This window comes from Euleptes europaea, chromosome 5 (genome assembly GCF_029931775.1).
Source record: "Euleptes europaea isolate rEulEur1 chromosome 5, rEulEur1.hap1, whole genome shotgun sequence".
NCBI lineage: Eukaryota > Metazoa > Chordata > Lepidosauria > Squamata > Sphaerodactylidae > Euleptes > Euleptes europaea.
Window position 1 is genome coordinate 54538515 of NC_079316.1, and position 72089 is coordinate 54610603.

The window sequence follows — 72089 nt, forward strand, 5'->3', positions numbered from 1 at the left end:
ACTGTGATAATCAGATCTCAAAATCATATTTCAACAAAAGAACTTTTAAGACAGACACTAGCGTGAAATGGCTGAACAGAGATTTATTCAGGTGTTACATTACTTCTCTCCAATTTAGGATTTTTATCTTACCAGAACTATCTTAACAAAACCTGTGATTCCTCATCCACTGCAGGTACCAGCATAGCATAACTAATAAATGGTCTATATTTTTTCTTCATCAGCTTTTAATTTTATATAATTACACTTCACCCGGTGCTTCCTGCATTTCATGGGCCCCTTGACCCTGCTGTTTGTTAATTTTTTTAAGTAGGAGGTTTGCATCTGAAGAAAGGGACTGTAGTTTACAACAAGTTTATGCAGGCATAAAAATTGCTGAAGTGCCACAAGTGTCCTGTTTATTTTTGCTGCCACAGACGTAACATGACTACCTCTCTAGAGCTACATTCTTCCCACCCTGCAAGTGAGCACAGCACAATTGTCCCCCACCTCCTTCCACGGCATGAGGATGGGGTGCACAGTCCTAATATTGGCCTGGAAAGGCTCTTCCTACTTTCCACATGCTGCCACTGCCAGCCTTTCCACTGAGATAATTTGGTGGTGCGTTTATGTAGAGAAGAGGAAGTTTTAATTACAGATGGTGCCAGCACACACACAAACAGTAAGAGGCTTAGCAAACATCAAATATCCAGCAGCATTAAACTGAAAATGAACCAGCTGTATAATTAGAGACTCTCATAGTTGCACAACAAACCCAAACAAGCAAAGAGGAAGGGCGCGGACAGGAAACCAACTGGAACAATGCAGAGCAGTCACCCCCGGGGATGCTGTCTAAGCTGCTGCTGAAAAAGTAGCCGTTGTCATACTGTACTGTATACAGCACTTGAAGTGTTCAAATGCTTAATGTGTATCATCACAGCGATCCTTACAACAACCCTGTAGGTAGGCCAGAATTGATATCCCCATATTGCTGAACGCAGGGAGGGGGGGGCAAAGCCAAGGAAAATGGTTTGCTACAGCCACCTAATGAAATTGGGGCAGAGGTGAGTTTTGAAATAGGGTCCTCCCAGAACACAGCTCATTCTCTTAGCAGCGCTCCTACCTGAACCTGGGTGGATCTCTTTCTCACTGGCACTCCCTGCCCTCACGTGCAAGCTGTCTAGTATTATGGCCTTGCGCTCAAGCTACATAGAAAGAGTTAGCATTAGCTGTAGTAGTTAGACGTATTAGAATTTATTTTATTTATTTACACTATTTATAATCTACCTTTCTCACTGGGACTCAAGGTGGATTACACAGAGTAAGTCAATACAATCAGCAGGATGGGACATCCAATAAAAGTGCAATAGGATCCAGGGCCATCTTAACAACATTATAGGCCCCCAGGCAAAACAGTGCACTGGGACCCATATCTACACAACCGCTCACAGGAATAAAAATGTAAATGATGGATAAAATTAAAGATATATTTATTGGTATTTCCAACAAAATCAGTGTTTAACCATTAAAAACATGCTGTACAGCAAAGACTAATCAACACAAACATTTGAACAATATAACATCATATTTATGGTTTGTAATATTTATAGTTTATCATAGAATCATAGTTGGAAGGGACCACCAGGGTCATCTAGTCCAACCCCCTGCTCAATGCAGGAAATTCCAAACTACCCCACCCCCACTCCCAGTGACCCATACTTCATGCCCAGAAGATGGCCAAGATGCCCTCCCTCTCATGATCTGCCTAAGGTCATAGAATCAGCATTGCTGACACATGGCCATCTAGCCTCTTCTTAAAAACCTCCAGGGAAGGAGAGCTTACCACCTCCCGAGGAAGCCTGTTCCGCTGAGGAACTGCTTAACTGTTAGAAAATTCTTCCTAATGTCTAGATGGGAACTCTTTTGATTTAATTTCAACCCGTTGGTTCTGGTACGACCTTCTGGAGCAACAGAAAACAACTCGGCACCCTCCTCTATATGACAGCCCTTCAAGTACTTGAAGATGGCTATCGTATCCCCTCTCAGTCTTCTCCCCTTCAGGCTAAACATACCCAGCTCCTTCAATCGTTCCTTATAGGACTTGTTCTCCAGACCCCTCACCATCTTTGTTGCCCTTGTCTGGACCCGTTCCAGCTTGTCTACATCTTCCTTAAATTGTGGTGCCCAAAACTGAACACTACTCTAGGTGACATCCAACCAGAGCAAAGTGATACCATCACTTCGCGTGATCTGGACACTATACTTCTGTTGATAGAGCCCAAGATCGCATTTGCCTTTTTAGCTACTGCATCACACTGCTGACTCATGTTCAGTGTTTGGTCTACTAAGACCCCAAGATCCTTTTTGCACACACTACTGCTGAGACAAGTCTCCCCCATTCTATAATTATGCATTTGATTTTTCCTAAATGCAGAACTTTACATTTATCTTCGTTGAAGTGCATTTTATTAGTTTTAGCCCAATTCTCCAGCCTGTCAAGATCATCCTGTATCCTAGTTCGGTCTTCTACTGTATTTGCTACCCATCCCAATTTAGTATCATCTGCAAATTTAATAAGCATTCCCTCTATTTCTTCATCCAAATCATTTATAAAGATATTTTATGGCATCGTAATTATGCCAATAAAGGTTTGTGTTTGTATAAAGATTGAACAACACAGGGCCCAGGACAGATCCCTGAGGAACTCCACTGGTCACTTCTCTCCAAGTGGATGAGGAAGGAACCATTAACAAGCACTCTTTGGGTGCGATCTGTCAACCAGTTACAGATCCACCTAACAGAAATAGGATCTAAATCACATTTTCCCAATTTGTCAATGAGAACACCATGTGGAACCTTATCAAAAGCCTTACTGAAATCAAGATAAACAATGTCTACAGCATTCCCCTGATCCAGCAAGGTAGTAACTTTCTCAAAAAAGGAGATAAGATTAGTCCGACATGACTTGTTCTTTTCAAACCCCTGCTGGCTCTTAGTATATTATTTTTAGTATATTCGTTTAGTATATTATTTATTCATTGACAGCAAGACACAACATACATAGATTAGCATGGGCCCCCTTTGATTGTGGGGCCCCCGGGCAACTGCCCAGCGTGCCCATGTGTTAAGATGGCCCTGATAGGATCTGTATATCAGAAATCTGGAACCAACCATAAATCTGAAGACAACTGAAGTGAAGCATCATGATTAACCGAATGTGCTAAAAGATGCAAACATTACATTGTGGGATCCTACTTACAATAAGAGGCAGCAGAGGTTATACCCTGTACTATGGACCACACAGACCCTAATCTTTTACCCAAGCATCTTTCTGAACCATTTTATTATAGTACAGCCCTACTACCTGTGTAGAAAAGCCCTCTATTATTTCAGTTATGAATAACTGAGGAAAGCCAGGAGAGCGGGGGCCTTCCTGACCTTGTCAGACAGGCCATTCCATATGGTTGGAATAGCTCATTTAAATACATTTGATCTGAATGACTCTTTGGACCTTGGGTACGTCTTCTCCTAGGGTTGCCAGCTCTTGCTTGTGAAATCCCTGGAGATTTGAGTGGCTCCTGGGAAAGGCAGAGTTCAGGGAGGGTAGGCGATGGAATGCTAACGCTGACTCCCAAAGCTGCCATTTCCTCCAGAATTGTTCTTTGTCATCTGGAGAATGGCTGTAATTCCAAATCTCCAGGCCCCACCTGGTGGCTGGCAAGCCAATTACCTCCTCTTGTTTGCCTTGGCTCCAAACCCCTCTGCCTGCTGGCCAGGTGTGCTGTTTACAGCACCTGTAGCAGCTTTCTTAGCTTCTCCTCCCACTCTTTAGCAACCTTTTGTCTACTTTAGTAAATTGTTTTTTAAAGTCTGTTGATTTAAAAGGGTTGATTTACCTTTTTCTCCACTGCTGGAGATGTATTGCTACAAAGGAGGGAGGGGTGATTCTCCAGGCTTCTCTGTTGTTAACCCCGCAAGTGCTGGAGAATGGTGGCAGCAGTTACTGATTCACATCTGGTCTTGGGTATTGCAGAAAAGGAAGGTAAGAGAATTGTTACAGCCACTATAACTTTATCCACTACACTCTGTAGCTAGAACAATCGCATTTTGTAAACCAAATTAAATAATGCAGTTACGAATATCATAGTTTGACTTGCATAGTTTATATTAGTTGCATAATTTTGAACAATGCTAGGGGTAATGATACACAGAGGCAAGGGCCATCAAATGGGACTTATGAAAACCAATCATGGTTCTGTCCTAGATCCAATACCTTTGCCTATACAATACTAACGCCCACAAAAAGCCTGTGCATTTTATTAATAAATTTTAAATAATCCTTTCTGTGATCAAGGACTGCTAGCACACACAACTATAATAAAAAGAAAACAGAACAGGTCAACATACAGTTTTAACTTATAATGTTCAGTTAAAAGAAACAAAAAGGTTTGACACCTTCTGGGTAATCCAGAGGAGTGACTGCTTTGCTCATTTCCTCTGGAATCTGGTTCCACTGTGTGGGAGCTGCTACTGAAAAAGGAAAAGGCTCTGGACCACTAGTTCTTCACCTTTGATCCACTGCTGGCTCCCAAGTATGCCACATTATATATACCTCCCAAACCACAAGTAAAAAATTGGAAGATAAAAACACCATCCCAGACTAGGCAACTTTATTTATACATATATTGAGACAGACATACAATATACTGAATACATTTGATAAGACTCCTGTGCCTGATACCCGTTAAATAACTCCTAAATATTTGGTTTCATTCTTACTTACTGTGTGCCAATTAAGGGTTTGGGGGAGAAATCTAGGATTTCATCCACCCATAGGATGAGCCCTTTAAATCTCATTCTCTGTTAGCTGTCTGAAGCAGTTACCAGAAAGGAGTGCCTAAAATCCAGAATGCTCCCCATTTGCCACCCGATTGTGAATATCCTCCCCCAAACTTGTAGATCCATCTCTGGAGGCCATATGGCCCCTCTTTAAGAATAAATTGTTCTACACCTCATGCTCTTCAAATGATGACTGGAGAAAACTGTAATGGTTACCTACTGGCCAGATGCACAGATGAAAAACAGGAACCCAAAATGGTATTAGTGGAGCCAGTAGGACAGAGGAGAAAGACATTGGGGAGATGTATTACTAAAAGGCAAGTTCGTGTGTTCAAGGGAAGTCACTGTTATAGTAAATTTCAGAAATTCAGCATATATTAGTATATATTAGTAAATAATTTTTTGAAAGCTACTAGAATTCTTGTCTCAAGGCCAACCAACCAACCACTTTTAATAAGTGATGAAATTTCATCCTCATTTTCAGTCAGATAACTTTTAAATGCTGCTTCAAATAGTTTAGGGAGTGGTTCCATATAAATATTTTAAATATAAGACTTGTGGCAATAGTTTGATTACTAACCAGTCTTGTTGCTGCAACTGCTTTGCTTTCATTTTGCTTGCCTCCGTCTCTATACATTGGTCTACAACTAGTCCACTTGCCTTGCCAAACTCAGGGAAGTCTAGCCAGACCTTGTCCAAGATTTGTTTGCAAACAGAGTCATACAAGCGTCAGACAGAGGGTATGTGCAAGACAAAGGAGAGTAGATTGGTAAAGAGGAGAAGGAGGGGCCACAGCAGTCTATACGATTTACATGAACTCATTTTAATCATAAAATATATTGGATAAGTAGCTTGGTTGTGGAAAGGTATATTCCTGGCACAAAGGAAAATTCGGGAAAGAATGACCCACCCAAGCACTGCCAGATCAGTAACCAGAATTCAAGAATATTGATCTAATCAAGGTGCTACTGACCACTCTGCCTTACCTTAGTCTTGCCAAATAGAACGCCATGTAATTTTAGCTTCCAACTTGATGAATTCTCTTCCCAAAAACTATTCTGTTCCCAAAAGCTGACACCCTGTACTTTCTAAGCCCTCCCCTTCCCACTCTTTGTATTTGGAAAGCTTCCTTCTGTGAAAAAATAACAGATGTGAGCACAAGGAACCTGTTGGTGAGCCCGTGAATGTTTTGTACAGGTGATTTCTGAAATACACATCAAGTTATTTTACATTTTTATTCTTGTACTTATCTCTGTTACATGAAAAGCAGTTAAACTGGAAACGGTAGTTCCAAGCGTGCTTTAATTGCAGTACAAATTGTCTCCTTTAACAAAGTAGTATATAATGATACAAATTGTCTGTAGAAAGATATGTTTTGTGCTTTTTGTACATAAATGTTTATAGCTTGATTTCTCAGTTAACAAGAGGATATGCAGAGGGACAAGTGAGAAGAGGCTGTAGTATACAGGCTGAGATCTCAACACTATGCATGGGGATCAGTACATGCACCTGCATATTTATGCCCCCCCTTCCCAAAAGGCAACTCCTACAGTTAGAGGACCCTCACAGCTGAAAACACTGTAGCAGGAAAGAAAAATTAGCAGCTCCCTATGTGCAAGCAAAAGTACTTTCTGCTCATACACAGAACTGATTGGATCCTGGCCATGGAACGCAGCGTCAGTAAAATACAATCTTGGTGCTTCTTTTACAGTTTGGTTGTAAGAAACCTATCCCCTTTGAGGTAGTCTTTCCCCATCCCAGTCCCATTTTGTGGTTGGTTTGGAATTACATAAATTTTGAGAACCATTGAAAATAGGAAGTGTTTTCATAGGCTTGGGCTCAAGTACACCTCCCACTGCCATCAACAGCAAAGTTCCCACAGATGAACTGTTCCCTTGGATAGATCTAACGAGCATCATGCATATTCATTTTTTCCCATCTATTTTGCACACTGACACTTGAAGTGGATGACAAATTTATTTAAAAACAATGTGAAAAGTATCAACTGTATGTAAAAATCAAACATTTTAGACTTATATTATCTCTACATAATTATATTTACATTTGTTATGGCTTCTTAAATTCTGTATTCACAATTATGGCAGTGCAAAGAGTTTAGAATATGAAATTGCACACAAAGTAAAAGACATTTAATTAGTGAATCAACATCCAACTCATTAACTAGCAGAAGAATGACAGACTTATGAAATATATGAATACGTAAACTGTACATATATAGTTCATGCTTTATAGCAGCATGACAAAACACAGAATAAATTTGTCCTTGAATGGAGATTTGCCTACTTTCACAAAATAAGACTTTTGCCTAACCTTGTATAACTTTGCTGCCCAGAATTCCTCATACTTCTAGCATTGTATTTCCATGAATCATCTTAATCTTATTAAAAAACATCTTGAAGCCAGACCCACAGTGCAATCCTAAACAGAGCTACACTCTAAGTTAAATGGAAATCAATCATCTCAGAAGGGTATAACTCTTTAGGATTGCACTGTCTGACTTCAGTTAGTTTATTGCCCCCTTTGCTTACAGAATTTGGGATTAAGCTCCATCAATATTGATGAGTTAAGTTTATATAAAACTTTAGCTCAAACTTTTTGACCTATTACCATCTGCACTTCCACAGCCCCACTGTGCCATCACTAAGGAATAAGATGTGTGAAGGATATGCAAATCACACTTCCCACACGCATGAACTGAGCCTTAGAAAGGCTTCCTCTTGATACTTTGTCTAAAATTTGCTATTACTTTGTCTAAAATTTATTTTATCGTAATCAGTTTTACAATGGCATTCTTTATCATTGCCGTTGTTTATAGGATTATGGGGAAAGAACATTAGAACACAGATTTTTTTTGGGGGGGGGGGAATTTGCAGCCCAAAACAGACTGCCTTGAGGATTCTTCTTACAAGTAGAAAGGGGCTACCCAGCAAACATAATCTGCACTCTTAAGAAGCATATCCAACTTTTATTTTAAAAATCCTTATTTTTAAGATATTGAAGAAAGAGCAAAGAACCCTATTGGTGGAAAAGAAGTGAAGTTTGGATTACAGGGCTTCTTCTCCCTGTCCTTAGGTTGCACTGTAGTCTTCATTCTCCATTTCCTTGGACATAGCATTCATTTTGTTCTTCCCAATCCATCCATTTTAAGAATCTGGGTCCCAATAATCATGAATCTTCCCCTAATGTTAGATTTCCCAGAAGTAAAAGAATAAAGAAATTCAGAACATTTAGCAAAACAATTGTGACAACACTGTAACAGAGAAGCAGATAACTATACGCTTTAATTGGCAGAGCTATGACTTCAGGGCATACATAAATTTTGAAGGTATTTTGGTTCTAGTTTGTAACTAATAAAAACAAAACAAAAACATTTAAAAGATGGCTTTTCCTTCTAAGGATTAGAGGTAGATTTCATATGTAAAAGCTCTTACACTTCGGGTATCTCAGATTGCTATAGGAGTTCTGACCATAAGCAAATGTTTAAAAAATTAAACAGTCAGAATCCATGAGATTAACCAAATATTTCAACTGATAGTTCTATCAACATCTCAGCACATAACTTTCAAAAGCGCTATTTGGGCTGTGCAAGCATCATTTCACTAAAGTGAGCTTTGAGTGCTAGAAGACATTTGGAGCTGTACCCTTCTCAATCCTTACCAGCTTTAAGGTTTAGATTTAAGAGTTTCATATTTTGAGCCACCCTGCCTGGACTAGTTCAGGGTACAAGAGCAAGTCACAATCTTTTGGACTGCTTGTGTGTTGTATATTACAAGACGCTGCAAGTCATGTTTGTGCAGTTTGCTTTTTTCATAGCCAGTGTGGTGTCGTGGTTAAGGGTGGTGGACTCTGATCTAGAGAACTGGGTTCGATTCCCCACTCCTCCTGGGTGACCCTGGACCAGTCACAGTTCTCTCAGAGCTCTCTCCACTTATTTGCAGAGCCTACTTTTTTGCTAGACCAAGAGTAAGGTACTGAATTCCCCCCAGTTCACTATTACCATCCCCTGCTAACCAACCTATAAATTGGCCAAACCACATAACCACCTCCCAAAAAGTAATTTTTGGCTTGTTCACAACTCACAAATATCCCCCTGTGCCACCACAATTAACTGAAAACTTACAACATACTAATGAGAGTGCACATAGCAACACTGAAAGCTAACTTAACTGCAGAATACCTGAGTAGGCTGAGAACTATGGATCATTTGTTGCCATTTGCTGTATGTTCTTGCAACTAAATCTTTTACCTAGAAAGGAAGCATACAAACGTAAAATGCTGAATAGATGGAACTGTTGGTTTTTTTCTTTTAAAATATTTATTGTTGATTATAATTACATAAATATAGGGAAAAGGAAAAATACACATATATATCCAAACAAAAGGAAAAAAGATAAAGTCATGCAGAACAGAATAATTTACAATGAATTACAAAACAATATCCAGGTTTGTTTGTTTGTTGGAGTGGGGTTTGGAAATTGCTCCTTCAGGTTCTCTGATACATTATTCTTGTCAGTAAAGCAGTACACCAGCTTTTATTAAGCCATTCATTTATAGAAGGGGGTTCTGCCTTTTTTCCCCACTTTCCCGCTATAACCATCTTGGCAGTAGCTCTATAACTGAGGAGTCCACACTGCTTTTAAATCACCCTGGTAGTATTATGGTAGGCTCAAGGGGTACATTGATACCTCACATTTCACTAACAAACTGGACCAGTATTCTAAAATATCTGTATTTTATAGCATGCCCAAAAGATATGAAATTTAATCAGCAAATGATGAACTACAACGCCAACATTTGTCCTGCCACAATTAACGTGAGTGGGCAGTCAGATACCACTGAAAAAGTATATTATAATTTTTTTGTTTAAGTCCAGTCGAACACGGTTCCAGATCCAACCCCATTTGTCCATACTAATAGTTAAGTCCTTCAATTTTAATAGAACTTAAAGGGCTCTTATTAATAATATATTAGTGATACAGCCCCGAGGTATTTGAGCAGTGATCAATAATTCGAAAGGTGGTTTCATTCTTAGCCCATCGTATTTCCTCATCAATATATTTATCAAATGTATGATTCCGGGGGGGGGGGGGGGAAGGAAAGCACAGGGGTTTAGTCCTACTGTACTCTTGATTTTAACTGAAATGTAGTCTGGACTACTGTTTAGCACAGATATGAACTATAAGACAATTCTCTGTGTGTGTGTGTGAGTGAGAGAGAAAGAGAGAGAGCGTGCACTTGTAGTCAAAATAATGTGGTGGAGTATCATGTGACTATTTGTGGAATTAAGAGCTTACTTATGCTCTCTTCCCCCCTCCCCCCCAGTTCTCCCAATTAACATGAAATAAAGTCAAACTAGATGAGACAAAGATCTCAGATCTCCTGGGATCTTGGTACACATGTCAAGAATGTATGATTCCAAACCAGATCAGATCTACGTATATTCTCTAGAATATACACGCAAGAAAATAAGATGTGAATAAGATGGCAGAACAAACTGCATCACTTCAGACTATAGATGGAGGTTTACATTGTGGAATCTCCACCATATTAAAAACATCCCTATAAACAAAAGCCTGTACAACACACAAAGGGAGAGGGTAAAAACCTTTTCCCTGCTGTCCCAATTTTCTCTTTGCATGGAGTTGTTTGTGAAGAACTATTAAAAGGAATTCATCACGTACAGTTTGAAGTGGTGCACTGCATTCCTCAACGCAAGAACATTTCGTGTCAGAAGGCACCCTGCGCTGATGCCAACCAGCATCAGGAAGTCTACTACACTCCAGGAGGCTGGGCGTTTTTCTAATTTACTGCATAGTTATACATGGCAAGGGCTCTGTATAATTTAATATTGTCACCACCTTAAAGCCAGAGAATGTGTTTGCAAATGAAAATAGTACAAGAGACTCACCTTAGTTCTATAAAACAGCCTGGCATCTTCCTTAATATCACATTTCACATGTTTTTCCAGAGTACCACAGAGTTTCAGTAGCCATTTCTAAAAGTACACAATGTTAATTCAATTATTTCAAAGTTATTTTCCCCAAAGACAAACAAAGTGCCAACCAGCACATATTACCACTACACATTTCAGTATGTCCTTCCTTCAGTAGTATGGCTTTATTAGCCATGGCCTTAAGCCTAACCACACTAATTTTAAAAAAAAAATCTCCTTTCCCTTCTAAACCCACCTTAATTAAAAAGTTTTTTAAATTTTTATTTTATGCTGAAGTACTAAAAGGTAAGAGGCCAAGGACTTAGTAATATTCAGATCATTATCCTGCAGAAAGGAAAAAATGATAATTACTTATAAATTCATCCTCTGATAACAGGGTTATCCATCTTTCTCTATATTCAATAAATAAAGGACATTCAAGAACAGTGCATTCCCAAGGAGAGTTACTCCACTGAAATGAATGGGCTTAGATTGGAGTAACTCTCTTTAGGGTTGCACTCACTGATAGCGAGTCAAGGCACTTGTCTTCCGTATTACAAAAGCACCAATGTTCTGAAAAAGGAACTCATGCAAATCGGCCTTTTAATTCAGGCGATAATACAGCATTTAATCTGGCAGCCAAAAAAAAAAAAAATACAGTATCTGGGAATAGTCAAACATTTTAAATATGCCTGAAGGGTTACTGGAGGTTCTAATTCATTATAGGAAAGACAACGCAGCCTTCTTGCTCGCAGGTTCTTGCTTGAAGATTCGTACTTCTAAAATCTAACTGTAACAACTGCTTTTTAACCCATGCCAACACTACTGTATCATTCTCCAAAAATAATAAAAAAGCAGAAGTAAAGCCTAGCTGTCCCAATCTTAGAACAAACCTCTTCCAGTTACTCTGAAAGGAGTCTTCTCATAGTCTAGGGAGGAGCCTAGATCTATAATTAAATCTATACACTAATAGCCGAGTCAGCTAAATCTGAGGATATTTAAAATCCAGAGACTGGAGTTGTGAACAGGCAAGACAGATCTTTCTACAAACCTGAAAAGGGCCCCAGGTTTGCAAAAACAAAAAGTGAAATCTGTCAGTAAAAGACAGAGGGAGGGGTCCTTTCCAGGACTATTTTGCCTTTGAGGAAGGACTCATTGGATGCAGGCCTGGGCTAGGGTTGCCACCTTCAGGTTGGGAAATTCCTGGAGATTTTGTGGTGCAGTCTGAGGAAGGCAGGGTTTGGGGAAAGGAAAAACCTCAGCTGGATGTCTTGCCATGCTCCAAAGCAGCCATTTTCTCCAGAGGGAGAGATCCCTCTGGAGAAAATGATGCCTGGAGTTTCCAGATGACAGATCAGTTGCCCTGGAGAAAATGGCTGCTTTGAAGGTGGGATCTATGGCATTATACCATGCCGAGGTCACTTCCCTCTCCAAACCTTGCCCTCCCAAGGCTCAATCCCCAAATCTCCAGGAATTTCCCAATCTGGAGCTGACAACCCTAAGAGAGAACTGATCTCTGTAGTTGGGAGATCTGTTGCAATTCCAGGAGATCTCCAGGCCCTACCTGGAGGTTGGCAACCCTAGGAGAGAAGGAAGCAGGAAAAGAGGGACGGTATGGAGGCTTCCAGGAAAGGGGAAAATGAAATAGTGGTGGTGGTGAAATGAGATGCCTCCCGCAAATCCTTGCGGGTTCCCACTTGTAGAATCTTAATCCTAAATCTAAAAGCTGCTGATTCTAATGAAGGAATTGCAAATTTTTGCTGAACAGCTATACCCAATACACATTTAAGCAATCTGGTTATTTTCCTCAAGAGTTTTAACAGAAAGGAATCAATGTTCCCTGAAATGCCTTCTACCCAGACTCCAGTACCATAAAGGATCATTTGGTTGATTTTTCCCTAAAACGTCCTAATAGCTGCCAGATAATATTTTCCTCCTACTGTGTGAAAAAAAAGTGATAAAAGGTCTTGTGAGAAATAAATTTAAATTGGGCTTTCCAGGATAAATTCTGGGAGAATAGCAGTCCTAAATATCTAAATCTAGTCATTTGTTCAATATTAGTATTTGCTACTCTCCATTCTTTTTTACTTTAGCCAAGACCCTCTTAAAAAAGCAGCTATTTTTAGATTTTTCTGCATTCATAATTAATCCTTCATTTACACAGTAGGAATCAAAACTGACTAGCATACGCTTCAAACTTACAGGCGTATGGGATAAAGTAGAATTGAAAGATCTTGTTGGTTGAATGGGTGCACGCTAAATGGTGCTGAAACAGCTTTGACAATATTATTAATACACAAAATGAGGAAGTAGGGCGGTAAGATAGAGCTTTGTTGAACACCTTGAAAGGTAATAATTGAGTCTCTGGTCTGGCACTCCAAACATCCAATTTTAACTTCAGTACCTTGATATAATATAATCAGTAGTCATAACAAATGCCTACTAATCGTAGTTTCCTCCAGTTTCTGCCACAGCCTACTTCTAGAAATACTATCAAAGGCTGAATGCAGATCATGAAGGCTACATATAAACGATTATTTACAGAGGTATACTTCTTTATCAAGTGAGATAAAAACAGACAACTGTCAATCCAGAGCATCCTTGACGAACCCTACCTTGTTCCTCCCTCAAGATTTCTGATTCTTCCATCCATTATTTCAAAGGTTTTTTCCCCAAAGACATACGAAGTGCTTCAGTGCAAGTTATCACTATGTATGTTTTACCTTTTTTTACTGAGCACTATTCCATAACATCATAAGCCATGAGTATTTCAGCACATTTCATAGCATGTACTTCACATAAAACAACCCCTTCACATGCATTATATAACTTGAGCCAGCTACTCACCCTTTGATTAGAATTTGCAGCCTCAGAATTGCTAGCTTCCCTGACCAAGTGAAGCAGAACATAGGTCAGGTAGTAGGCCTAGGAAAGGAATAAAAAATATTTAGTTTTAGCACTTACTAGTTTGGATACTAACTGCTTATGAAGGGCTGGTCAACTCTCTCAAAGAACTGAAGCGTATGCGCCCAACAACATTGTCTAAACAAACAATTCAGATTTAAGAGTTCCCAAATCATGCTACCGACACAAGATTTACACATGCTGCCGTAAGCAGTTTTGCTTTCTTTCCTACCCTTTCAATTCACCACAGATCAAGACATACTGCTTCATACATGGCAGGATATAGAAGGGAGATCCGGATCACATATAAGCCACCCTCACTACTTGGGAGTGGTTAATTTAAAAATTCCTGATATTTTTGTTAATGTAGAGATTATTATTTGAAAATATTTCATCAGTAGAATTGTATTCTGCCTGTGTGATACTCTGATTTATGTAACTTATGTATATTGTTTTATGTGAACAATTGATGATGTTTTGTTTATATAATTAAAAGGCTATGTGAATGCACTCACCTTTTTTGCAGCACCCAAACAGCACAAAGAGGACATATTCACATAGGCATTTGCATGCATTCACACTAACGGTGAGAAACAATATGTGACACAAAGAACCATTCCTGCACCCTGCCATGCATGCAGCCTACATACTGGAATTGACTGTGAATCAATTCCCAACCAGCTTCATGGTTTGAAGACTAAATCTTCCAAAATATATTTATGTTAAAAATATTGTCGAAGGCTTTCACGGTCAGAGTTCATTGGTTCTTGTAGGTTATCCGGGCTGTGTAACCGTGGTCTTGGAATTTTCTTTCCTGACGTTTCGCCAGCAACTGTGGCAGGCATCTTCAGAGTAGTAACACTGTCCTTCAGTGTTACTACTCTGAAGATGCCTGCCACAGTTGCTGGCGAAACGTCAGGAAAGAAAATTCCAAGACCACGGTTACACAGCCCGGATAACCTACAAGAACCAATATATTTATGTTAGACGTGACTTCTAGGAGTAAAACAGTAAGCAGCAATAAGGCTTTCCATTACTGTGGCTACCAGAAGAGTGCTTTAATAATCAAACTGTTGCTCTATTGAATCAAAAAGTAACTTAAGTCAGTAGGTTCAATGATAGTGAACTGCACTTGACAAAGACTTGCCCTTTGCACTGTGAGTGGTCAAGAAACAGCCTTACATGGTACAGGACTGCACCATGCCTGTACTGTTCTGCTGCCAGCAGACAAGCCAGGGATCATACCAGACTAAAAATCTAGGCAAAATAAATGAGCTATGATGTTTAGAGTGAAGACATTGCCTGAGAAGAATGAGCGAAGTATTGATCAGCAATGCAATATCTGGATTTCACGTCTGGTACTTGGCAGGCTCTACGTACAACTTAGAATGTGTGTTCAAGCACAGGTTGGTATATGGCAGGAAGAAAGAGCACCAAGCTGGACTTGCTTGGACCCTAAGAAATGTAGCATCTGACAGGTTAAGGCAAGGCCTTCTGATATCCACTAGTCCCCATAAGAGAATTCAAGTAAGATTTGGTCAGAACAATTGGAGGGCTTCCAACTTGGCCCTAGCATTTGACCTCACCTTGCCTTTGCCTGGCTGCCCGTACATCTTATACAACCTTGCAGACATTCTGATCTATGGGCATTTATAATCCAAGTAACTGACATAAGAACAGCCATGCTGGATCAGACCAAGGCCCATCAAGTCCAGCAGTCTGTTCACAGAGTGGCCAACCAGGTGCCTTTAGGAAGCCCACAAACAAGACAATTGCAGCAGCACCAACCTGCCCATGTTCCACAGTACCTAATATATTCGGCATACTCCTCTGATCCTGTACATACCACCTGCCCAGCTCCCAGCCATCCTTAGCTGTGATTACTAAGACCTCACTTTCTGGGAATATTATCAGGCATTACCTGGGGCTCAAATTCAGGGAGAAGAGACTCTTTACTAAGACCATCTTGCTGTGTCTCTGTTTTTGAAATTTTCTTTAACAGATTTGAAGGCTTCATCTCCACCAGATCCTGGCACAGAAGTGCCATCTATTTAATTAAAAAAAGAAGACTATTAGAAAGGCTATGGCTCAGTGATGGATCACATGCCTGGAACACAGAAGATCCCAATTTCACATAGGAGAATCTTCATTCACACTTGAGCATCTGTGTGGCTCAGGGGCTCATTCAAATCCCAAGAATTACATTTAGTTTCAGGTTACATTTGTATGAGAAATCAAGGCAAGCAAATTATTAAGTGACACAGTAAGTACCAGAAGGAGGACAAGACAGGTAGGTAGTGGCAGCAAGCAGAATAAAGTTGTATGGGTAAGTGGCAGCTTGGATGGAATTCAAAAGAGATGGAAGCACACCCAGCAGACACTGAATATTGGGAACCTGGACAGTGGGAATATACGTCTCAAGGATAGGGATTTCAAGGGGACTAGCAGCAGCATGTGCAAAAGGAGCCAAACCAGTGCAGACCTCCCTCCAAGGTGATGGTTCTCCAGTGTAAACTTATTAATAGATATGAGTGAAAAAAGCTTATCATTTGGTTTAACAGAAGTCTAGAAAGTTAATGTTTTGATTAAGTGATTTATACAGTACCTGTTGGTCCTGGCTACTGGGTATAGTCACATGGTTTTTAAGAAGCTTTGAGATTACTACCAAACTAAGGTGTCGTCTTGCTTGTCTAAAAAATAAAATTTAAGCAATGATCTTAATGCTTTCTATATATATACATTTGAAGTAATGTGCATACAGAACTGTACTATAGTAAAAACGTACCTTCCACGTGATGTCCAATTGGGAACAAACTGAACCAACCACAAGAGGTCATGATGGTGGCTGGACAGGTAACTTATCGCCAGACACAACTTGGGCATCTTTTTAGAAAGGAAAAAAGTTCAGAGTAAACTGACAGCAATTTCTAAAATCAATTTCAGCATGTATACAAATGAGAATGGGATACGTGTTAAGAATCAGCAGTTTTTCCTCTTTAAAGACTTACAAACATATGAAAAAAGCCCTGTAACATGTTAAGGCATGGAACTGTAAGCATGTTTGTGATCATGTTCATGCTTACAGCAGAACTAAAAGACAAAAATTGGTGGACCACAGCTGCAGATTAAATACATCCTCCCTGTATGAAACAGCCAATATTTCCAATCAGTGCACCCAACATAAGCATTCATTAGCAAATAAAATGAGCCAAAGCAGTAATCCCACAAAACATTTAAGATGTAGAATTGTTTTAAAATCTTCCATGTAGTTCTTATAAAATTAAACTCAATTATATACAGACCACACAAAACAAGAATTAATAAAGTTACCTCCGTATCCCACTTTCTGATATTTTCCAGCAGTTTCATAATAAGGTTCTCCAAGTCCACTAGTGGATATTGTTTTAGCTCTTTTTCTAAACTCAGTTTAAACAAAAGCAACAGCAACAGAAGTATTTCCTGGTCGGTGTAATGTTCTGGGCATATACCCACACACAGTTGTAGAAACTTAAAAAAGAGAGATAAATCCTTAGAAAAAGTCAGCAATCGTAAACAGTAGCTTAAATTCAGTTGCATACAGCAAGTGTAAACACGATTCCTTCACTGCAGACAACCTGCACTCAAACAATAGAACTATCTCATTATACTGCGGTCAGCTTCAGCTTATTGCCGATAAGGTATATCTGATGTCTCATTAAACAACACTTTTAAAAAACTTTAGTCAGAAAAAAGATCTGCACTATTTTCCATCTTGCAGCTCATTCTCTCTTTAGGCCACTGGTTCCCAACTAGGGGTCCAAGGACCCCCAGGGGTCCGCGAGAACTAAATTAAGGTCCGTGAAACAAAGTTATAAACCCATAATAAATTAATATTTCCGATTAAAAGTTTTCTATTATAAAAATATATATTCAAATATTATTCTAATGTTTAATTAACAGTTATGATTAAAGTTTATTTTCAAATTCTCGGAATTTTTATTTTGGACCTTGGGGTCCCTGCACCGAACAAAAAAGTCCTAGTGGTCCCTGGTCAAAAAAAGGTTGGGAACCACTGCTTTAGGCCAATCTGTCTATTTATACATCTATTTATACAGATGTCAGCTAAAGGTACATTCTGCAAGGGAATACCCTGGGAATAATTCAAAATTGAACACTTGGGGCGAAAACGCATGGGAGGTTTTGCCTTGGATTTGCCGCTCTCTAAATGCACATTTTCCCCAGCCAAATTCTCAAAACTGAAAAATAAGCCCCCATGCAGAGTTTTGAGAATTCAGATGGGGAAAATGTGCATCTAGAGAGTGGTAAATCCAAGGCAAAACCTTCCATGCGTTTTCGCCCATAAGCTTCATCAATTTTAATGGTAGAATTAAACATGTGGTTAAATATTTCATACTGTGGACTATGCCCACTATTTTTAAGTATCTGATATCAAGATGTTGCTAATAACTTTCTATACATAAGTTTTGCTATGTATTTCAGCAACTGCCTTAGAATAGTTTAGCAAGCCAGATGAAGAAAAAAACAAGCTCAAAAAGACATTTTAATTATCAACTGCAACTACCACATAAAGTAGAAGTGTTTTTACACACAGAAATGACTTTTCAAAATGGGACCAATGGAAGCATTGTTACCTTAGCCATGTTGCAAAGACGACTTTGAACCAGGAGAAAAAAAGAAGCCAGGTTTTCTGCAAAGTTTCCAGTTGCTTGCTTCCTCACAGTCTTGTACAATTCAGACCTAATGAAAAAGGACTATTTTATAGTGATCATAACTGTTTTTAACATATCATTATTCAACTATAGCAGGACTAAAGTCTTCTCCAAGATGACTCCATTGATTTACATTTGTACAATATTATGGATCTTAGCACTTAGACTATAACATGCCTTTACAGGTATACAGTGCGATTCTAAGGACAGTTACTCCAGTCTAAGCCCATAATGTAGCAGCCACGAAGCAGCACTAAACCTCATAAACACAAACTCAGTAGAAAGTCAAAGAAAAGATTCGATGGGTAGCAATCTTTTCATTTAAACTAGAAAGTTGTTACAGCAATCTTGTTTTATTTCGAGAGGTCAATGATTTCTTAAAGTTTATAACAAATCCAGGAAACGCACAAACTGAAACATCATCAGCTACTATTTTCTTAAACACTTACATAATATTCTCCTCAGTAAAGGTAGGCTGAAAACGCAGCACAGGAAACAGTGTGTTAAAGGGAGCACCCATATTGATTAACACCATTGCTATATCGCATAGCGATGGAATCCATGGCCTTGGTTGGTCAGAAACCAATGCTGCAGAGGAAAAAAAAATCAGAGTTCTTCTCAGACCAGGTTTTAGACTGTGACCACACACCTTCAATGTAATATAAAGGTTGTTTATGCAGGGGTACTTTCACTCACGTTCGCCCTTGGTCTGACTTGGTTGTTCCTTGGAGTTTATGCATGAGTTTTCCATCCATTAGAGATGACCTTGCGCCCAGCTCTTGCAAATCCCAAGTCTTCCTGTTGCAGTTAAAACCCGATTCTTTGATGTCTCCTGAGATCAGGCTGGGCGAAATCTCTGTGCATAAGCCAAAGCATGGGACACGGAAGCTTGGGGGGGGGGGGAATGACATTTTTCTCCCAGTAAGCACCACAGCCAATTACAAAGCAGCATTTAAAGGGGCTGGAACTCAAATGCTTCCTGCTTTCTCAGAGTTCTTTCTGAGCAGAAAGGATTTTAAAATGATGATTAGGTTCCCCCCACATTCCTTTCAGAGAGCTCCATTTTTATTTTGCTTTTTAATACGGCTTCCTGTGGGGGAAGGGCTGGATGTTTCTCTCACTGTAAGCACTACAGCCAATTACAAAACATCATTTCAAAAGGTGGGGACTCAAATGTTTCTTGATTTGAGCTTGGTGGCTGCTGGTGCATAACAATTTTTGGATTTGCAACAGAAAAGTGTGGGTCCAGTGAGCAACAAACCCTAAGTAAAACTCCCATGCATAAACAACCCTTGCCTGCTTTGAGCAGTTTGTCAGCATAGTAGAGGAGACTCAACAGAACTACAACAAAATGAACATGAGTACAGTACATGTTTCAAATCACAGCAATTATGGTTTGAAGACACAGTGCATAACATTTCCTGCCAATCTTATAAATCTACTTTATGGGAAGGAAAGACGCTAGCCCTGTTCACATTACAGTGAACATATATACATTCTGCATTCATTTGTGTACGTGTTTGTAAGAAAGAGACAACATGCATTCAGTTTACAAATGAAACTGGGATAAATGTGGGGTTTAAATCTGTAGCTCTACATGTGCTAAATGTAACATAAGAATTACTCAATGCACATACAATGAAAAATTATGTACACACTGTACATGGATGGTATGTGTGTTCACCATAACATACAAAAACAAGCAGGTTACTGTGAAGGAACTCGTGGCGAGGAGGAAATCCCACTCCCACTGATCCTCACTTCTGCTTTCTGCCCCCTTACATTTTTCACCTGCCCCCACCTCCTCCTGCCTTTGCCCTCTAACTCTGTTGCCACTGCATGATTTGCTGTTGCACCAGCTCCTCCCTTGCTGCCTCTAGAACACTCCCCTTGTTCCTTCAGCTGCTGCCTGGTCCTTCTGTCTCAGTGCCTCACTCTCCCATGCCACTTCTTTCTACCCTAACTCGCCTGCCCAGCAGCACACCTCCTTCACCCTCCCCACCATTGCCTCCTCCTCCTTTCCCAATGCCTTGGTCATCCTTTCCCAATGCTTGGCAGGATGGATGCTTGCGCAGTGTTCTTTTACACTGCCTGAGCAAGCACAGGACTTCTCCATTTTGGGGCTTTTTGTCAGCCCCCAGTTTTGTACGTTTGGGATTTTTCTACAAATTTCCCCCTAAATTTGTAGAACGATCTCATGAAACTGCCAGATACTGAATCAGACTGTGGGTCCATCAGTCACTATTGTCTACTCAGACTGGCAGTGGCTCTCCAGCTCCAATGGCACAGCGCGGATTCAAACCTGGGTCTTTCAGATCCCAGGCTGAAACTCTAACCACTACACCATACTGGTTTTCATGGGGTGGCTGCTGCTGAATAGTAGCAAGCAGCTGGGACTGAGTGAGTCAGGCAAGTCGGGTTGTTTCAAGTTGCTTAGTGGTTGCTGCCAGACCTGGTCCTGATGAGTCCTCCCTCTAAGGCCAAAAAAGCCTTGAAAAGGGCCTTGATTTCTCTCTTCCTTTTCCTGACAGAAACAAAGCTAGAAGTCTGGCAACACTGTTGTGGTTGCCTAGCAACCCCTATGAAACCACTAATGCATTCTTTTCTTAAAGCTATAGGCACTGCCTCTATTATTTTGGGTGTTTTAACTGCCTTAAGATTTTTCTGCAACCCCAGGGCTTTTTTCAAGTTTATAGAAACATTTGTATTGTTCATTCTTGGCTCCAGTCTCTAGATTTAAGTATCTACATATTTGGCCATGCTGAAAATTAGATGTATCGATCAAATATGAGTATTTCTTAACTATTTATTGCCACTTCTTGTTACCTAACCCTCTACCTTCACTGTAGCATAATAGAAAGTGTTTGTACAAGGCGATAAAGAGAAGAAATCTGGTCACTCACATTGACCAAAATCCAATTAACCTCAAAACATTACTTTCAAAACAACTAAGTGCAGAGTGGGAAAAGAGAAGTTTTCCAATTTGCAATTTTGAAACATAGGATTATTAACTACATTTTAGTTTAGAATACTCACCATTTTTAATTGTTAATGCCATCAACATATCCAAAATCTTATTTGAAACAAATCTGTCTGAATGGACTGACATCATCTATTGGACAGAAAGGACAACAAACACAATTAGAGCTTGTGCTTCTCCTGAATAAAGGTTATACCAGAGTGTTACCTAAAGAACCAACCACAGATCTTTGAAACAGATCAACAAAATTTTGACTACCATAGTTTTAAGTAACAAGAATGAGCAATGCTCTTTTAATTCAGGTCTAAGAGCAGTCTTAATTATCATCAGAGCAAAGATAATGCAGTGCTTTTAATAAAGGACTATCAGACTACAGGATATCCTTTTATATATCCAACGACAAAAATACCACATTACACAATAAGAAAAATACAGAAGGACTTCTGCCAGATATGCAGATATCAGAAGGTTTCATGAATACTCCAGGCCAACAGAATAGTATGCATGGTAAAATTCCCCAGCTGGTCCCACTCTCCCCTGGCTTTGGGCTCCCTTCACTTTCCTCTCAATACTGCCTCCCCAACTTCTAGACTCTGCAAATAAGTTTTAAAGGAAATGGGTGTGCCACAGTATTTGATTGTTTTGATGCACAACTTGTACTCTGGACAAGAAGCTATTGTTAGGACAGAAGATGGAGAAACAGAAGATGGAGAAACAGAATGGTTTCCAATTAGACAACATGTTAGACAAAGATACATTTTATCTCCCTATCTCTTAAATCTATATGCATAACCTAACATAAGGAAATATGGATTGCATTTAGATTACGGTGGAGTGAAAATCGGGGGGAAGAACATTTACAATTTGAGATATGCTGATTATACCACATTACTGGCAGAAAATAGCAGACTTAAAATGACTACTGGTGAAAGTTAAAAAAGAAAGTGCCAAAGCAAGACTACAGCTGAACATCAAGAAGACAAAAGTAATGACTACTGGGGAATTACTCAACTTTAAGGTGGACAATGAGGAAACTGAAATTGTTCAAGACTTTCTATTCCTTGGCTCCATTATCAACCAAAAATGAGTATGCAACCAAGAAATCAGAAGGCGACTGAGAATGGAAAGGGCAGCCATGAGGGAGTTAGAAAAGATTCTTAAGTGTAAGGATGTGTCACTAGCAACCAAGATCAAGTTAACTCATGCCATAGTATTCCCTATTACTAGGTATGGGTGTGAAAGTCGGACAATGAAGAAAGCTGACAGAAAGTAGACTTTTGAAATGTGGTGTCGTCTCCTTCTGGCTCCTTCCAGAATTCCACCTGAGATATTTGTGCCTGTGCAAACAGACTAAAAGATCTATTACCCTGGGACCTGGAGGTGTACTTATGAAGACCACATGCATGCAGTCCCTTTGCTTCCCAGTGACATCAGGGAGAGAAGAGGACTGCCCAACTGAGATGCAAATTAGCACAGATTTTTGCCTAAGAGTATAGCTGAACACAGTATTTAACATATTCTCCTGGCCCCTGCTCATCACAGGTGGGATCCTACATAGTGAACTGAAGAATCAACATTTGATATGCTAAACGTCTTCTGCCCAAACTGCAACATAATGATAATGGTCAATTCCTGGAAAACCACAGTGGAAAGATTAAACTGACAGAGTGTTGGCTAAAAATTGAGAGGGACTACCCACTTCTTGGATTTGGCAGGAGACTGAGCACCAAAAAACAGAAAGAGACAATATGGAGCATTAAGCTTAAAAAATGACACAAAGTGGTACAAATTTTGGTACAAATTAAAGTCCACACATAGTACAAATCAAGCACATCAGCAGACCAATGTAAATATACATGAAAATGAATCTGACCTGAAACATCCACTTTAAAATGGGCACTGGGCAAGGAGAACTATGGTAAGCGGACAGGAGTAAGCCTTCGTTAATTACAAAAAGCTGTTGAGTTATTCCTGAGCTGTGGAAAGAATAATGGAGAATTAGTCTAGTATTGTCAAAATTAGTCTGTCCATTGCAAAATCATAAAGATATTTTCATAGATACTAGCACTAAATGAAGTAGCAGTATTTTTTTTAGCCTCACCTGTGGAAGCCACAAGAAAATCTGGTATGGATACAGGCAAGGGTTAACTATTGCACTGCCAAGTTCACTGCCTTCTTAACAGATACAGCTGAAAATACAAGGCTCTACCCAAGCCAAGCCAGATACAGCAAGATTTAGACTTGATGCTCTTCCCATAATCAAAACAATGACCAGTCACAAAATGGGTAGAGTTATACTCCTTCACACACAGAAACACACTTGCTTACCTGGTGAAAGGTTCAGAGATTAAAATTAGCATGCACACACAAGAAACAGAACACTTAAAAAAACAAAAACAGTAAACCCAGTAACATGCTCTGATAGTTCTGACACCATAATGTTTTAACAGGGTAATAATTAGAAAACAATCCTTACTCATGAAGGTATTTTTCAATAGGATTATGGGGAAAGAATCCAGAATTCTTCAGATCAAGGTTATGCTGATTGACGATCTTCCCAGCGTGTGCCATTTGGAATATATTTTCCCCAGGGTGCTGGTCTGGAATAGCATCAATTACTGAAAATCTCTCTATAAATGCTCTGTAATACAGAATGACAACTGTCAGTTTATAATATTTGGAGACTGAGGAACACATTAATCTACTTGAATTTATTGCCTTATATAGCTGAAAGTAATGTATAAAGGAAAAACAATAAATAAGAATTCATTCCAAGGTCATTAAAGGTGATGGCTGGAAAACTAGCAGAGTGGATAGATTGCTGTAGTCAATGAAAAAACATTTCACTGAGCATAAACATATGATAAAGAAAACAGATAATCAAAATCAGAAGACCTGTGTTCGGCAGACAGTTCTCCATCATTGGATAGTTCTTCAGATGGTGAATCTTTTTCAACTTGCTGTTTAACTTCCTGCAGCTGTTTCTTTAGTTCATCTACCCTGCAATGGAGATGGAAATTTAAAAAGCCTGCCACAGGTCACAACAGCATATTTTGAAGAAACTTTAAATATCTGCACACATTTCCCCCAATTTTCTTGTATCTAGAGTCTGCCATGGCAATACAGAGCCGATCACTAAATTCTATTGATATGTAATTACACTCACAATGTTATTTGGAAAAACAAGAATCAGTTGTATCATACGCATGCTGTATACATTTTTTGGGGGTGGGATAATTAGGTAGTTCAGCTATTCAACCCATCACTAAAAAACTGTAAAGTGGTGAACTACTTCTATTTATCCCTTTACCACACAACTAATACTGCAGTAACAGCACTATCCCACATGCCTCTCTAATCCTTGGCAATAGACATTGGCAGTCAGAGAGGTCCACGCAGCCCCAGAAAAAGCAACAGTACCTTGGCAGCTACTAGTACAGGATTCTTCTGATTTTAAAGGGACAGATCTCTAAAACCAGAACCACATCAACACTCATTTTTCCCTCCTGGAAATGCTAATCATGACTCCTTTGTTTTAAAAGGCCAGGATTAGCTAAGGTCAAAGACACAAAGGAAAGGATGATGGAGGGCGGAAACATGTCCTTTAAACAGTCTTGTTTACAAAGCAGATATACTTTAAGAGTTTGAAAAATAGCAATCCTTAGGAAACACATAGCATTAAGCAGACTTCTAGAAAAAATTAAGAGCTTTAATAGTTTAATTCCTATAACACAGGATATGTTGTATTTTAACATTGAATAAAATTACTAATATAAGACTATGCCCCAAGTTATAGTTAAAGAATCTTTATAGATAGAAAGACACATAATCTGAGAATCCTCAACAGTATTAACACTATCTGAAGAATAAATGCTGCTAATTTTAACTAACATTTGTTTTCTCATAGCCTGTCTGAAACAATACAATTACTTACCAAGGGATATGTAGACATATTAACTAAATTACTTCCCAAGGGATATGTAGACATATCAACTAAAGGAACCATTATAAGGGTTGTCATATCTTCCCTCATAATAATATCTGATGACAAAGTAATAACACTGTATTAATGGTGCTGGAAAACAAGACATGCAGGCACACACACCTTCTGAATTCCTCCTTCTCCTTCAGAAGATGTTCCAGCCGATTGACATAGGAAACTTGAGTCTCAATGGAAGGTTTGGAAAGCTGAAGAAAAAGGTGCTCATTGAAAATTATTCTGTAAACAATTGCTATATTAGAAATCTGATGTCACCATTTAGGCATCTTTAAAAAAAAGTTTAAAACTATGGAAAAAAATAAAACAAGAGCAGCTCCTGAGAGGTAATTCTAACATGCAGGAAGTACAAAGATTGGCAGCTCATTCCTGAGCCTTTCGGCAGCCAGGGGCAGTGTGGCTGAGGTGCCACCGTGGCGCCTCCAAAGCTGTTCCCCAGCGTCCCTGCCTCTCTTGGTGGCCCAAGTGGCCTGGGCGCCAGTGCAAGCGGCTCGGTTACCAGGGCAGTCATTTGCACACCTTCTGGGGCCAAAAGAGCTCAGGAATGGGCTGCCCAGGAGGAAAGAAGACCCGTTCATCTTGCTGTAAAGACATTCCTATTCTTCCTGCCCTGGCTTCTCTCATGGGATGCAAGCTACCAGTTTCAACAACATTATTCAGACTAACTATTACCAAGTACACACAGAGGTAGATGCAATCCTGAGAAAAAAAAGGCCATTTATTTGAGTCCTTGAATATTTAAGCATCTTATGTATTTAAAATTAATCCCGGAACTAGAGTTTGAATTGATGCTGAATTGCAAAGTAAATCCCAGTTATATGAACAGGAAAAAATAGCTTATTTTGACTACCAATTCTGATCCCTCCCTCAGCACAGCTTTATTGTCCGGACAGATCATCGCGCATATATCTTTAAAATTTAAGAAAATCATTAAAAATGCATCAGTGTTACAAGTGACACAGAAGCAGGAAAAAATGAAAAGGAATTAGTATGTGTTATTACTAGTGCGTTCTCTAATTATACAATTACATAGAAATTCAGACATATTCTATCACCATACCACTTTTTCCATAAGCATATATCACTTCTTCAAGACTCAACAATTTTAGAATACTGGCATATAAGACGCACTAGATGGCAGACAGTGCTCCTCAGCAGGTGTACTCAGAATCCTACTCAGCTCCCAGGAAAGCATCTGTAGGATCACACTGAAAATGTAATCCTAATAAGTATCTATCAACTTGCCAGAAGGCAGATCATGAGAGGGAGGGCATCTTGGCCATCTTCTGGGCATGGAGTAGAGGTCACTGGGGGTGTGGGGGAGGTAGTTGTGAATTTCCTGCATTGTGCAGGGAGTTGGACTAGATGACCCTGGAGTCCCTTCCAACTCTATGATTCTATGGCTATTATGTCTAAAAATATGATTTGCATCTCAGACAGGATATTATGCTATTTGGACTGCTCTTCTGTCAGAAAAATGGTAACCAGAGCTGCATCCTGCAAAACAAAGAGCGTTCCTTACACCCAAATCCACAAGGGTATACATTTATATTTTGAGCCCTTGGCTCCAAGAAGAATTTCTATGTATCAGAAACAAAATAGGAAACCTAGCCTGGCTGCATGCATGAGAGCAGATACATCATCCTTTGCAGCTACAGCGTACAGTCACTTTGCAAGTGGTGGCAGACAGTGTGCGCCCTGGCTCTTTCATGGCTCTGAGAAAAGTGATGAAAGTCAGAGTAGCTTCTTGTACATGCTGTAATACTTTTTTGGCAAAGAAATGCCTATTCCCAGCACCACTACTCTGTTCCTTCCAGGATCTTGCTCAGCTGAACCTATCAGAGCCCCTGAGGCTGTCAAAGCCAGAAAGCTTCTCCTTGGATCAGTGTGCCGTGTCTTTGGCAACTGCAAAGCAAAATGAAGCAATGATTGCGATTACACATGCAGCTGAGTCAGACTCCACCCAGGAATCTAGTGGGGTCTTTGGAACTCCACTGTTCTTTGAAAAAGGACAGCACTATGACCAGCAGTAAGTCTTCAGCAGCCAGGATATTCCCAGCCCTGCTATACCACACTGGTCTTCCACAAGACATTCACATTTGACACCAACAATAACCTTCTCAAAATGAAAGGAGTTTAGACACTTACAAGACCACTGTGTGATAGAATCGTGATGTCCAGTGTACCATCATCATCATTTGTGAGTTCTGGTTTTTTTGTAGGTTTGGCACTCTGAGCCAGTATTTCCTCAAATGGCAATAGTATCTCATCATCACCGCTGTCCAGAATGCTTTCAGGATTCTCATCCTCACCATTAGAAAGGCTCCGTGATTTTTCATTCAATGTACACATCTCTAGATTTGAATCTTCACTGCTCATCTCATTTAAGTCACATGAAGAGTGAGGGATGGTGACATGGTTGCAATCTACTGATGTCGAAACATTGTTAGAAGTGTCCTTCCAGGACTTTTCTGCTCCCACTTTAGAGAAACTATTGCATGAAGTTGAGGGAAAGTTATCAGATGCAGAAAGAGGAGAGTCTCTCTCATCAATCTTCATTTCCTGTGTCTCAAACAAATTACCATTCTGAATATGGGAAAGAAGACTTCTTGGTTCTTTGAAAAACAAGGAATCCTCTTGAGATGTAATGAATGTATTGCTAGGAGCTTTAACACCTATTTCTTCCTGACAAAAAGGAAGCAACTTTTCTAAGTAAGGATTAGAAGGGACTGTCTGCAACTCTTTGGCATCTGAAGTCTGGATGTGACCTTTTTTACTTGTAATGCAGCCAAACTGTAAGGGCAGTAAAGTTTCATAAGAATCACAGTTTCCATTTTCTTCACAGACATCAAGACATTCAGTTGACAGAGGCAAGATGTTGTCAGATGGATTCCTATCTTTAAGTTCTACCCCTCCACCAGGAGACCTTCGGTATTTTGCATGTTTAGAACTGTGCTTTTCTAATGAACCACTAAAATTATGCGTACCCAAACTCTGTCCAACTAGCTTCTGTGAATTTTTCAGATCACTGTTCAAAGAGATCTTTTTCCGTTTTCCAGGATGCTCTTTATGTCTGGATATTCCCAATGAAGTCCTGGAGAAAGCACATACTGTTGGGCAGGATTGGCTTTTTCTTATGTTAACGGCATCATTCGAAAACTGTCCTGAAAAAAGTGCAACTTTTGAAGTTTGTATGGTAGAGGAATCATCTGTGAAAAGAAAATGAGCTAAAATTATTAGCTTCTAAAGTGATCATACCTTCTTAAAAAACTCAATTTAGATCCCCCCATTTCCTCCAAGGACCTCAAGGGCAGTATACATGGTACTCCACCCTTCTATTTAACTTAACAACCTAGTGAGGTAGGCTGAGAGAGACTGACTAGCCCAATGTTACACAGTAGGGACTTGAACCTGGGCCTCGCAGTCCTAGTCTCGCACCAAACTCACCAGCTATTGAAAATCAGTCATTTTTATCAAATGCCTCCATTTTTACAGATGATTGCAAAGCCATTCATTTGTTAATGCAACAGGATGTTGCAAGGAAATATTTCTCTGTGTTCCACCCATGTCAGGCAAGGATGTTAGCTAGCTTTGAACAGAACCCTGCCCTGGTGACCCCCTGCTTTGGAATGTCCTCCACAAAAGATTTAGAGTTGCCATTTTAACGATAAGTGACAAATACTTTTCTTTTAAAGTGACACATGGCATATTGAGAGAGAAGAGTCAGGCCATTAACACATGGCATTTAAAAAAAATTCTCCCTCCTCTGTAGCATGCCTTTCAGTCATGCATTCAAAAAATTGAACACATGGGCTGACAAGGTGTGCCGGCATGGAAAGAGAGAAGTGGGGTCCGATCTGCCTCTGTGGGCGGAGGCAGGAAGGAGCAGTCATCACTCTGCCTTCCTTGGGTAGAGGTGAGGGGGAAGACAGAGGCAAGAGGAGGTGCCAGCAATTGACCGGCCCGACAGCGGCAGCTCCTTTGCCCTACCTGACCACGCACCCCTCTCCCCCCTGTGCCTCCCCCCAGCACCAGCTGGGGGTTTCAGCCCACCTTACAGGAGCCTACTGCCCGGAGCCCCACCATCAGAGACGGAGGTGCATCGGCAGCGGACACTCCAGCTGCCGCCTGCACCCGTCGCCTTTGACTTACAACCATGAGTTGCAAATCAAAGGCGATGGGTAGAGGCGACGGCATCTTCCGTCGCCAACGGTGCACACTTCCAGCCGCCACCTGCACCCGTCGCCTTTGACTTACAACCAGCCGGTGGAGGAAGCGGCTGGAAGTGTGCACAGCCACTGCACCTCCGCCTCGGACGGTGGGGCTCCCTGGCAGCAGGCTCCTGTAAGGTGGGCTGAAACCCCCGGCTGGTGCTGGGGGGAGGCGCGGGGGGAAGAAGGGTGCGTGGTCAGGGAGGGCAAAGGAGCTGCTGCTGCCGCTTTTGGGCCAGCCAATCGCTGCCGCCTCCTCTCGCCTCTGGCAGCTGCTGCTGCCACTGTCGGAACGGCCAGTGATTTCTTCCCGCGGGGAGTCGACCCGGATGCACCACTCATGTTAAAGTCGTAATAAAACAGAAATCAAAAGGCACGGGGAAGTCCCGGAAGTGGCCGAGTCGATTATAAAATGGCCATGCGTTAATGGCCTCAGTGTGGATTAGTGACTTTAATATTGGCTGACTTACAGCAGTTAACTACCAATTTGTTTTATCATTTGTTATGCTGTGTTGTACTTTGACATTCAAAATAAGCTGCTTTGGACCTGTTTAGAAAAATGATTAATACATTTAAAAATAAAATATTGGGGTTATCCTCTAGACCAGTGGTCGGCAAACCGCGGCTCGTGAGCCACATGCGGCTCTCTGGCCCCTTGAGTGCGGCTCTGGAAAGTGCCCTCCTCCTCCTCCTCCCCCCTTTCCCTCCCCTCACAGTGCGGCCGGGTTTTGCACGCGGCGCTCAAGGGCCGGCGGTGCCAAGGCGGGCGGCAGCAGCCAGTCAGCGGGCAGGATTTTTCGTGCTGGTTTTGGCTGGAGGAGGAGGCTGAGGCGCTGAGGACGGGCAGACGGCACGTCGGCCGGGGAGGGAAGGAAGGAAGGAGCCCAGGCGGCAGCGGCAAGGAGGAGGAGGACGTCGGGGCCCGGGGGGCGAAGCCATGTTTGATTCATTTGTACTCTTTTTGGCATTTGTACTCTCTACACGCACATTTTCCCCATCCAGATTCTCAAAACTCTGCATGGGGGGTTATTGGCCATTTAAGAATGGGAGGCTTTGCCTTGGACTTGCCACTCAGATGCACATTTTCCCCATCCAGATTCTCAAAACTCTGCATGGGGGGTTATTGGCCATTTATGAATGGAGAGTTTTGAGAATGCAGATGGGGGAAATGTGCATCTAGAGAGCGGCAAATCCAAGGCAAAACCTCCCGTGCAGTAATGGTTGTTAAAAGGCGTTTTGGCTCTCAAAAGAAATCTCAATCGTTGTACTGTTGATATTTGGCTCTGTTGACTAATGAGTTTGCCGACCACTGTTCTAGACCTATCAGATTCCAGGTCTTCTAATAGTGTCAAGAAGTTCTGGTAGGTTATCCGAGCTGTGTGACTGTGGTCTTGGTATTTTCTTTCCTGACGTTTCGCCAGCAGCTGTGGCAGGCATCTTCTACCTGGGCAGGAACAAAACGCTATGGAGATTATACTTGGTTTCCAGTTTTGATGCCTGCCACAGCTGCTGGTGAAACGTCAGGAAAGAAAATACCAAGACCACGGTCACACAGCCCGGATAACCTACAAGAACCAATGAACTCTGACCGTGAAAACCTTCGACAGTGTCAAGAAGTGTTTGGATGCAAAACTGGAAACCAAATATAATCTCCATAGCATTTTGTTCCTGCCCAGGTAGGAGTATTACAAAGAAAGTACCGTATATACTCGCGTATAAGCCGAGTTTTTCAGCCCAAAAAAAGGGCTGAAAAAGCAGGCCTCGGCTTATACGCGGGTCAATACGGTAGAGGGGGGAAGGAGGAGGGAGGAGGGAGGGGGGAACTTACCACCGCCATCTTTTCCAGGCCAGGAGCGGCCTCCAGAGCCCCCCTGCGGCCGCAGGGAGGGCGCTCCGCCGCCCCCGCCGCCTTCTCCTGGTCGGGAGAGGCCTCTAGAGGCCCTCTGCGGCCGCGGGAAGGGCGCTCTGCCGCCCCCGCCGCCTTCTCCCGGCCGGGAGAGGCCTCTAGAGGCCCTCTGCGGCCGCGGGGAGGGCGCTCTGCCGCCCCCGCCGCCTTCTCCCGGCCGGGAGAGGCCTCTAGAGGCCCTCTGCGGCCGCGGGGAGGGCGCTCTGCCGCCCCCGCCGCCTTCTCCCGGCCGGGAGAGGCCTCTAGAGGCCCTCTGCGGCCGCGGGGAGGGCGCTCTGCCGCCCCCGCCGCCTTCTCCCGGCCGGGAGAGGCCTCTAGAGGCCCTCTGCGGCCGCGGGGAGGGTGCTCTGCCGCCCCCGCCGCCTTCTCCCGGCCGGGAGCGGCCTCTAGAGGCCCTCTGCGGCCGCGGGGAGGGCGCTCCGCCGCCCCCGCCGCCTTCTCCCGGCCGGGAGCGGCCTTCAGAGGCCCTCTGCGGCCACGGGGAGGGCGCTCCGCCACCCCCGCCGCCTTCTCCCGGCCGGGAGCGGCCTTCAGAGGCCCTCTGCGGCCATGGGGAGGGCGCTCCGCCGCCCCCGCCGCCTTCTCCCGGCCGGGAGAGGCCTCTAGAGGCCCTCTGCGGCCGCGGGGAGGGCGCTCAGCCGCCCCCGCCGCCTTCTCCCGGCCGGGAGCGGCCTTCAGAGGCCCTCTGAGGCCGCGGGGAGGGCGCTCCGCCGCCCCCGCCGCCTTCTCCCGGCCGGGAGCGGCCTTCAGAGGCCTGCTGCGGCCGCGGGGAGGGCGCTCCGCCGCCCCCGCCGGATCCGCCGCTTCCCGCCACCAGGAGCCCAGAAGGTAAGTCTTGGGGGGGGAGGAGGGGTTATAAGCCGACCCTCGGCTTATACGCGGGTGCCTAATTTTTCCCCATTTTTGGGGAGAAATTAGGCACCTCGGCTTATACGCGGGTCGGCTTATACACGGGTATATACGGTAGTGTCTTCCCTGATCTAAAAGCTTAAGAACACAGATTTTTTTTTAGATTATGGGGAAATCAGTAAAGAAAAAAACACATTAGCCTCACATATATTATGCAATAAACAGATATGAACAAAAAATGCACCAATAATTTATTGCATTTTAAAATTATTATTCTCTAAAGAAATGTATTTCAGACTTTTGAATTTAATTTTTCTGAAGACCAAATGACATGAGACCATATTAAACTGCTTTCACTGAGTTTCCAAGGTGGAATTTACTGTATGGCTATCTCAAATCAGGCCAGTCACCACAATAAACTGATGACTTGACTCCCAACAATAAAGGCACATCCAGATGACCTGCTTCCCATGCTCCCAGTTGGGCACTATAGTACAGAACTGAATACACCAGAAGTGTCTGGGGAAAAGCAAATACTAGACAGAGGGAAAGGGTGGTGGACCTGGCTGAGGCACTCTCCCATAGATGGATTTCAGACTCAGAAGCTGAAACACTATGAATAGATCTAAAGCCACCTATACAAGCCGCAAAATATTTTAAATTTTATTTATCATTACATGCCTCTGTCAGTTTTAGAAAACAATAACTAATAAGTTCAGGAGCACAACTGCAGTGGAAACTGAATGCTCAGTAAGATATACCTCAGCTGTAATTTCTATCTTACAGAACAACATATTGCCTGTGGAGTATGACCCACCGCTCATGGCCCTAGCACCCATAACCTTGCCCAATGAGACATCCAGTGGGACTGAGTGACAAGGCTGCTACGCTGAATGCAATGCCTTGCCTCTGTGGAGAGATGCTGATTTCAAGAAAAAATCTTAGTGGAACCAAGAAACTACAATCATCATTGCAACCTGGAAGTAGCATAGGGACAGCTTCTCCCTTAAGACGGCCAGACCTCCCACTGCAGTCAGCTGGACTTTGTATTGGCAACTGCAATGCCTTGGCTCCAAGTAGATGCTGATTTCCTTTTAAAGTTGGTGCCTATCAGTGGTGTCAAAGCGTCTTTGCCAGAAGTTGGGAGGGGGGGGGCACAGAACTGCTACCTCTCTCAGCTGGGAGGCGATTCTGAACCCCTGACAACCCAGGAGACTACTATCGTGTCCCTTCACTGGGACACAAGAATCTTCCCAGATGGTAGGGGAAGGGGTGTAGCCCACCTCCTCCCAGGAGAGGGAGACAACATCCTGACCACCTCACCAGGAAATTTCTCTACTGAATACCAGGTACTTTGCTAAAGCTGGAATTCAGACTTTTTCACCCCCACTACAAAAAAGAAACAGTTATACAGGCCATAATGCAACTACACAATGTCACTTGGCAGCCCATATATTAGTTAGGTAAGCTATTTTTTCCAGTCCCTTCTACAGCACTAGCTGTTCTGTTTGTACCTGTGGAAGATTCCCATGAAGATGAACATGATCTTTTTCTTAAGAGATCCATGGTATCCTACAAATAAGCAGACAGCAAACATATTTATGTTTATATAAAATACTGGCACTGGACATAACAGTGCAACTTAGTTCTTAGAATCTAAACATTGTTAGCTTTATACATGTTCTAACATTTTAGAAGAATGAGAGGATGATTCTTATCATTATACAAATTTTCTTTGTTCTTTTGACCAGTCAGCCAAGTATAAGGATAAAAATATGGACCCAGGATCATTGCTGATACTTTAGAGAAAGACAAGAGAAATGAATAGACTGGTCATTTATTTATGGACTTGCAAGGAAGATTATTTGTTGTTATGGTTATTTCCTCTCAGATATCCATACATGTAGATCAATGTCTATATTCAGTTTTAAATGTTCTCAAGTCTTCAGGGATGTGCTTGTCCACAGCAGTTAGAGCATCCATTCTGGGGGGGGGGGGGCGTTATTTTTACATATACATCAATGAATTTGTTTTGCATAGATCATCCCTCATGATGATGTAAGGATCATAATAGAAATGTTTCTTATTAGGGTACAGCTCTCTACCCACTCATTTTTTCTTAGATCTTCTGGCTATTATTTTATATACAAATTATTTTAGTTTTAACAGGAATTGCTATTTGCAGATAAAAGGTATTGCCATGGGTAATCCGGTGGCACTCAGCTTTGCTAATTTATATATGGTGGAATTGGAAACCAATTATTTATTAAATCAATCTATCAATCCTTTTTTCATCACATTTAATATTATGCTTATTATACAGATGACATATTTATTATTTTTCAGATATTCAGATTATATCAGGTTTTTATTCATGCTCTAATAATATAATTCATCACATTCAATTTTCTCATCAATTTCATACCACCAATATTCCTTTTTAGATGAGATGGTTTATAAATTGTATTCCTACATATACGTTAGAGGATATTCAAAACTTACAGACAGAAAATCTACTCTACGTTATAATAGTTGTTACCCTAAACATCTTAAACTAAATCTTCCTTATGGACAATTTTTATGTTTAAAGAGGAATTGTACACGCTAGATCTCTTACAATAATCTGGTTAAGTCTTAACTGACTTAACTTGAAGACTTAACTGAAAGAGGTTTCCCTGATTAGTTTGTAAGTTCTTGCAGAGTAAGAGAAAACAAAATTTAAAGAGCTACTCTCTTTACTAAAGAATCATATACATATGCTGACTGTATAGTTTGGTCTAGAGTTTCATCATTCCTTTTACCATGTCAAAAGAATAATATATAAACATTGGGATCTTATACAAGACATTCCAGGATGCCTAAATCTCCCTTTTCCAACAGAACATCTAACCTTAAGGATAAACTGTTTCATTCTGATGTTTCACAACTGAGTTCCAAATAATTTTTGGTAGTCAGACATTATAAATCGACATTGTTCTTGTTACCCACAGTTTGAATATTAAGATATTTACCAACCCTAGAAATAACAAAGCATATTGTATTAAAAGGTTCACCAACTGTAACTCTCAGAATATTATTTATGTTATCATTTGTCCTTATATATAGATCAGGCCTACAGATGGAATCATAACTAAGATTTGTAGAGGTATCTGTGAGGTTCATTCCAAGACAACATTTCCAAGGTAAATCTCACTAGGTCTCTTACAAAGTTTTTTCTTCTTGTGGAGGTTTAAATTAACACTTTTAAATGTGTACAATTAGAACACTTCTAAGACAGAAGGCATTCTGGATCTATAATCTTGATACTATATATCCTAGGGGACTTAATGATAAATTGGAATGGTCAGCATTTTTATAAATAAATAACTGGCCATATCTTAGCAGGGTACTTTAAGAACTTATAGTATGCAGAAGCATCTAATAGCTGTTAGTCATTAGTGAACATGCTTTATCTAATCATGGGGTTGCTTTCAAACACGACCATTTCATACTTTGAAGACAAACTGCTTTGAGAGGCTATTTACTCAGGTTTGTTTCTATTCCCCAATTTTAATGAATATATTCTTTGTTGTTTACCTGATTTTGTTGCTATTCCCCAATTTTAATGAATATACTCTGTTGCTTACATGATTTTGATATTTATTCTTATGTTTTTGTACAGCTGATGAGTCATCATTATTGACTACAGGGGCATATGCCTCTTTAGTTATTCCAGATTAAGGTAACTGTCTATATTGTTTTGCATTCTGTGATAATAATGGATACTTGATCTAGTTTATTTTTGTTACAGTTAATATATATTGTGATTTTTTTCTTAGATTACATGGCTTTATGTAAGCCCCTTTTCTGTCTCTAAATAATGAGAAAGGTCAGAGTAAACTGAAGATGATTTTCCCTCAAAATGAGTGACACTCGGGAGCTCGTCTTTTTATAAACCAAATGTAATCTTCAGATTTTTGTAATTTAGTGGGTTTTTTGCATAGCAATTGTAACCTTCAGATTCTTGTAATCCAGATACATGGAATCAAATTGTTTCTTTGATATTGATATTTCAATACTGACACATTCATTTTGTATTTGTATTTATTACATGAATATATACACACACACAAAAATGTGTATATATAGGTGGTATATACACCAATAAAAAGACTGAATCCATAGCTGAATAAAAAACCTCCATATGAGAAAAAAGTATGGTTCCAAGAAATATCTACTTTTCCCTCAGAAAGTGAATATAGTGATGATTTAGCGGATTCTTCTGATGCCTCAGAAAGAATATACAATCAGCACAGAGATTTTTTAGAACAGAATTCTTGTCCCAAACATACCATGAGATGCAGGAACAATAAGGTGTGGTCAATTCCCAGAAAGAGAAAAATTTAGTTGTTTTTGACTGAGTACTTGTGAGGACAGATTGACAACTGGCAGTTCTTAATAAAGGTTATCTTTTGTTCCCACTCTCACATAATGATTTTCTAAACTGGATTAATTTCTTTACATTAACTAGATTGATTAAATTAAGGGAGTGTTTTGGTTCTTCTATTAAGGGAGTGTTTACACTATTGATAGATGTTTTAGATGCACATTACAATATGCCCTATTTCAATAATCCTAATATTTTTACATTTGAAAAGTAATATTAATGTAGAAAAATTGGGAAGTAGTGAACATAGAATCTGGCACAATCTTTCTCATGTTGAAAAAACAGCTTTAGATGAATTACCTAAAAATACAGACAGTCATTAAACCAGCGGATAAAGGGGGTGCTATTGCAATTCTTTACGAAGAAGATTACTATAAGGACATGTTTCAGCAATTAAATGATTACAACAGTTATAAAGCCATTAGCAGGGACCCCAGTCCTGAGATTAAAATTATCATCAAGGACTCTGTTCAGAAGGCGGTATCTTTAGGATAGATCAGTAATTTTGTTAGAAATTCTGCATCTTTTATTCAAGACACCATCCACTTCATCCACAAACTTCATCCATCCCTCATGATGAAGGATCATCATTTACCTATTGAAATTTTAGATTGGGCACCTTCAATTACTCAAATGGTTCAGGACACTAGAAAAATTGCCCAACCAATGCTTCTTTTTTTACATAAAGTAGTAAGTTATTTTTATTATTTAAATCATTGCCTCCTATGAAAAGTCACAGTACATTGAAACTTTACTGCATTGGTCCTTACTGCCCCCTCTAAAAATACCTGCTGAGAAACATTATTTGCCAAGGACTTCTTTACAGAACCAGAAGGCTGCTGCTTAAACAGCATCTTTTCTTTTTTCACTTGTTTATCACTGCCAAGGGTTTCTGGTGATGACTGTTGTGAAGCAGTGGCTGGACTGGATTGTAGTGTCTTGGAACCACCTGTTTTTTGGCACCGGGATATATGGCTTTCCTTTCTCAAATGGTCATTTTCTGATGCTGAAGCCCATTTGTTCAAGCCAGAACCGATTGTCTCTAGATCCATATATTCCATTTTACATTCTCTACTGTTCTCTACTAATGGTGTTCTTGTTCGAAGAGGACATTTTTCGCTCTTTTCCAGGTCCCTCATACCAGTATCAACTCTGAAGGAACAGTCTGGAGAGCCTTCTGATGGAAAGAGTTTCCGGACCACAACTTTTGGATATGTGGCTTTCTCGATTGTAGAAGCTCCATCATCATTTGAACTGTCTTTTTTCTCTATCTTGGCGCCTTTGAAAAAAGCATCAATTATGGGGCTTTTATCGGGTGGTGGAGGTAGAAATTTCTTCCTTCTATTTTGCTTTGGAGAACATACATTTCTTCTAGGATGATCTGCATGTAAGACTGGAAGTCCAAGCTTCCCATTTCTTTTTTCTGGACTACATAACACAGCTCGATCTTCATTTGCAGAAGAGAAACAGAGCGAAAAGTTAATGATGCACAGAATCAGAAAAACATTGCTCCCTGGATCCCAACCATCTATATTATTATTTGTGAGAAGTTCTGAAATGTGTTTTGACATGCGTTTATCTGGTCATTCACATCTCACTTTAGAGGCTATAATTAGACATTATGTTGAAAATTTATGAACTGATCTCCCCGGTTCTTTTAAAGTGCAAATAACAATCCTTAGAGGAAGAGGGAATTTGGATCTGGCTGTGGTACTGAGGGAGGAGGGGCTCCTGAGTGCCATGTTCCCAACCTCAGTTGGTCCCCTACAGTCGCTATGCATCTCATGGTTTGGTTCAAAGAGTAAATGGTAGCTCCAAGAGGCTAATTGGATTTGGAAAAGTCACCCCCCTTCACTTTAAAGAATCACATTCGTGAATCTCCCCACATTACATCCGGTTTGGTCCTGGAGTCTGCAATCATGCTATTTAGGTACATCTCATGGCCAAAGCTAGGCAGCGCCTAGATCTTTGCAAGGTGGCTGCTCTCTCTTGTAACTTTCTGAATCCAGACAAGACAGAGACAATGCTGATTGGAAAAGCTGATGATTTGGAGGGACAAGACCTAATTGTTTTTGATGGAGTAGAGCTGGCATTTGCAGAGAAGATTAGGGACTTGGAAGTGCTCATGGACCAGCCTTACTGTTTAAGAAGTAGGTTGATGCATTTCACATGGTGACCTACCAGTTCCTAGGAGGGTTAACAAACAGGGCATAGAGGCCAAGGCCTTTCCCTGATGCTGCTTTTCAGCACTGGTACTGAGGTTTGCTGCCTATGTATTTGAAGGTTCCCTATAGTCACCATGGTTAATAGATACTGATGAATCTATCCTTCATGAATCTGTGTAACCTTTTTTTAAAGCCATCTACGCTCATAGCTATCATGATTTCACCAGCACCACTACATACACCACAATTTAATTGCTCGTTGAGTAAAGTAGTATTTCCTTTTGCCTGCCCTGAACCTATTGCCTATCAACTTCATTGTGTGCCCCCAATCTGGTTTGTCAATTCCTCTTTCTTAGACTCAGCTGATCCAGCCACAGCAATCTTTTGTAATCTCACAGCTGGACTACTGTAATGTGCACTACATCGGCCTGCCCTTGCAGATAGCTCAGAATCCAGCAGCCCAATTACTATCAGAGGCTAGCTCATGAGAGCACATCTCACCTATTTTGAAACAGCTACATGTGCTGCCAGTTCATTTCCAAGTTCAGTTCAAAATGAGGGTTATAACTTTTAAGGCCCTTCGTGACCTAGAATCCACATATCTGAAGGACCTTCTCTCCTCTTTTTATTTAAAACATTTATATGCTTCCTTTCCAAATAAATAGGGTCCTCAAGGAGGGACACTATAAGTTTACTGGGGGTATGCCAAATGAAACAGAAAAGTTTTCACCTGCTGGCAGAAGACAATGATCAAGAGAGATAGACAAATCTCCCTGGGGAGGAGTTTCAATGATTCAGCATCACATCCAAGAAGGCCCTTTCTCAGGTTGCCATGCACCTAGCCTTAGATGGCACTGACATCCGAAGCAAGACCTCCAAACATGACCAGAGTAGACAGGTAGGTAACGCACCCTGATGTCCATCAATGCCTATATCAGTGGCATGATCTTATGTCCCCATGCATCACCTGTCCTCCAGCTGCCACCTGTCTGGGGATCTATTTAAGATCGCCTGTTTGGCATCTTTCAAAGTCCACTTTTTTAAGCAGTGGTTCCTACCTTAAGGAATGGGCTCCCTGAGAGAGTCAGCATCTCCAGATGCTTCAGAGGAGAGCCACATTGGTCTGCAGTAGAACAGTTAAGATTCGAGTCCAGTAGCACCTTAAAGACCATCAAGATTTTCAGGGTGCAAGCTTTTGAGAGTCAAAGCTCCCTTCATCAGACATATGTTTTCTCATGTCTGACAAAGGGAGCTTTGACTCTTGAAAGCTTATACCCTGAAAACCTTGTTGGCCTTGAAAGCGTACGGGCAGCCTAAACTCCCGGACTGGACCTTCCAACCCAATATGCAGGCACGCGACTACTATTCCAGCCATGCGCCCGCCCCAAACACTACGGGAAAGCCACTGCGCGCTCCGTTGAAACTGACACAGCCGCTCCTGCGAGCTCTGTGCAGCCAGCAGCTAGGAAACAGAAGCAAGGGCCACCTCCAGTGAACCTGAGAGACTCCATGTTCCTGTGCAAACTCTGTTCCAGCCGCAGCCATGTCATGGAAAGCAGACAGTCATGTAGTCAGTGTCAACACCCCCCTTTCCCATTGCAACATCAGCAGCTTAATGGGCAATCAGCAGCGATCCTGATATCAGCGATGAGTCGTTCCTCCAGTTATGCAGCAGCGATCCCCGGACGTATGCAGAGAACGCACCCATTGTTCCAGAACGTTAATCACTTCAGCAGAGATCTCCCGGTTCCTCCCGGGTTGCAAAAGCCATTGGAATCAGAATAGATTTCCAAATTCTCACTACCCCACCCCGGCAGCCGAAGATTAATCCTTTTGTCACCTGGGAACCTAGGAGGGGTAAACCCCCCTCTCCCCGCCCCCAGAAAAACAGTATATCTGGGGTGCCCCCAGGCCATTATTTTACCTTAGGTCTTTCCTGGCACCTTTGCCGTTACTCTGTCGGTTTGGGTTTTGCGCAGCCTGACCACGCTCCCTCCCGCCTTGCTGGCCAAGTCTATGGGAACCCCTTGCCCCCGCCTTTGCTATTGATTTCTTCCGTCTTAGTCTACGTGAACTTGGACAACACCTCTTCAAGGAAGGTAACTATCACCCCATCAACGATCCCTGCCACGTTGACATCTGTGCTTGTACTCCTCTCTTTGAATTTCCTAGATTTCTCTATGTGTGTATGCAACACTGATTTGATTGAACACGACATAAACTTTTAATTTGGAATCCATTGCTTCTGTCTTTATTTAAAGGTCACAGTTACCAGCTCTGGTAAAGGTTGTGATACCGCTATAAAAATAAATATTGTCGTTTTGCCATCTTGCTTGCTAATTCCCCAAGTTAAAGGCAATTTGGCTAACAGCCTCCTGTTCTAGAAGATGCTGTAAGACTATTTTATTTGCTAAGGTTTCTACTGGGGTTTGAGTCGCAGGGGTTTTTCAGAAGCAGGTTAACCGGGGTTCTGTTGAATTGTGTATGGGATCTTGAACTGTAAGCTGCCTTGAATTGCAAGTGAAAGGCAAGGTATAAATATTTTAATCAAATAAATTATACCTTGAATTTCACCTTAAGCTGAGCAATGGAATTCATAAAGTGTTAGTGACTCATGCCCAACCTTTTATTTACATCAATCTTTACTCCTTTCCGATAATAGACTACCAGGTTGAAATATAATAATGATTTAAAAGCCTGTGGGGTTGTTTTTGTGTGTGTGTGGGTGGGTCTTTCTTTTTTTACATGAGGACCACACACTGGCTCTATTTCCTGAACTTGATACTTCTCTGTAACTACCCACTGCTTAGAAGCCTAGTGGCTCACATACAAGGCAGAGAACCTATCAGATGACACACAGCATTTCATGTGATATATTTTAATTCTTCATTACACCTTAGATATGGGCATTTGCTTCCACACATGGTACATCTTGCAGAGTAGAGAGCCATCTGTACAATTTGCACACATATAGGTGCGTATGGGTATATATGCTTTTTTCCTGTGCCTACATACACCACTATTACTGAAGGAAAGAGTATTACAGACAATGAATCCCTAATATCAATGTTGTAGAAGAAACCTACAAGACTTGCTTACCTTGTTTTGGAGCTGGCTGGAAGAAATCAGTAATACACTGGTTCCTGTAAAAGGAAAGCATGGACGTTAAAATAGTATCTATTCTACTATATTGTTTAGCTTGCAAATTAAATGATAGGTCAACTCATAACTGCTGATCAGTTCTTGAGACAAGTCACAACATTTTGACAATCTTGTACCTAATGACAATCTTGTAGCCATCTTTATTATATACGGTGACAAGATATTGTACACAGGCACTGGACTACAGGGACTATCAAGAACATCAAACTAAAGAAAAGAATGTTAACATCTGGCAAGACTGTGGGGGTTACCGCACTTTGTATTCCCAGCGATGTATTAAGAGTTCGAAAATGTTTTAAAAAACATCGCTTTAAAAGGGTTTTTGGATACCACGGCTTATAAATGGTTGGAAGACGTCTTAACAGCTAAAAAGGCCAAACAAAGTGCGAACAGTATTTTTTATAACGTTTTCAAACTCTTAATACATCGGTGGGAATACAAGTGCGGTAACCCCTTGTAATTCCTCTAGTTGGCAGGCAAAGTTTTTTTCTCTTTCATCAAAACTTTTGCTACATAGTTGCACTTATCTGCATGTTTTGCTGACTTCTACAGCACAGATATTTTACGAGAGGAAAAAATCTGCGGAGCGGTCTCCTGTATGCAAAGTCCAACCCCCCAATTCTACCACTTTGTTTATTAATATTTATATATAATATACCACATTATTATTATTTATTTTAATATATTATTTATTATACTCCAGTAGTTTTCAAACTGTGGGTTGCAACCCAAAAATGTGTTGCGAGGATAGTAGAGAAGAGTAAAAAGGAGAGGAGGCTTGGTTGTATATTTAGATTTAAAGGTAAAAGTAGCACCTTTGCATAATGTGCGAAACAGCTATGAATACAGACTGAGTTCAACAATGCTATTTATTTATACCGTATATACTCGCGTATAAGCCGAGTTTTTCAACCCAAAAAAAGGGCTGAAAAAAGCCAACTTGCCTTATACGCGGGTCAATACGGGAGGGGAGGGGAGAGAGGGGGGAGGGAAGGGGAACTTACCACCGCCGCTGCCGGCCCGCGCGCCTTCCCTGAGGCCTGGGAGCGGCCAGCGGGGCCTTCCTGCGCGCAGGCAGGGCCCAACACCGACGGCCCGCGCTCAGGGAGGGCCCGGCGCCGCCTCCAGCTGATCAGCGGACCTCGTCCTCCCGCCTCTCCCGGTGAGTAAGGGGTTCAGGGGCTCTTCCCCCTCCCCCCTAGGGTGGCGCTGGGGTCGGGGTGGGTCTGGAAGGCCCGGGAGGCCGGGCGGGAGGGCGACCTGGGGCAGGGGCGTTGTATAAGCTGACCCTCGGCTTATATGTGGGTGCCTAATTTTTCCCCATTTTATACACGGGTCGGCTTATACACGAGTATATACAGTAAATTATATACATGGAAATATATATTTTGTTCAGCACTAGCTGATGTGAGAGAAATGTTCATCTGAAGGCCATCCCCCAACACCTGACTCATAACCGTTGGAGTAGATGTGATCAAGATTACAGGGCTTCAAGTTAACCTGACACCATGGGTGGCTCTAATTTAGACTGAGGAAGTTTGGGTATCAAAACAAGTCTCCATGGGCCATAAGCCCGCTTTTTCTTTGAAGGCCTGTAACAGTGTAATGGTTCCAACTTTAAAATATTGTCGAAGGCTTTCACGGTCAGAGTTCATTGGTTCTTGTAGGTTATCCGGGCTGTGTAATACCAAGACCACGGTTACAGAGCCCGGATAACCTACAAGAACCAAGTTCCAACTTTAATTTGTAAAATCACACAGTGGGAGAGAGTTATACCCCCTCAATTTCTTCCCATGCATCTCCAATGCAAATCAGAGCAGTGTTCTTTTATATTAAAAGAACTAGCCTCTGCTTTTATATGAAAAGAACTGATCAGTTCTCACAGCAACTCATCTGTTTTGAGTTTAAGATTCCTTCAGCCGGAAGTGTTGGGGACTGCAAAGTACAAGCTCTATTCCTGAGACACAGCCCCTCTCTTCTACAGACCCTGCTTGCTATGAAGCCACCTGGCCAGTCCTACATTAAAAGCCAATGCAGTGGGCCAAGCTAGCAAAACTTGACAATTGCCCTTTGAGTTGTTCCAATTCCATACTTTAAAGGACATGAAATAGCTTTTCAATGCTCAATGAAAAGAGCAGGAAAAGTCCCGTCTAACATTCTTCCTGATTCTAGAAAGCTTCAATCATTTGTCTCACACAACCATCTTTATGCTTTCTTACAGAATTCTTCCAGTTTATTCTACCCAGTCTTCCACCTATGCTACATAAAAATGTATGAAGTCCTTTTTTCATTTCTTTAAACAAAATTGAGAAATTTGGGGAAGAATTAGAAAAAACCCTCCCATGAGTATTTTCTTTTACAATGAGTGAGACACTTCTTAAGGCAAGAATTTTCTCACTCAAAATGTATAGCATGAAAAAGCTTGATGGTTTTGTCAATTCCTCAAATGGCCAAATTGAGAAATTTTGGGACACAGTGAAACAAAACAAGCTATTGTACTGGTACTCCTACCTCTTGTGACAGCATGAGAGTGTTTCTGTGCAAATACACTATCTTTTGTTTAGTACGGAATGTGATTTCAACCTTTACTTGTTCCTACCTTTCACATGGCAGAAATTAAGATATGCGTACTATGGTAGCATAGAGTGCAGCAATTTGCAACTCTTTTTCAAGATTACACTTGCAACTTTCCTTATAGAAAACTAACATTTCCACTTTTAAATTCCATAACTACGCCAAACTGTACAATTTTAGACTAATTTACAAATTATGCATTCTGTGTTAAATCAATAAAATAAATTTTGGTTTGATAGTAAAGTACGGTTTTTCTCACAATTTCTGTTGGAGTTTTTTCTGGAAAATGGGGGGGACCCCCATGGCTTTAAAATTTCCAAAAGTTTTACATCTCTTTCTTTTTTGCCATCAAGACACAGCTGACTTATGGAGACCCCATAGGCTTTTCAAGGCACGAGACATTCAGAGGTGCTTTGCCATTGCCTGCCTCCACATCAAGTGGTGGTTTGCCATTGCCTGCCTCTACATCACAGCCCTGGTATTCCTTGGAGGTACCCCATCCAAATACTAGCCAGGGTCAGGACTAAGAGTGCGTGACTGGCCCAAGGTCACCCAGCAAGTTTCCATGGTGTGAGTGGGGATTTGAACCTGAGTTTCCCAGGTCCTACTACAACACCTTAACCACTACACTACGCTGACTCTCTCACATCTCTAAACAGGGATAATTATTTGGGGCTGAAGAACTCACCTCATGCTCTCCAGTAGCTTATGAAACACCTATTTACTTTAATCACATCAGGCTTTACCATAGTTGTCAAGACAGAAGAACAATTTTGATTTTTGCTATCTCTGTGTTTTCCATTTGATTATCTCTATATTCTCCTGAGAATCAGCATTTTGCTTTTTTCACACAGGCCTAGCTCATTTCATTCCCATAACACCAGCTGTTGCTTGTACCATCAACAGGCCTGGCTATCAAGGTCACCAGCTGATACCACTCTTAATTAACTGAGTGAGAACATCCGTGTGAAGATGGGAGGGGTGAGATTTCTCATCTCTTCTGAGAGCCTTATTCTAGTTTAGACCAGTTTACCCCATCTACAGACTTCTCCCAAATGTCCATCCAGTTTGGGAGTTTAGAGTCATCTGTACCAGGTTCACTTTCCAATAAATTCGTAGCAGCTATGCTTCCTTCTGACCTTGATTTCCAGCATGTTATTCTGTCGCTCAGAAGAATATCTTTAAAGATCAAGCTTATAATGTAACATGTTAGTATTATGTAGCCAGCTAGATATATTATTTTATTATTGCAGTTGCCTATTGACTATGTAACTTGTATTTTTATCTTTTTCTTGGAACTTTTCTATCAATAAAACTTTTTAAGCTACATTGTTGAGTTCACTGGCCTAACCCAGAGCTGAGCAGTCACTCTACTGGTATTGAGACAGGGTCTCTGTCTTCATTAACAGTGACACTGATAGCATTTCAAAAAAATAATTTCAGCTTTAAGGGATTTGTACTTGGCCAGATGACAAGAGTCCCTGGAAAAGACAATCATGCTAGGAAAAGCTGAAGGCAGCAGGAAAAGAGGAAGACCCAAATAAGATGGATTGACTCTATAAAGGAAGCCACAGCCCTCAATTTGCAAGACCTGAGCAAGGCAGTTAAAGATTGGATGATTTGGAGGACATTGATTCATGAGTCAGAAGCGACTTGATAGCACTTAACACACATAATACTTGGCCAGATACACTGCATATGTTGCATATATGTTGCATATTTATTTTTGGCATGAGGTAAGGGGCTAAAATAAGATTGTTTTAAAAGTATTAAGCATCAGTGGTTTTGCTTTTGATGTACGTACAAAGGAATGTGACTGCAGTGGAATTATCACCTGGTCCTAAAAGATGAGGTTTGTGAGCAAGGTGCTACTGGGGCAAGAGGATACAAGTGGGAGAGCTGTACTTTCAGAATGATCACACTTCAAACTCTAATTTTCAACAATTCCTACTCTACAGAAAGTGGCCCCTCTTCAATACCCTGCTGCCTTCCAGCCTTCCTTTCCACAGCCCAACCATGACTTGAAGCCAGCCCAGCTTTTGGGGTGAAGCAAAACAGTCAGGCATGCCACTATTCAGCACATGTGCCAGGAGTGTCTATCCCTAATGTATATACTGACGATATATATAAAACGCGACTAAATGAACTGAGCTGAAATGATTGTATCCAACTGGGCTTTTCCTAATATTTACCACCATTATCATATCGCTGATAACTAACTATACACCACCAATGAAATTCAGCTGCACCAGTGCAATCTAGTTATGCTTAAAATGACTCAATAATAAACAAATTGTCACAAAAATGGCTATTTTGCATTCCTTTTGTTCAACTTTTTAATGTTGCAGAGGGAAACAAATTCTTTAATAATTTTTATAACCCCAACGCATTTAGTGTGCAACTACGTCAGGGGGGCCATTGCTAAAAAGAATTGGAAAGATTCCCCCTGACGAACCTGAGGTTATAAATATTATTAAATAATTTGTTTTCCTCTGCACCACTGGTTTCCTTGCCTTCATTTTGCATCCTTTTCTTCATCAACTTTTTAATGTGCCATAAAGGGAAGAAGGCTACAGCTTTCAGCCATATAATAGCAGGACAATTTGTGCATATACTAGCCTTTACAGTACTGTATTCCCTCACACAGAGTAGACCACATGTTTCAGACAACAAAAAATAAAAATACAATCTGGGAGTATAAAAGCTCATCATATAAAATACCACTTACAGTGCTGTTTAAACCACTTTTAAACAGCACTGTAAATCCTGTGATATAATCCTTATGTTACATAAACACCTAGCTAAATCTGTATTTAATCCCATATCTCACAAGTGTTTAGAGAAAAATAACTTCAAAACAGAATATATTACTGTTAATGTAATTCAAATGCAAATTAAGAACTAAGCCCTTAGGTAACTAGGAAGACAGGTCTTATTGACAATACGGTCACTGAAAGTCATTAATTTTGGCAAGATTCCTATACCTTCATGCCTTTAAAAAACTGATGTTACTAGGTTCATGGTTTTAGTATCAACTATCACCACAATATTATGCGGCATATAGCTACTATATTCAAGATTAGTTTCACTTTCTCAGATAGGAAGTGTTATTAGCCAAAATTCCATCTCAGAAGATTAACAGGAATTTCCATTGCCTTGCCTATATTATTTTAGGATGGCATGGGGAGAGGAAAAAACAAAAGGAGTTGTGATAACAAGGCATACTGCATGCCAGAGGTTGGAGCTGACTTCACTAAGAGAGCAGGTTTTTTGTTTTTATCTATGCTGAGATTTTTCCAAGCAACAGATCCTGTTGGGGTTCAAAACACGTTAGTGCTTGTTCCCACGTCCACACAGCTGGCACTCAGGTTTATTTAACAGGGCATATTTGAACTTTAGATATATTAAAAAGTAGACTGCATTTCTACTAAAGTCGTGAAGTAAGATTAGCTGGAACCTGAACCAACAGCCTCCTATGATGTGCACTAGTAGTTTCCATCAACTAGTAGTTGATGCTCTGGAATTATCATCGGAGGAGAGTCAAGAGAGAGAAGAAAAAAGAGATGACCACACAGCAATATTAGAATTAAAAATAAAGGAGAGCTGGATTTGCATACGTGGCATCAAAGAAAAACTGGAGGGAAAGGACTTAAAAAATTATTTGAAACTGCTGTTGGCTGAATTTCTCCAGGAGGAAGAAGCAATTGTGGAAGGAATGATCATAACAGCCTACAGAGTCAACTCTGCTTATGCAACAAGAAATAAAGTTCCAAAGGATTGTTTGGTTCAACTTTTTTCTAGAAGTCACCGGGACCTGATTTTGAATAAGCATTTTGCATCTCCACTCACAATAGAAGGTACACCGGTGAGGTTAATGAAGGAGATTCCTGGAAGACTACTGAGGAAAAGAAAAGATTTTGCAGAGATTGTGGAACAGCTGAGATTTAATGGAATACAACATAGATGGGAATATCCACAATGCATCTCTTTTCTCTTCAAAGCAAAAATGTTTAAGATTATAGATACTGTTAAAGCTGAACAATTTTTAAGAAGATACGACAGAGATCTGCATAAACCACCACATCAACCATCTAAAGACATTGTTGGAAAGGATCTTATTGAAGAAAAGGCGGCAGAAGCAAGTGGTGGGCAAAACCCACCATAGTCAGAAGAGGATTCACAAGAAGACGGCTGAACTATTTTAAAAACAGGAAGAAGAAACTAGAGGAGGATAAGGGGGGTGGGAGTGAGATTAGAAATGGGAAAAAGTTTAAGAAGGGGGTTAGACTGAACGCTAACATGTTACAAATATTGTCTTGGAATGTTAATGGTTTAAATTCTCCTAATAAGAGGAAGAAAATATTCTATCCCTTACAAAAGTCAAAAGCTAATATTTTTTGTCTACAGGAAACTCATTTTACCAAAGGATGTTATTTGGAGCAATTAAAATTGGGTAAATTATTTACATCATGTAATGAAAAGGAAAAAAAACAAATGGTATAACAATGTATATTCCTTTGACATTAGAACCTAAAATTCTATATAAAAATAAGGAGGGGAGGATCCAATTGGTATAAATTGTAAGTGGTTTTCAAAAAATATTGTTAGTTGGCATCTATGCACCTAATAGCAATCAAAAAATGTTTTATAATGAGTTGGCAGTGATATTAGCTGAACATGCTAAAGAAAAAATGATTTGGATGGGAGACTTTAATGGAGTGATGGATCCAAGATTGGATATATCTGCAAAGAAGAAAAAGGGTAAACGTGAGGGTAAACTACCAGGTATTTTTAATCTTATAGAATATGCTGAATCTGTTACTACACTCATTGCAATGATATTTTTAGATGCAGAAAAGCGTTTGATAATGTAAATTGGAAATTTATGAAAAAAGTATTAGAATATATGGGTTTGGGTCAAAATTTTCAATCAGCTATTGGAAATATTTATACTTATCAAACGGCTAGACTGTTGATTAATGGTAGTTTGACAGCACAATTTGAGATCCAAAAAGGTACAAGACAAGGCTGTCCTCTTTCACCATTATTGTTTATCCTAACGTTAGAAGTTTTATTGAGGAAGATTAGAACAAATAAAGATATGATAGGCTGTCAACTTGGGAGAAATCATTTTAAGGTCAAAGCTTATGCGGACGATTTAGTTTGTTTTTTAACTAATCCTATTAGTCAAATTAGGGATTGGAATAAAATGATTGAGGTTTATGGGAAGCTTGCGGGTTTTAAAATAAATAAAACTAAAATATTGGTTAAGAATATGACATTGTTGCAGCGGCAAGAATTGTCAAAATGTTCAGGTTTCTCTATTGAACATAAAGTAAAATATTTAGGTATTTGGTTAACCTCAAATAACCTTAAATTATTTAAAAATAATTATACTACAGTATGGCAGCAAATTACTATAGCCTTGAAAAACTGGGAAAAAATACCTCTATCATTATGGGGTAGAATTTTGGTGATTAAAATGATGGTATTACCCAAAATGATTTTTTTATTTCAAAACTTACCAATAAAAGGGGCCAAAATATTTAAAATATGGAAAAAAGATATTTTAAGTTTTTTATGGGGTAAGGAAAGACACAGAATAGCATATAATAACTTAATTGAATCAAAGGAAACAGGTGGTTTAGGGTTACCAGATTTAAGAATGTATTATGAGGCATCCTGTTTCGCTTGGTTCAAGACCTGGATTTTATTAGAGAATACTAAAATATTAGAATTAGAAGGTTTTAACCTACGTTTTAGATGGCATGCTTATTTATGGTATGAGAAAGAGAAGGTAAATAAGGATTTTAATATTCATATTATTAGATTTGGATTATTTCAAATTTGGAAAAAATATAAAAGGATTTTGGAAAACAAGACCCCGGGATGGATTAACCTAATAGAAGCATACATGAGAAGAGGGATACATCTAAATTTAGAAATGGATATATATAGGGAAATTATTGAATATAAGGAGGGTAAATGGGTTTTAAGAAGTAGAGAAGAACTTAATATTAAGGACTGGTTTATGTATTATAAATTAAAAGATATATTTAATAAAGATAACCAGGTGGGATTTAATAAAACTAAATCTGAATTGGAGAATATATTAATAAAGGGAAATAAAGGATTGATAGGAAGACTATATAAATAATTAAAATTAATTTAGAACAAGAAAGAATTAAACCAGTAATGATAAAATGGATGAAGGAGTTAGGATCTAATATTGATTTGGACATATGGGAAAACTTATGGAAGAGAGAATTTAAATTTACAATAATTAATGAAATTAGAGAAAATTTATACAAAATGTTTTATAGGTGGCATACAATGCCTGTGATGATATCTAAAATGAAAAAAGAAGAGGGGGATTTATGTTGGAAATGTGGAAAGGAAAGAAGCACTTTTATGCATGTATGGTGGATATGTAAAAAAATTAAAAGCTTTTGGAAAAAAGTTATTAGAGAAACTAATAATTTGATTAATGTGAGAGTAAAAAGAGAACCCTCATTTTGTTTATTAGGAATTCCACAAAACAACATAGATAAATATGACAGGGTTATTTGTCAATACAGTTTTGCCGCTGCAAGAATAGTAATAGCTAGAGTATGGAAACAAATGAATAAATCTTCAATTCGGGACTGGAGAAATTATGGATTTATATGAGGATGGCCAAACTAACGTAATTCCTACATGGAAAGGATTTGGAAGAATTTAAAAAAACCTGGGGTAAGGCCGCCACATATTGGGATAAACTGGCAAAAATGGATTTTACTATTTTATTTAGAGAGTTATAGAAACTAGATTTAATAATTGTATATTTTATAGTTAATATCTTTAAAACTGTTAAGACACTTCTACGGAAGTCGGGTGATGGGTCACTTTTTTAAGGTGGGTGGAGGGTCAAAAGGGTATCTTAGTTTTTCCAATTTTATATACTCTGTAATCGTAAATGTATTGATAAGTTTATATAGATACTCTTTTGTATTTTTTAATGTTTTGTATTATTATTATTATTATTGTGTTTGTTTATTATTATTGTGTTTGTTTTTATTTTATGTTATAAAAATAAAAAAAATAAAAAAAGATGTGCACTAGTAGTCCTGAAGGTAGGTAGCAGAGAAAGAAAGGCTGATACCATCTTCCAGGTTTCAGCATAGGACCACCCCCTACTAGTAGTCCTGAAGGTAGGTAGCAGAGAAAGAAAGGCTGATACCATCGTCCAGGTTTCAGCATAGGACCACCCCCTACGCAAAAGTACCTTTTATTTTCCTTGATGTAGCCATAAATACTTTCAGGCCAATCCTGGACAATAGATTCGGACTGTCTGAGGTTGTCTCTCTGCTTGCCAGTCTGCCTCCCTCTCAGTCTTCTAGCTTCCTTGGTGTTTTATGCATGGTCGCTTTAACCTCCTTTATTCCCCGTTTCAGCCAGGATCAAACTTTTCAATATGCACAGTATCTCATTCCTTGGAAGCTCAATGCTGTTTTGACGCAAAACAAACCCGGCTTTTTTCATTCCTCTTCTGGCCCGAATTAAACCGTTCATCCTGGCTCATTCCGGAGTCACAAAGCATGCATACTCCGTTCTCGGGTTGAGCTTCCCCACACCATCACGCCCCACCCTTTTCTAACCCCCTCTTCAAAGCAGCATGCAGATGGTTAAACATGGGAAAACAGAAGATTGGCTTCTCTCACAGCCAATCACAAAACAGTGTGTAAAGAGGCAGGGATTCAAGTGCTTCCTGGGAGCTCTTTCTGAGCAAAAGAAAGGCTGTCGAAGGCTTTCACGGTCAGAGTTCATTGGTTCTCGTAGGTTATCCGGGCTGTGTAACCGTGGTCTTGGTATTTTCTTTCCTGACGTTTCGCCAGCAGCTGTGGCCGGCATCTTCAGAGGAGTAACACTGAAGGACACTGAAGAGACACTATCCTTCAGTGTTACTCCTCTGAAGATGCCGGCCACAGCTGCTGGCGAAACGTCAGGAAAGAAAATACCAAGACCACGGTTACACAGCCCGGATAACCTACGAGAACCAAAAGGCTTTTTAAAAAACGAGGCTTGGATTTCTCCCCACCCCCTTCTTTCAGATCGCTCCGTTTTTTGTTGGTTGTTGTTGTTCTTAAAATCCTTTTTTATGCAGCAGTTGGGTTTGGGGGGAAGGAAATCTCTCACAGGCAGCACTGCGAAGTAAGCCAATTACAGAGCAGCATTTAAAGGGGTGGGACTTGATTTGAGCTTGGGAGATTGTTTTTCTGTATTCATGGTTCAATTAGTACACAGTTTCGTCCCTGATCATTCAAGCCAATGCATAGTTTCCCCCAACCTGGGTTACTTTAATGTGCGATGAACCCAGGTCCAAACAGGGAGATCCAACCCATGCATAAAAGACCCTTGTCTACTCAACTGGTCGGTCCCTCCTCTCCCTGCAGCTTTGGTCTCCTCAGCTTGGATACTCTCTAGCAAGAGTACAGGCAGCATCCAAAAATCCATGTGCAGGTCCTTAAGGGGAAGGGCTTGCTACTGCAATGCCCCTTAAAGGCCCAGAGATCTCCTGAACAAGATTCAGAAAAAAAGCAACATCTGCAACTGGATAAGATAATCAGCCACCCGTCCTACATACAATCCATGAACAGAAGCTTCTGGCAAGCACACAGGCCTGTTTGCATTAGGCTGACCAGGTTGCCTGATTTAGTGACCGCCCACCACGCATTTTTGTCCCCCACTGCTGCTCTATAGAGTGCAGGAGAAAAATGGGCGGGAAGCAATACGGCATCTGTCAACACCATGACATGACTTCCAGCTGTGTTAACTGGAAGCAATGCCACTGCAATGTGGGATGCTTGAGAAATCACCCAAAACTCTAAGGTTTTTACCATAGTTTCACATGAATCTTTGAGAGTCCTGCAATGCAGTGATGACTTCCTGCTGGGTAGCTGGAAATGACATGTCACAGTATCCACAGACAATATTTGGGTAAGTTTCATCCTTCCCAGTCTCGTGGGGATTGCCAGCCCTTGATGTAAACTCTAATTTGCAACCCAGTCTCTAACTCCAGATTGACTCTATGTTTATGCATGCATCTTTAATTCTGACTAGACCCTCCTCACAGGATCAGCCCCAGAACTCTATCCCACCTAGTCCCAATCCAACTTGGACTCACGCAGCACATTTTAAGCATGTCTACTTGGAGATAAATCACTATATTCAATTAGACTTACTCCCAAGTATGCATAGGATTGCAATTTTTACTTTCAGCTCTCTGCATGCGCAGCTGTTAAAGCTTCAGAGCAACGATGTGTTAGGGACACCTCCGAAGGTTAAGCATAATTTCTGTGAATAAGGTCTGCTTCAACAACCTTTTACAATTCCAAGTCACAAACATGCGAATTGGAGCAATCCTGTAAACCAATGGTACTAATTTCCCAGCAAGTTACATCAACTAAGAGATGACTTTCATATGCCCTGTATGCAACCCTACCAAAAACACACAACGTAAGAGATGTAACTATTAAGTATATAACTATAACCTTTTAAATTAACAAAATATCTCTAAGCATGTAGGACTGTCTCTTCCCACCATGGTGGAAGCCTTGGCGAGTCCCTGCATATCTGGATGAGAAGGGACTCACTCTTTCAGCCCATTCCTGAAGGGGGCAATTGCAGTGTGCCTAGTAACAGCGCACCCGCACTGCTCCCTGATCAGTTTGCTGCTGGGCACAGCAAGCTGAAAATGGTATTTTAAAGAAAACCCCATGAAACTCTCCATAGAGTCTCACTTTGGTGCCTGCAAAAAGGGGCGTTCCCGGGCCGAAAGGGCTTTGGAAGCTGCCTAAAGGCAGCTCTGCCAACCAGGAACACTGCTTTCGGCACTGGCACAAGCCCTTGTGATGGAGATACACTGCCAGCAAGGCTGTGCCAGCACCAGTAGCTCACGCTGCTGCACGGCTCCCCTGCAGCAGCATAAGTTCCCCTGCGCTGGTGTCCATGCCTGTTTGGATGGCGTAAATGGCACTTATACCGCTGTATGGGTCACACCACCTCCTCACCCATTTTGGCCTCCCCTTCAGGATTGCATGGTTTGCCTTCTCACTCTCTTCAGAAAACTAACATGTTACCCTGCACACCTGAATGTATACATCATAGGTAGCTGGAGTCAGTTTTCAAGCATAAATCCATCACCCAATTCTGAACAATAAGAGAAAAGGGTACAGGCAAGCCTGGCACAATCTGAGTTCATTCACATTTTTATGGAACCATGATTAAATTTGATGCCTGAACACATCCTAGAAAGAATACATTATTTCCATTCATGATCTTCAAACGCTGAGTGAGACTCTTAATAAATAAATAAACCTATATCCTATAGGTCGCCAGTAATTGCCCTGCCACTGTGTTTGTGCCTTTAAAACAGCCCAACAAAAATTAAGCAGGCAAAACTTTCTCTTGCTAGGAAAAGTGGTAAGGAAACCATTAGCTCCATTTCTTCATGGCAGAAGCAATTAAAGGGGCCAGAAAAAAAAAGAGAGAGGCAACCCACATTACAGTTGTAGAAAGATTTAGTAGCTGTTAACAACTAATCTGACAACTCTACATGTAGGACAGCTGAAGTTTTGGACTGACTATTTGTATGTAACATAAGCATCCCTAAACCCTTTAGGTTTGATTTACTCATATGCTCAAAGAATTTGGCTGAAGCATTAAGTTGCTCAGAAGTTACAGGTGAGAAACAAGAAGGTTCCAGTTGTAAAGGCCGGAGTGTTTGAGAATGGAGAATTATATTTTAACAAGAAATATGCTAAGGTTCCAAACTAGCCAAAGCTTATATGAAAGTCTTTTACACGGATAATGTGGGAAGGGAAAGCCATATCATTTATAGAACTTATTTTAAAGTTTTTAGTGGGTAGCAAAACATTAAGATGAGAAAAGGGTGAAGTAAAGGTGCAGCTAGAGAGAACCCAACCTTGATTTGTGTGCAGAAAGCTGGGCACCAGAAACAAGATGTGTACACTTTTGGTGCTGTACAAAGAGATGAAAGGGGCTACTCTCACCTAACATGAGGAAAGACAGGCAAGAAAACTTCCAGTTCTTTTCCTGCTTTCTGTTGTACATGCTAGGAGAAGACACAATGTAATCATCAGGGACAGAATACAAAATCAATGTACTTGATGTATACACAATCAAGCAATATGACTAGGATCAAAATGAAGGTGCCCAGATTTGAGGGCTGGGGTATGATAGTATATAATCAATAAGATTCAATGTACACAAAAGCAAAGTGACTTACACTGGGTAAAAAAAAAAAGCCTAACTTTTACGAGGCTGTGGCTCACGAAAGCTCATACCCTACTAGAAAATATTTTTGTTAGTCTTTAAGGTGCTACTGGACTCTTGCCCTTTTTGACTACTACAAACAGACTAACACGGCTACCCACTGTGTAGGCTATCTATGTCACCAGATGAGTCATGAAGTAAAGAATAAGGGGGGGCGGAGAGAATTAGTTTCAGACATTGCAGCGGTGGAAAAAGAAAGTGAAAGGAGAAGGAATAAGAGCTAGTTGTAAGGCCCAACAAATGTTATCCATTCCCGCCACCTTTAAAATACCGCGCACAATCCTGGTTGCTTCATCTCGAGAAGGAATACTTAATACGGGGAACACAGAAAAGGCCTCACAATGAAAAACGAAGATTTGGAAGAGAGCAGGAGTCCTGCAAGCACATTAAACACCAACAAAATTTGCTCCAGCATAAACGATCGAGAGTCTGAGCTCACTGCACTCTCACACAGCCCGAATAAAGCACTTTCAGGGCGAAAACGCACGGGCGCTTGAGCCTCCTTTCTTCCCTGTTCCAGCCAGGATCCAGCCAGGATCGAACGCACGGATGTGCGTTCGATCCTGGCTGGATCCTGGCTGGAACAGGGAAGAAAGGAGGCTCAAGCGCCCGTGCGTTTTCGCCCTCAGTCCACTTTCAGCCCACCTTAACGATCGTTCGCAAGTGGATTTTGCCCGTTCGCATAGTAAAACCCACCTTCAAAGGGCATTGAAAGCGGATTGGGAAGCGCATTATTTGGGCTGCCTCGTGAACGCTAAAACATCAGCCTTCAAACCGCTCACGTCCCGTTTTCATTCTGCTACAACAGGCCAGCACAGCTACCCCTCTGGAATTATCAGCGTAACGTTTGGAAGCGCCTCTAGAGCCCCGCGCCAGGCTCTGAAGAAGTCGTGCACGTGAGGGGAGACGCGGCGGCCCCCTCCCCCCCGCCCCCTCCCCCCCGCCCCCTCCCCGTACCTGCCATTCCTGGCGCCGTCTGCCCGGCCCGCCAGTTTACAATAGAGCCTGGCGGGGCTGCCGAGGGAGCCCCACAGGGCGCGGCCGTCCCCGCCGCTGCTCGGGCTGCTGCTGAGGTACTGGGTCATGTCTCCAGAAGCGGCACCACCCCTCGGCCGCTAAGGCGAGGCGAAACGGGCCCCTCGAGCGTCCCGTTCTCCATAGCACGGCGCTGCCGGCCAGACGACAAGGCGGGCGGGGAAATCACAAGCAGAGGCGCCGATTGGTCGAGCCGAGGGAAGGACGGTTTTTACTAATAAGCTGACGTCGGGTGAACAAGGCGGGACAGGAAGCCACGCTCTTCTTCTGGTTGGCTACAGGAAAACGGACAGTATGTCAATATGCTCCCGGCGCCTGGGCGTGACGTCACGCGAAGTTCGTTTTCGCGGGATGGCGTAGCAGGAGCGGGGAAAAGCCGTTGGTCCTTTTGGCGCCTTCGCCTCTGATAGGCTGATGGAAAGGCTCGCGGTCAGTCGTCGGCTGCCTAAGGGGCTCGAGAGCTCGTCCCAGAAAGACTGGCGAGGGCGTGAGGAGGGAAGCGGTCCTTCAGTGGCGCCGGGTGTAGGCCCGGGTCAACATGGATCCTGTCATATTTTTTTTCACAGACGCATAAATCCAGGGATGTACGTGGTAGTACATCCCCAAATCCACCTTCAGATGACAGCTCAGCTCCATCTATAAAGATCACATCCTCAAAATCATGGATTCACAGTGCTGCTGCGGAGCAAAAACATAGATCCGAGGTGTGGATCTTCAATATTTGTATAAGCAATCCTTCATACTCCTCTGTCAGCTGGGGGGAAATGCATCCGTGTCCAGACTACACTTAAAAAAAAATAATTGGCTCTGCGCTTCATGGTGCCACCAGGACATGAAAATATGAATCCACAGCATGTGCGATGTTTACATCGAGTCCAGTAGCATCTGTTGTAAAATCACAACCATGTCTGTAGACTGAACCATAAAAAACACAGATCTGTGATTAGGGTTGCCAGCTCTGGCTTGGGAAATACCTGGAGATTTTGGGAGTGCCGCCTGAGCAGGGAAGGGTTTGGGGAGTGGAGGGACTTTCGTAAGATATAATGCCATAGGGTTCACCTTCCAAAGCAGCCATTTCTGAACTGACCTGTACCACCTGGAGATCAGTTGTAATCCCAGGAGATCTCCAGCCACCACCTGGAGGTTGGCAACTCCATGACACTGCCAAGGTGGAAGAACATACATCCAAGGAGAAGATCCTTGTGATTTCTAGGTGGAATCCTACAAAAAATACTATGGAACATACTAATGCAAAAACATGGATCAAACGAGCATATCTTCTTGGACCTTAATAAGTTCTACTTTGAATATTTCAAAATATACCATAAAAATCACACATCACTGCACCACTAAAAACAGTGTGACTGGTGGGATGAAAAGTATATATAAATAATGAAACGATATAATTTATTAGAAGAGCTATATAAGAATTAAAATTATTTAAAACCGTTAAAATAGCACATTGGCATTTCTTAAAATTGATGTCTGTCACCATAAGCCAAACGCGTTTCCGTCTATATGGCTTTCCTCAGTGGTCTAGTTAAATCATATAAAAAGTATCAACCTATTCAAACTTGCACACAACTTATGCGGGAGACATATACAGCCCAGCATAAAAACCTAAGACAATACCACCAGATGTTGGTGTAATTGGTAATATATACAACCATTTACATGCCTAGTCTATTGTATATTGCCTGTATATGTAAATATATTTGTAATGTTGGTGCATGTTTTTATATGATTTAACTAGACCACTGAGGACGGCCATATAGGCGGAAACGCGTTTGGCTTGTGGTGACAGACATCAACCTTAAGAAATGCCATTGTGCTATTTTAATGGTTTTTAAATAATTTTAATTCTTATATAACGCTTCTAATAAATTACATAGGACCCACAAAGGGCCAGACCAAATGACTTCGCAGGCCTTAAACGCCCCCCGGGCCTGACGTTCCCCACCCCTGTGCTAGAGGCTGAGGTCCAGAAGACAACTTACTGCAGCTGGAACCAACAATGTGTATCATGGATGTTGTTCCAGCAAAGGCTGAAAGTGAAATGAGGCCTTAAATATGCCTTCAAGGAGGTGGAGATGCTATAGGGTTGTTAGGTCTCTATAACAGGAGACATCCTGGGAAACCCATTCATGGCCCTCGGGCACCCGAAAGGTCAGTGGGAGGAAACTGGGGGGAAATACCATAGATTTTTTGCAAATCCTAGAGCGTGACACACACACACACACACACACACACCAACATCATGGCATTATTACCAATTTTGCCAGAAGTGGCATCAGTGTGCTGGCGTGACACAGGTACCCCAGCCCCCCCCCCCCATGTTGCAGTCTGGCAGTCTTGGGGATACAGGCCCTCCCCTTCAGGAGCAGGCTGCCAGTAAAGGTGCCCTTTTACAGCGGTGAGTTTTGCAATGGGGTGTCGGGGAAATTTTCTTACCCTCCCCCTTTCTCTCGGTCCCTCGTGATTAGCTATCTCTCTGCCTGCCTCTTACCAGAAGCAGAGTTCAGAGAATTTAACCTTGCACACAAGCCACTCTTAAACAGCACACAGAACAGATAACAGTAACCATGCAGTTTTATTGGATTCACAAAAGAATATAAGACATAGGGAAAGGCAATACTTAACTAAATATATATGACAGAAAGTAACAGACTCACAGACAGACAGTAACAAAGGCCTTTGGGTCACTTCCAAAGAGAGAGACAGATGGCAACCATTCAATGGGTCTGTGGTCTCTCCATGGAAGGACAAAGGACTGGGCCTTTGGACTAGCCTTTTATAGGTTGGACCATGAGAAAGGGTCTCAAAAAAGGGCCCCCTCCCGCCAAATTCTTCAGGATATGAGTTTTCACAAATCATGGCTAAAAGTTGTTTGGAAAATCTCTTGTTCCATAATAATTCTTTCAGTGTCCAGGTCTGATAACTGATTGTTCTGTCCATCAGTCAATGTACCCAAAACAATCCCCCTCTTACGTGAACAGATAATTTGTTGCCTGCTTTAATGACCTTGCTGTTATAAACATAAATTTGGGGCATCTGATGTGGGTGATTAACTCTAAGCAATGCAATTTCCCCTGACCTTTTAGGTCAGAGTCCTAATTGGAACTAGGGTCAACTAAAAGTTAGGTCTTCCTATGGCTTTTAAGTTATAGATTAACATAAGCTACAGATTAATAAAATTGGTTTTTCTTAACCCAAACCCATTTAATATAATAAAATATAATATTTAATATAAACTAATGTTCAATACCAAAAAATTCTTGCCACATGGGGCTGAGCTGGTTCAGGGCTTTGAGGCTTGAGGAGACCCATCTGGTTCAGCAGCAACCTCCAGGGTGGAGGATACAGGGTCCCAAGTCCAAATCAGAAGGCAGGGTTGCATCCCAAGGTGAACAAACAGACTTGGGGCTCCTCCAGCACATCAGAGGCAGCTCCTTGAGGTGTCTCAGCTGTCTCCTCCCCTCTGAGGAAAGGGCTACCACAACTCAGTGGCACTCACCAGGTACTTTCTTATCACAAGTCCCAGTTTTCAGTGCACGTACCTGATGTTGGGAACAGAACAGGGGTTCTGTTGGTGTACCTCCTACTGCCCAATGGTCTCCCTGTCTGTGCTGACTGAGGTGGTCTTGGATCTGGCATGAGGTTTGTTGCCCTCGGTCAAGGCCAACCTGACAGATGTGACTCAGGACTTCATAGCTGCTATGACAACTATGGGGCTGTTCTAGAACATTCTGGTCCTACACATATTTGGTTTTCTTTGGGAATAAATGGTGTGGCTTGGTAATGGGGGAATTTTCCACTCTGCCTTTGTCATGAACTGATGATTACCTGGTAAGGTTTGGACTCATAGACACTTGGCACTTCCACACAGGTGCATGAGCCAGATAGGATGATCCACCCTAGGAGGCTGATGGGCTGGAGGGTTTCTAGGGGACTTTCCAAAATAAATGATACATACATATCTTTAGGTTACAGTATTGTATACTGTCTCTTCTATAGACTAACCCAGAGGGCCTCAGTGCACGCAAGATGCTAGGAGGAATATGAGTTGACTTCCTTGCAAGGAACCTACAGGAGTGATTTACTTTGTCTTTTCTTCTTACAGACTGACTTGAAAACATGCTGTTGAAGCATAGTGGTTTGGATTGCCGCCTCTTTGTGATAGGGCTATGCCTTTGATAGGTGCACAAGTGGGAACAGTTTGACAAATGCAGTTTTCCCCAGCAGGAGAATACTATCAGAATTATTATCAGAAAACTGATTATAAAGAACTCTCCACCTTGGAATAGGGTTGCCAACTTCCAGGTACTAGCTGGAGATCTCCTGCTATTACAACTGATCTCCAGCTGACAGAGATCAGTTCACCTGGAGAAAATGGCCGCTTTGGCAATTGGACTATATGGCATTGAAGTCACTCCCCTCCCCAAACCCCACCCTCCTCAGGCTCCGCCCCAAAAACCTCCCGCCGGTGGCTAAGAGGGACCTGGAAACCCTACCTCGGAATATACCCATGATGTGAAAAGCAACTAACCTAAACAAGAGAGAAACTGTGACAAAATGAGTGTGCTGGCCCACTAGGGCGGGGTGCTCCTGTAGCAGCACGGTGCTCTGAAGAGGCCTGCTGCAGGCGGGGCAACAGGCTGGGGTTTCTGAAGCCGAGGCTTCTACAGCTGGCAGCTGTATTAATTGGGAATGGGAGTAATAACGCAGTCCAGCAACAGTCCAAGGTCAGTCAGGGTGAAAGGCAATCCGTCAGAGCGAAAGGCAGAGTCAAGGTCGGGCCAGTCCAAGGTCAGGCAGGGAGTCCAGAAGAATTCAGGGTCGAGAAAGCAGTCCGAGTCGATACAGCGTCAGCCAGAGTGGAGTGCCGCAGGTTCGCCACGCGTTGCTTCCACAGCTTCTGCTGGCTCAGCCTTCCTAAATACTTGCAGCTGTCTGGGGGAGGCAGCTTCTGTAAAGACTCACTCACTATCTTCATGGCTGTCTCGGTTCCTTCTTTGTTGTTCCAACCTGGCTGAACGCCGGCGTTGTTCTGCCAGGACCCGGCCCATTTTCCTTCGACGAGTCCCAGGAGACATCTGTTCCTCATAGTCTCCCGGCTCCCTGGGCAGCTTCCTTGATGTTCCTGGGTCGGCCGGCGTCTGGTCTTCTTTAGGCTGCTCTATAGCCGGTGACTTTAAGGTATGTCTTGGCAATACATCGTCATCAGCTGTTTTCTCTGTCAGTGTGGGTGGGGAAGGAGGACTCTGTCCCTGGATCTGGTCTCCGTCAGAGTCTGAATCTGTTGTCAGGCAGCCTCTGACAATGAGCTGTTCAAGTTTGGTTCCATTATATGGAAGAGATGGCTATTATTGACTTTGAGGGTAGGCAACAACACTGTGAGTTTGCTTTCTCACTGGTTTGGCTATGGAAATAGAACCAAATTAAATTAGGTTTTACATTAGATCATAAATGTCAAAAGTAATGATTGCTTGTATACAGCTTCTGGAAATGTGAAGGGAAATTATGCTTATTCTCAAAGTATGATTAGCATACCTGTACATCACGTTGTTTCATAAGATTTCCCTGGAATAGATTGGTTAATATCACTAGTTGTACAGTTCACTTGCATGAACACAAAATGTTCAACCCCTTGGCTTGGCCACTAGAGAGTGGTATAAGGCTAAGAATACACAACGGTTTCAATAATTACTTCCCCTTAGTTCTACCATGGCAGTAGTTCTAATTGATAGCTATAGCTTTTGTTAAGATATTGGTAGTTCTTCTATAAAATATTGGAAGCAACATACAATAAAACCTAAATATAAAATTTCTGTTATCAATTAGACGTTTCAGTAGCAGTTTAGAAACTGGAGCTATGAAATATCCATCTAAAAATAATTTAAAAGTCTTTCTCATTTAAGAAAAACGCTCTAGCTGGCTGTTTGAAAAGGTGCAGGGATGGAGCTGGTGCACCTTTGGACTAGCACATTCCATATAGTGCCACAACCTGGATAGCCATGTATTGTGCTGTCTTCTCATTACAGTCAAGGAGAGTGTATAGAAGAGCTATAGTGGAAAAGGCAGATTTTTGAATCTGTAATTGTCGCTCTATTGTAGCCCTATATTTCTCATCAAAGTGGTGAAATGGACTAAACAAGAAGCAGCTTATGATCCGTTCTAGCAAATTTGACTCTTAAGGATTATTATTTTTAAAAAATGTTGAATGTACTGGAAGATAGAGTGCATCACATTAAAAGAAAAATAGATTAAGAAATAGGAAGATTCTTTAAACCAGTTTAAGGAAGATGTGGGGAGAGAGAACACAAATGTACTGTTTGCACATTTCCATTTGTAAACCGCATCTGAAAGACAGATGGGCTACTTTCAGGTGTTACTTTTAACTCAAGTCTGGATTTGTTGTTGGGCCTGCACAAGTGGCTCATTCTTCTTCCCCCGTCTCCCTTATTGTGGATCGAAACTAATGCCTGATACCCATGATGCACAGCAGAGGCATTTGCAGCGACAACAGAACATCCACTTGGCAATTTTCTGTGCAGTTTCCTTCCTCAACCCCCCGGCAGCTGCCACCACCACCCCACACACACACCACCAGTTAAATGTTGGTTAAAAGTCATGTTTGAACATTGCCATGTTCTCCATGAGCTCAACATCCTATTTCAGTGTTCGAGGTTTTGCAACTGAAATGTGTGTTAATGATGGAGTCTATCACGATCCGTGCGTACTGAGTGAGAGACTGCTTTCCAAAATATTCTATTGGTGTTTCAGTTTTTCTCCTTAGTCCCTTTACTTATTTTACCTCAGTAGAAATGAGACACCAGAGGTTTTTTCAAGTTAACAACCAACAGAGGTTTATTAAACACTGTACAAGGGATAGACTTGGAGGGAAAACGGTAGTTAGGGAAGGTATAGAACCAGAGCTATTTTATGTTTTTCTACAGAGAAGGCATAGATCTTAGATGGTTTAGTTAGTACAGAATTACAGTTATTAAATTAAGTTCCCAAATTCAGTTCACATAACTTCCTATATATGTTCCTATTCAGACTCTGATGCCTAGCTAACAGGGTGGTATGGAGATTATATCATCTCTCTCCCCCCAGAGAACAGAGAAGTATGGAGATTATTCCTCAAATCTCTCTTCCAGTTCTCTCTATAGATCTACTTGGAGGGCTTTAAGAGGGGAGTGGACATATTCATGGAGGAGAGGGGTATTCATGGCTGTTAGTTAGAATGGTTACTAGTCATGCTGCATACCTATTCTCGCTAGTATCAGAAGAGCATGTGGTGGAACACAGGCAGGATGGTGCTGCTGCACTCGTCTTGTTAGTGGCTTCCTAGAGGCACCTGGTTGGCCACTGTATGAACAGACTGCTGGACTTGATGGGCCTTGGTCTGATCCAGCAGGGCCTTTCTTATGTTCTTATGTACCCCACTTTTGTGGCAGTAATCCCTAAACAAAACTCCGTATCTGTAATATCTTCTTCCCAGAGCCTATTCCCTTTCAGTGACCTGAGAAAGGATCTCTTTTCCTCCCAATCTCTGCCTGTCACTCCACAGGAGTTGTTTCACAACCGCTTAGGCAAATTTGAACCCTGAGGTTCCCAAAGTCAAAACAGCTACTGAACACGCAGGTTACCAAAAACAGACTCCCTCCTTTTTTCAGAAAAGAGTGAGTTCCTTAGCTCCAACTACTCCCTGCCAGGTTTTTTTTTTTTCTGAGCTTCTCTTAAAGATGTCACAGAGTCCTTTTCACAGCATGTGATTTAATTATTGAGAAAGGCCAAAGGGGTGAAAAGGCAAAAGTGGTGATCTTTGCATTCTGATTTTTCTAGCTGCCAGTAGAATGCTCCTGGCATACTGTAGTTCCACAGGAAATTAATTCATTATGATAGGCACAGCTATGTCATCATTTTAATCAATGTGAACTTAATGGAACCACAAGCTGAGAATCTAGGGCTAACTGTAGCTCCCCATAGCCCATGTCCATGATATGTGTGAGGTTACAAAAATACATGCAATGAGTGAAGCAGATACAAATTTAATAAATACACAAAAGACAGATTTAGTGAAAACACAAAAATTACACAATTTTTAAAACATATTTAATTTTAATTTTTAAAAACATATTTAAAACACGCCTCTTTGTCAAAGCCTCAAGGCAGCATCAACATTTTTAAAACCACACTTCAATAAAATATGTATCCGTTTAAATTGTGTAATGCATGACACAGCTTTCAGAAAAAAACTGCTTGGTATCCTAATGGTTGACATTTCCTGTATGAAGAACTTTGAAGTCACAGAGCGCTGGCTGAAGACTAAGGGGAAATAGGCAGATGTTACTGGCATCCTTGGGGAAGTGATTCAGAAGTTTAATGGGGCTGCACTGGTTTCTGAATAATGTGGTGCAGCGGAGCAATGGACTTTGGCTGGACTGTGAATCTATAAATAACATTTGGAAAGTTATAGTTTGAATTAAATGACATTTTGTGATGTGCTTTCTGACCTCTTCACAGGCCTAATTACTTCTGAAGGATGATCTGCTTCGTGCTATTAAAAATAAAATAAATCTTTCCCCAGGGGACATTAGAAACCTTTTTTTCCTTTTCACTGAAATGTGGCCACATCTTGGATCTTGACAGCTGATTCTTATTTCAGTCCTCTTGAGTCTGACTCGTGTGCTTCTCAGTCCTGCAGATGGCTCAATATGTTCATTCAGCGTTAAAGAAAAAATTGATTTGTGTTGGACAAGACTATAAAAAATGGGTGTATGAATCCATCCTGTCAGGACTGTGGCAATCATTCACTGGAAGTCTCTAGGATCTTACACTCTTGCAGGGTTGGGCCTTTTCCAGCAAGGTAGTCTGTCCAAAGGGCAAGTTGAAAAATTGGCTGGGATCCCCAATCTTGTTGAAACTATGAGCACTCCCTGAATGTTTAGAAAAAAATGTCTATCATAGGAGCTGGATCCAATCACAAAATGTTGAGGTTGCAAGCCAAGCATCCTCTTATGAGGATTTTCAAATGGGTGCTGCTGCCAGACATAAAAGTCATGTTTCCTGGGCTGTACTGAACCACTTCCTGTTCAGTGAAGTAGAGGAAAGTGGAATTGGCTGTTTGCTTTGCATAAGGGATATTCCACAGAAAAAGCGGCAGCCTGGAAACAGATTGGCAGATGCCATAATGGCCACCATGCTAATGATCACTGCTGCAGACTATCAAGGCAAGCTGAGATAAATTCCAGGAAGGCAAACAAGACAGCTGCAAAGAGAGAATCTCATAGCAGGATTAGGAAAAACAAGGGACGAGAACAGTGCTTTCAGAGACATGGCCACAGGCAAGGCCAAGGAAGTTGTATACAATGGGACCCTTCTTCTCAATAATCTTGAAGAAAGGACCACTTCTAAATTTAACTTTTCAGGACTTGTTAAAGAAGTTCATACTAATGCTCCCCTCCCCAAATTAAATGCAGTTTACATCATAGGCACATGCCTATCTTTTTCATTTAAATATTTTCAATTTTGCTATATATTTATAAGCAAAATGTTGCTCTACATTCAACAGGTCATGATACATATTTAACAGATCAACACTTTTTCAGATTTGGCAGATTCACATGTGTTTAGGCAGTTACTACAGCATCCTAGCAGGCTTCTCTAGCCTTGGCAGCTTTACCAACTTTCTCAGTAGATCTGACTGCAATGAATCTAGCAGGGATGCTATTGTTGCTATGACAACTAAGCACTTTGCTCAGACCTTGGAGGCCTACAGGTCTTGCAGGAGCCAGTGGGTGGAGTTGGGTAGGGTGTTGAGCCCTTTAGTCTGCAAACTGTGGACACTCCCTAGCCCCTGAAGTAGGGAAAAGAAGAGAAAGCGCAAAATCCTGTAACCCACCAGTGGATAAAGTAATTGCCCACAGTGTGAGAAGCTGTGAAAACCTGAGTTATTCCATGCTTGCCTTTTTCTCTGATATAGCCTCAATTCGCTCAGAATCCAGGTATTCTTCTAAATGGTTTGATTCCTAGGCATCATTTCAATTCTTTATATAGCCATGGGAACTTTGCTAATTTATAGCAGTTTTTCAATTTTTAATGTAGCCCTTTTAGGTTTGAACAAATATAAAGCTATTGTTTCACCTGGCTTGAAAGTATGGCTCACGATGATGTGCAATCTGCTTTTCTCAGTCACCTGCCTCCCCTTTTACCATTATCCCAATAATCCCTTATTGAAAGGTACATATGTACCTCTATCAGTGTTAACCAGTTTTTCTTTTCTTTCTTTTTGGGTGTGTGTGTGAGGGGGGGAGATGGCTGAGTTCTGAACACATGAAACTGCCTTATACTGAATCAGACCCTTGGTCCATCAAAGTCAGTATTGTCTACTCAGATCGGCAGCGGCTCTCCAGGGTCTCCTCAGGCAGAGGTCTTTCACATCATGTACTTGCCTAGTCCTTTTAACTAGAGATGCAGGGGATTGAACCTGGGACCTTCTGCATGCCATGCAGATACTCTGCCACTGAGCCACAGCCCCTCCCCAGTAGGCACAGTAACATGGGAGTAACTTTCCCTAAACATAAACTGTGTGTTGTGAAAATTAATGCTGGTATGCCATGTTTCTGGAGCTTGGGATAAATCTTCCTTTCACCTGGAGCATTGGTAAGAACTCCTTGCAAGAAAAGGGATGTGCAGGTGATGTTTCCTATGCAGAAAAATGTTGTGCATTGCATAAGAACTAGATGTTGCCCCAAACAGGGCTAATGCTGACATAGCATTTGATGGACTCTATAAGCACCTAAAGCTTAACAGAAAGTGGAAATACATAGACTGGAAAAAGTATGACCCAATGACATTGAGGCTGGGCTGAGATGCAAAAAGGCAAAGAATCCGAAAAGCCACTTGGAATCCAGGTGGCTTTTGACTTCCAAGGAGCAGTCTTAGGCATGGCACATGTAAGGCAGCTCCATAAAACAACTCCGGAAAGGTTTGTGGTTTGAGTCTGCCTGTGGGTATCCTACTAGCTATGCTCTGCTGGAATACAACCAGAAAACCACTAAAGATTTTTTATGTGAAAGGTATCTTTATGTACATCAGTCAAAGCAATTACTTTTTTGGGGAGGGGGGGGAATGCATCTTAAAATACTCCAAGTAAGAGAAGCCTTACTATAAAAAGCAAACATGGTAGCTGACAGTTGAAAAGCAACTTTCGCATCAACCCATTTCATTAAGTTTAGAAAAGAAGTAGCAAAAAACTAAATTGTGGGTGATACGGATGTTACCACAGCCAACTTTCATGTTGCATCTTGCTATTCCTTGTAAAAATTCCATAACACTATCAGGAAACAGGATCAATCACGATCTTCTTCCTCTATTATAAAAGCAGTTTCATTCTGAAATCATTTGATTTTTAGTTCTGTTTTAGAGGGTAGCTTGCACTTTGAAAGAATTGTATGAAGTTTTGTGCCTACAGTGATTACACTACTGGAGTGGAGTTAGTCAATCTGCTTACATTTGCAGGAAAATAAAACACAGTACAGGATGCCATGTCCCAGTTCAAACCCTTTCCCTGAAGACTTGCGTGTATTACTTTTTCCTATGATGAAGTCTTACAGAAGGATTTATTTGTAATTCCTTCCAGAACAATTACCTAGAACATGTTATTCAGGCTTGTGGTTTCCTTTCTAGTAGACAGGTTTCTTACATTGTAAGAAACTTACAATGACTAGTGCTCTTAAGAATTACCATACTGATGTGGGGGTGGTACAGCAGACCATAAGAATCTTCATTTTCAAGCCAAGCTACACATTATATGGAGTTCCATATAATTTCTGCCTACTTTAAAAAAAAATTTAAAACAGTCACTTCATCCTACAACTGGGAATACAGGAAGGATGCACTGGGGGTGCTTAACTATTTTTTTTCTCACAAAGTTGTCCCCATCAAACTACCTTACTCTCAGGAAAACATACGGGGGCATGCATTTTAGAAAGAAAAGAAGGAAGGTCAATAAAAAAAGATGGGGAAAGGGGTATAGAACTTCATGTCCTGGAGTCGTATCTAGTCCAGGCGTTCCAAACATGGCAACTGCCAACACCTTCCTGTCACCCAACAAGTGTTTTTAGAAAGTGCGTGGGGATTTTGCTCAGTAGGCTACTGATTGGCCAATGGAGACCTGATTGGCTGAGCAGATTTTTAAATAGCATTGCTTTCACTAGCAGCTGCCATCATAACACAAGGATCTTCACTGTGACTGAAGGTAAACTGTGTATGCAATATTTTTTTTTTTAAACATTGTGTTAATTCTTAAAGGCGCCCTATTAGACAGAGCTACTACCTGAAATGTTGGTGTTACTATTAGAATTATGCATAACCTCATTTCCTGACACTTTGTGGTTGGTGCCATCTCCCGTGGCAGTAGGGCTGCCAGTTCCGGGTTGGGAAATACCTGAAGATTTTGGGAGTGGAGCCTGAGGAGGGCAGGGGAGGGGAGGGATTTCAGTGGGATACAATGCCATAGAGTCCACCTTCCAAAACGGCCATTTTCTCCAGGTGAACTGATCTCTGTCGCCTGGAGATCAGTTGAAATAGCGGGAGATCTCCAGCTACCACTTGGAGGTTGGCAACCCTTTGTGGCAGCCATTTTGTGATTGCACCAACTACCCAGTGTCAGAATTCCAAAAGTGCCCACACTTGGGGACCTTGACATTCAATTATCAACAGAGGCCAGTTGATACCTCTGGATAATCACAAGGTGGTGGCTGTCCCTCTCAGTCTTCAAAATCTGGTATTTAACAGCACACACTCTCTGTACGTAGATATCCTATTTAGCTATCATGATAAATTTCTAGTGTAATCCTTAACAGAATTCCACCTTTCTTAGCCCATTGACTTCAATGGATGCGGATGGGTGTAACTCTGCTATCCTCCCACTCTGGTGGCTGCATGTATTTAGCCCATCACGGGGTTCTGATTATTCATCAGTAATTTTAAATAGGCAATAGGCTTGCCAGGTCCCTCTTCGCCACCAGTGGGTGGTTTGGGGGTGGAGCCTGAGGAGGGCAGGGTTTGGGAAGGGGAGGGACTTCAATGCCATAGTGTCTAATTGCCAAAGCGGCCATTTTCTCCAGGTGAAATTATTTCTATCGGCTGGAGATCAGTTGTAATAGCAGGAGATCTCCAGCTATTACCTGGAGGTTACAAGTCAAACAACAACACGTAGGCTCTTATATACTTCAATATCTATCAGCCAAAACACTATACAACTATATTCCTCTGTATTAATATACTATCATACATTACAATATTCACATTCGCAAAAACAAAACCATGAATATCCTCTCCTTTTTAAACATTTTTACATGCCCAAGTATATACATTCCATATAAAGACCGGGAAGAAAATAGAATAGTCCTTCTCCCAGGCTAGATGCCGTTCGAAGCCAACAGAAAGTCCCCACTGACATCAAAGACAAAAGTAAAGGTGGACAGCAAACAAGAACGCTGGCAAATACTAGACGTGACCCCGGGTAGGTACGCGTTTCAATGCTTCTTCAGTAAGCCAGTCGTGGTGTGATCCACAGGGGGAGCTTATCCACTAGTAATATTTGCCAACGTTCTTGTTTGCTGTCCACCTTTACTTTTCTCTTTCACATCGGAATTTGACGCTCTGCCTCCACTGGAGTTCGACGCCCGCTTTCAGGAGCTCTGCGCTTGGCGGGGACTTTCTGTTGGCTTCGAACGACGTCTAGCCTGGGAGAAGGACTGTTCTGTTTTCTTCCCAGACTTTATATGGAATGTATATACTTGGGCATGTAAAGATGTTTCAAAAGGAGAGGATATTCATGGTTTTGTTTTTGCAAATGTGAATATTGTAATGTATAATAGTATAATAATACAGAGGAATATAGTTGTATAGTGTTTTGGTTGATAGATATTGACATATATAAGAGCCTACGAGTTGTTATTTGACTTGTAATTATCATATATTTGCAGCACTTCTTTATATCACCTGGAGGTTGGCAACCCTAATTGGTAACTACCTGCATATCCTAAATTGCTCAGCATCAAGCCCCAGTGACTGGCCTTATGACATTTTTATACCTATCTTCTAATGTTTGCAGCTACAGGTCATGTTGTATGTGTGTATGTGGGGGTGTTGTATAGGCTGTTTACATTGGCTTATATCTAATGGCTGTTTTTTAATGTAAAAAGAACACTTACATAGGAGGGAAATACTGGTTTCTGCTGACTCCTCCCCCCCAGCAGACTCCCACAATGTGCCCCAGTGCTGTTCCTAGAAGCCCCCTGGACACTGACGGCAGCATTAAAGGGGGGCAGTCATATTCTGCAGACTCGGCTGCACTTACAGTTTTCACTTGATAAAAAGCCCTTATGCCCACTATGTGCATGGATTAAGTATTTTCCTCTGCCTTGTCCTATGGCTGCCAGACAGTTTACCAAATAACCTGTTGGTTGTAAAATCGGAAAGGGAGAAACTTGAATCAACTAGGACTAACAGAGACATTTTGATACTTGAAGGAAATCTTGATTCCTGCGCTTAAATTGAGTTTGGCCCACTAGGAGGCCACTCTGAATGAAAGGCTACACAGCCCTGCTCTTGTCTACTTCTGTTCCTTTCAGTAGTCCTGCTCTGGATCAAATCGGTCTCTTTCGTGGCTGCTCTTACATGACTGCCAAAATCTCCTGCATAAGGCAGCCGTGTCATCTTGTCCATCAGCTGGGCTACCTGTGGGTAAAATGAATTTACAGTAATCAATTCACAGAATCTTCATGCTGTTTCTGATCCGGCCAGATTACAGACTCCTGAGCAGAGAAGTGAGTACCATTGCACAAGGTACTACAACAGACACCCCATATACTTAAGATTTACCCACAAAATCTTCAGAGTTGCTTTTGTGTATGGTCTGTTCTGATTAAGGTTGCCAACCTCCAGGTACTAGCTGGAGATCTCCTGCTATTACAACTGATCTCCAACCGATAGAGATCAGCTCACCTGGAGAAAATGGCTGCTTTGGCTCCTCAGGCTCCGCCCCAAAAA

General features: G+C 41.4%; 1 protein-coding gene across 1 annotated transcript; it reads right to left on the bottom strand.

Annotated features, from left to right (window-relative positions):
- Positions 1-7960: 7960 nt before the first annotated feature.
- On the bottom strand, positions 7961-57073 carry SLF2 (SMC5-SMC6 complex localization factor 2). The gene is made up of 20 exons (XM_056849906.1): positions 56946-57073; positions 42018-42061; positions 37542-38200; positions 33842-33899; positions 27510-27787; positions 25470-25552; positions 24260-24364; positions 23841-24005; positions 23238-23340; positions 21421-21496; positions 18834-18972; positions 18307-18412; positions 17006-17182; positions 16461-16558; positions 16281-16365; positions 15597-15722; positions 13619-13696; positions 10748-10834; positions 9017-9085; positions 7961-8018 (listed from the first exon to the last, which is right to left on the bottom strand). Exons 1-20 carry the CDS (start codon positions 57071-57073, stop codon positions 7983-7985), a joined length of 2700 nt encoding a protein of 899 aa, XP_056705884.1. The 3' UTR covers positions 7961-7982.
- Positions 57074-72089: the final 15016 nt, after the last annotated feature.

Bases quoted from the DNA above. Each gene is read 5' to 3' on its own strand.
- SLF2 (XM_056849906.1), bottom strand. From the start codon at position 57,073: ATGACCCAGTACCTCAGCAGCAGCCCGAGCAGCGGCGGGGACGGCCGC. The intron at 42,062-56,945 runs GTACGGGGAGGG...TTCCTTTTACAG, and splicing joins GACGGCGCCAGGAATGGCAG to GAACCAGTGTATTACTGATT. The intron at 18,973-21,420 runs GTGAGTATTCTA...TTTCCTCTGCAG, and splicing joins GGCATTAACAATTAAAAATG to CATTGGTTTCTGACCAACCA.